This window comes from Papio anubis, chromosome 9 (genome assembly GCF_008728515.1).
Source record: "Papio anubis isolate 15944 chromosome 9, Panubis1.0, whole genome shotgun sequence".
NCBI lineage: Eukaryota > Metazoa > Chordata > Mammalia > Primates > Cercopithecidae > Papio > Papio anubis.
Window position 1 is genome coordinate 84,534,888 of NC_044984.1, and position 72,089 is coordinate 84,606,976.

A 72,089-nucleotide genomic window follows, 5' to 3' on the forward strand; every position below is an offset into this window, starting at 1 on the left:
GTTTCACATGTTACCGTCAGTGGGGTCAAGTAAGATAGGAGCTTATTCAGGCTTATCAGTATAACTATCATCTCATGTACTCTTAAACTGTTAAACAAGAGTTTTGACCATATTCTAATACCATATTATACAATTCGGCAGAAGATTGATGTTTCCATGAACTGAGAAGATCTGCAACACTTGAGTTATGCATTAAATGGGCTCAGCTTTCTTTTGCCTTTGTTGTTGTTGCTTGGGATTCCTTTTCTAGAGATTTTATCTCTTCTACAATCCTGGACAACAGGAAAACTGGCACCCATCACCATTTGGATTCTTCATAGCTCAGATAACATAATGCCAACATGATTTGAGCTGTGTTTGAAAACGTAGTTAAAAAAAAAAAAAATCATGAGAAAAGTCCTGAAATGGTGCCCCTTGACTACGTGTGATTAAGTAAAATAATTTTGTAACAACTAAAATTCTTTATTTTTTTTCCTTATTAATTCCAGTTATAGTCTGGCCTTTTATGCTATTAGACAAAAGAACTTTGAGCAAGTCAAAAATGTTAAATCAACAAGTTTTGACTTTATTGATAAGTATATACGTTTTTCTTTTAAGATCGAGGCCAACTTTGTCTCCTTGGGAGAAACATTTTGTTATTAATGTTTACCTACTTAATCTACCTACTGTATTCATCTGTTAGCTATACTCTTAGAAAGATAAAAGAAATACAAAAATAATAATGAAAAATAAATCTTTGACACAAAATTCCCTTAGCCTATTCTTATTGAAATATGTTTTTGAATAAATTTTCATTCAAAATTTAAGGTAATGACTTTACCGAACTTTGTAGTGGTAAATAATAATAAACCAAAAAAATAAAAAATCTTTACTTACTAGCAAGCCTGTTGTCAAAATTGTTCCATAATACCAGCAAGGTTTTAGAGGAAAATTTATTCCCAATGTGGGCTAGTATTTTCCACAGGAAACAGTGGTTCAAGACTCATACTAATTTTGTCCATGGGAATTTAAAACAAGACACATTTTCGTGGTTTAGGTTACACATAGTCATTTGGAAGCCAAAACCCGACTTTAATATCCCCCAAAGAACCGTGATTTGAAAGGATTCTTTTTCTCAGGGTAGATACAGTTGTAAAAAAAAAGTATTACTTTTTTAAAAGTGAACATTCTAATTAAAATGAACACCAGCACATCAAGCTCCTTTAGAATTGTTCTAAAGGGAAATATTCTGTTCTAATTAATCTTTCATATAAATTTTTTTATTGCTGCTCTTTGATTCAACTGAGCATTTATATAATTTTGGAATAATAAATACCCATGATAAATGAGAGTCATTATACATTATTTTTTTAAGAAGTTGAAAGTCTTTGAATAGTACATTTTAAAAATGTAGGTTTTTAAAACAATTCCAAGCTTTCATGTTTTTGGAATCCTGTCCATAATTTTCTTGACAATTGTAATAAAAATATCATTAATATTTCACTTTAATGATATAGTGCTCTGGAATAAAATTATAATAGAACAAAATTTCTTCTGAAGAGCTGTACCACACCCCATAATCATGCTAAATGAATTCATTATGATTAGTTTTATGAGCCTCAGACACAAAATTAGAGTTTGGGTCATTCTAGAAAAGGAAATCATTTTTATTATTTTAAAAATGATATATTAAAATTTTTCTTCTATTGTTCCCTATAGGTCAATTTGGAAAATCCTGGTTTGTTATCACAGTGCTGCTTATTAACATATTTTCTAGTTCCTTCTTGAATGAAGTTTGAGAATTAATCTTGTAAGTGATTTCTTACTGTGTTCTGCTATTCTAATGAAACTCCCAAATTCAGATGTCTCTGATTTCAGTTCTATTCCCACATCATACTTTACTTCTCTTGGTACATACTATTGTAATGAATAGCAAAGGTCTCCTTTACTGAGAAGTTAAAAGACAATTAACTATAGATAAATATTCACAGAAACCTAAATAATATGCCAGCAGGTATAGAATTGCTTGCCTATATCTAAGGCAATTATCTGTTTCAGTGGAGACCAATAACTATCACCCCACCATCCCTACTGAAGACAGGAGAATGTTCCAGCCTTACCAAAACTGAGAATAAAGTAAGATGGTAATGGTGGAGGCAACAGAAGGGAACCACAGATAAAGAAATTGAAAGAAGACTGATTGATAGCATCATCATAAAATTTTGCCATCTATATGCCTCTGGCAGTTGCCTGGATTTTCACATTCACCTTCTGGCACTGGAAGAAGAGAGTATTTATATATTTTTACTTTATTGTTTTTAGTTATTTTGTGCCAGATTGGCTTTTTCTTCCATTGAGTCTGAGTTTATTTACAGAGTTGTCTAAAATATATTCTGAGTTTCCAAAACCTTTGCTTTGATTCAGAAACATTGACTGAGTGCCTGCTGTTGCCAGGCATATTGGCTGGCAAGAGGAGGAAGTCAAACATATAGTTGAGTACTTATGCGACAGGCACTATTCTAAGTGTCTTGTAAAGATACTTTCCTAGGAGTAGTATAATTGTTAGCATCTCTCTTTAATAGATGAGAAAGCTGAGGCACAGAATACCAAAAGTCACATGGTGTTAAGTGGATTTGGGCCCATGTACTCTCCTTGAAACGGGTGTACTGAATCTACTTACACTGTGGTGTAGCTCACAGATAAGATGCAGTCCATGCAGCTAAAAACCTCCCAAGTCCATCTCCCAAGATGCAATCCTTGCAGCTAAAAACCTCCCTCAGACATGGGAGGTTTTTAACTGCAATAATTGCTTTGCTCATATATTGAGCAAAGTACATTTCTTATATGTGCTTAAAAGGCTCAGTATGTGCCATAAAGGCTAAATATTTAATTCCGAGTGAGGGTTTCGCCTGTGTGATCCCATAGCACCTACATGTCACTTACTCCATCTGTATTCCCCAGAGAACTGTAAGCTCCTTGAGGGCGGGAGTCCTATCATGCATGCAATTATACTTCTATAGCGCCTGTGCAATGAATAAGTATTCCAATATCTATCTGGAGTTAGACTTGGCATCCAATCACTTTTTCTAGTTTAATGACTTGCTAATGGACATGCTACTGAATCTCTTGTGCTCTCTAAAATGAGAAAAGTACTATTTTTTTAAAATGAGGGCAATGTAAATCTACCTCTGATTTGTAGTGAACAGTAAACAAGATGAGATATGTAGAAAGCATGTCACATATATAATGTTCAATAAAATGTTCAATGCAACGTTCCATAAAAAAACCATTGGTTGCCTCTTTTGCAACATTTATTCAACAAATACTTATTTACTGAATAATCCCACACAATATTTATATTTCACCTGGTCTCCCGAGAGAGCTAGTATGCACAATAGTAACATTTTGTTTCTCTTTTGTTTTTCTCTTTTCCAGTTATGGGAGGAGGTCTGTTTCAAGGAGGGCAGGTCTATTCAAACCTACACCAAAGTTTGAGGAAGCTGAGAGGCTGAAGAAAGAGGCAGACAAACCCAGCTTCTTAGGAGAAAACACTTAACAGAGACTTACAAACAAGAGCTATATTTGTGTCTCCAGCAGTGGTGAGACAAGATGATGGATCCGCATGCCATTACCCCCCAGAACCAGGACTTATCTAACACACGGAAGGGGTTGCCAGAAGGGATGTATAGGACAACTGAAGTATAATAACTTCAAGATTGTTTGACCTAAGAACGGGATTTATGGTAAGTATCTAGTATTACACAAGGAACCATAGATAAACTGGAAATCCTAGAGGCCCTCCCAGAACTGGGGTTAATCAGAAGCCAACATGGTGGATTAGCATCCAAAGGAGACTTGCTTTAGCCTCTACAGAGTCTCAAAAACAATGAAATTCCCTTAAACTTTTGCAATCTCTTTACACATATGAAGAGATATTAAGCCAGGAGTATCTCCCATGCATTGCACAGACATAAAGCCCTAGCAAAAGCCCAGCTGCTCTACCCTTCCATATGTGTCCTGGGCTCTGCAGCATCACCATCATTGCCTGGTCTTCTCTCTAATTTCTCATTTTGTTCTGATTCCCAGTCTTAGGAATATCTAGACCTTGACAGAAATTTATATATATTTCATGTGCTTCACCTAAGGTGGTTTGCATTCTGTGTCACACATGTGTTCATAGGAGGTCACAGCCCTAAAAACAATAACCACTGATGGGGTTCAGGACACACTACACTAAAATATGCCACCTTGGCTTTGGAGCAAACAGCAGAAACAGGAAGATCACTCTCATCTTCCCCTTGCCCTTCTCCCCTTGTTAGAGTAGGTAATAGGCAGATATGAACAGGGCAAGAAAGGGCCCCCCTTCACAACCAGGAATGTCAGGCAACCATCAGGTAATGGTCAGGTGGTTGTTACACTGTCTCTCTAAAATAAAAGTTGGTCACAGCTGACACTAAGGAAAGGCAGTCTCTAAATAGATTGAAAAAACCTGAAACCAGTGATCAGCAGCTTTCTGATAAGATCTCAGGAGTTGGGTAAGTGGGCTCAAGCAGGCACACTAAGAGGCAAAAGTGTAGAGTTTAACTGGTACATGAACTTTTAGGGACATTCAACTGGTAAGGGAAGAACGCCTCAAGTGAGCATGTGCACAACTCCGGTGAACACACCATGCATGCAGTACCTCCCAAGTGCTGGCAGGCCACTGTGCATGCAGACAGCCCACCTCAAGGAAAGAATCTGGGAAGATGTAACACAAGACCCTGGCCAAAGGTCAAACTAGGCACTTGACTCTCTCAAGTCACCCACTTGGCTCTCTTCCAAGTGTACTTTACTTCCTTTTGAGAGGCGAAGCCAGCTGGGCTTCTGGGTTGGGTGGGGACTTGGAGAACTTTTGTGTCTAACTAAAGGATTGTAAATGCACCAATCAGCACTCTGTAAAAACACACCAATCACTGCTCTGTGTCTAGCTAAAGGATTGTAACTGCACCAATCAGTGCTCTGTGTCTAGCTAAACGATTGTAAATGCACCAATCAGCACTCTGTAAAATGGACCAATCAGCAGGATGTGGGTGGGGCCAAATAAGGGACTAAAAGCTGGACACCCAAGCAGCAGCGGCAATCTGTTTGGGTCCCCTTCCATGCCATGGAAGCTTTGTTCTTTTGCTCTTCACAATAAATCTTGCTGCTGTTCACTTTTTGGGTTCACACTACCTTTATGAGCTGTAGAACTCACCACAAGGGTCTGCAGCTTCACTCCTGAAGTCAGGGCGAGCACAAACCCACTGGAAGGAAGAAACTCTGGACACATCTGAACATCTGAAAGAAAAAACTCTGGACACACCATCTTTAAGAACTGTAATACTGCAAGGGTTCACGGCTTCATTCTTGAAGTCAGGAGACCAAGAACCCACTGGAAGGAATAAATTCTGGACACACTTTCATTCTTGCTCTGAAACTTTTTAATAAACTTTCATTCCTGCTCTAAAACTTGCCTCAGTCTCTCACTCTGCCTTATGTCCCATTGATCAAATTATTTCTTCTGAGGAGGCAAGAATTGAGGTTGCTGCAGAATGGTACAGATTTGCTGCTGCTAACGCCCTGAAGCAGGTCATAAAACCTTCATTCTAGAGGTGCCCCTGTACCCAATGAAAAGAAGTATTCTTATCCTTGAAGACACAGAGGTGCCAAGAAGAATCTGAAAAACAGACATTGTTGAAGTTCCCCAGTTTATTACCATTAGATCATACCTCCTTTGTCCAATCATACTTCCCATAACTGTCCACTTGTCATCAACCATAGCATAAAAATACCCATGTTTCCCTGTTTCTTTGGGTCTTTATTTCCTACTGACAGCTATTGTGTCACCTAAAATTTACAGTAAATAAATTTGTATACTTTTCCTTGTTAATCTGCCATTTGTTATAGGGGACTCAGCTTGAACCTTGTGATGGGTGAGAAAAAGATAGTACTTCTTTTCTCCCTCTACTACCATTTACTGTGACCTTATTATGTGGTAGGTCCTATGCTAGGCATTTTAAATATAGGATTTAATTTAATCATTATAACACATATGTGTTAGTTACTACTATCATTTCTGCTTTAGAGGAAATATAGAGGAAACTAAATTGCAGAGCTTGTCCAAGGTCAAAATGCTACTAAGTGGGGGAGCATCTATTTTCCCTAAGTCTACCATATGGTCCTTTATCATCATTGCTGAAGATGAGGACATTATCTTCTTTCTACAAGTGTTTAGATGATAGAAAATGGGTCAGTTGAGAAGATGCATTTTGGAGAAATAGAAAGGAAACATAATGAAACCTTTATAAAGTGGTCAAGATGTTTGCTTGGCTCATATAAATCAATATACAAAAGAAAGAATCAGTAGCTTTAGAAATAAATAATTAACAAAAATGGGTTTTGGTGTTCTCCTTTTAACTCCAAATGAGACCAGTTGTAATATTTATAGATAACCTGACCCTAAATAACCTCATCAAAATGCTCAGGAAAAAGGAAATCTTTCTATCTCTTAAAAAGAAAAGAGGGAGTTAAATTTAATTTAAAAATGAAATTCAAGAAATTCCATGACAAAGAGTATAATTTCTGGAATAAAGCAAAATATAGAATCATTGTCAATTGTGTTGTTTATTTTTAATAACAATTTTAAAACAGTTTTAGATTTACAGCATTTTTGCAAAGCTAGTATAATTTCTATATGTCACACCTAGTTTTCCTACTACTTACATCTTATACTAGTATAGTGTATTTGTCATAATTAATGAACGAATATTGGTAATTGTTCTTGAACTCCACACTTTATTTAGATCACCCCAGTTTTTTTCCTTAATGTCCCTCTTCTGGTCCAGGATCCCATCCAAGATACCACATTATGTTATTTGTCATGTCTTCTGAGGCTCCTCTTGGTCGTGACCAGTTTCTGAGATTTTCATTATTTTTGATGATCTAGACAGTTTTGAAGAGTACTAATATTTTACACAATGTCCCTTAATTATATTTGTCTATTTTTTTTCTTATGGTTAGATAATAGTTTTATTTTTAAGTATGCCAAATAAAGTAGTTGCCAAAAATAAATAAAGTCTGTGATATCAAAAAGTCCCAAACCACCAGGAAATGGAATGAGTTCTGGGTTAAAGGGAAAAGGATTTGACCTTTTTTAGTACTTAATTCTCTAAAGCTATCAGCTTAATGTAATGGACTGAGGGCCATTGCTGTTTAAAATGCTTGGATTTACAGTTAGCTCATGGGGAGAGAGGAAATAGTGGGGATATTTATAGGAACATAAGGCTGTATAAAGAGGTTGATTTGGGGTTAAAGAGTACAAAGTGATGAGTGATATGGTCTGAATGTTTGTCCCCTCGAAATTCATGTGTTGAAACTTAATTTCCCAATTGATAGTATTTGGAAGTGGGGCTTTGGGGAAATTATTAGGTCATGAGGGCTCTGCCCACATAGATGGGATTAAAGAGGCCACAGGGAGAAAGATAGCCCCTTCCACTATGTGAGGTTCCAGCAAGTAGGCATCATCTATGAACCAGGAAACAGGCAGTCAACAGACACTAAATTTGTTAGTGCCTTTAGCCTACAGAATTGTGAGAAACAAATTTCTTTTGCTTAGAAGCTACCCAGTTTATGGCATTTTGGAATAACATCCCGAATTGTCGAATGGACTAAGACATAGAGCATGTAGACAGTGAAGAGATACTTGAAATCAGAGATAGCATTGTGATTTCACAGTGGTTTTTGAGACAGGGCTTTAGACAAAATGAGGATTTTTATCTGCAGAATTCAGCCCTCAGAAAGGAAATTCAGGGCCAGAGTCCTTTCTCCTTTTCTGAAGTTTGTGACAAGACTTTTATCCCAGTAGAGGAAGCAAACATAATTGAGAAATCAAGATAGAGGCCTTATCAAAGTGCCTTTGCAAACATGGCAAGGATTGGGAATCAGTGTGAAATTCTATATGCCCAAGGGTATGACGTTTGCCTCAGGAAAGCCAAATGTTCAGCTTAAGGGCAGCCAGGTGCATGACACACCCCATCACCCTTAACATCCTGCCAGGCTAGCTCAGGATTAGATGGTTCTCTGAATGGAGAAGACCTGCTCATCTACTTACTGTTTTGGGTGACTTTAGATATTCTGGGCCAGAGGTGGCAATGTCCAATTTATAAGGAATTGCCTTCAGGGTAGCTCTGGGTATCTAAATATATGATCTATATGTTTATATATGTTTTTAATTTCTCTGTCCCTTTATAGGAGCTAGATTTGACTTCATAAGTGAGAAACTTTTACTTTTCTTTTAAATATCAATGGGCTCTAATTGTTCTGAGATCAGGTTCCTTATCAAAGCATGGGTCACGTTTGTATGGATGCTGATCAATTTCTCAGCTTTCCCACTAGTCACTGTCCAGCAGGCACCCAATAATTTAGCCATTCCAACGGAGTTGTGTCTCCTTCAGTTCCCCATGCTTATTTCTCGGCTCTTTGCCTATGAATGTTGCATTTATTCTGCCTAATATGAGTATCCTTCTTTTTCTCTTTCCTGGGCAATTTCATTGATGTCCCTACAGTATTTATATATATATATATATATATTTCATCAATTTCCTCACAGCAGTCAAAGTAATCTTGTTATAAATAGAAATTGTGTCATGACACCCCCTGTTTAAACTTACCAGTGACTTTCTATTGCACTTAGAATAAAATCAAACTCTTTACCATGTTCTTCAAGGCCCTCTGTAATCGAGGATCTCCCATCTTTCCTTCCCATGTCATGTGCTCCCAGGCTGCAGTCTTACCCACCAGCTTCTGTTTCTAGAGTACACCAGGCTCATTCTAGCTTTAGAGCCTTTTGTACTTCCCTTCGCCTGGAACATTCTTCTTCCATATGTTCCCAGCCTCAGTTACTTCATGTTGCTCACATCTTAGCTAAAATGTCCCATCCTGAGAGATCCATTCTTTGGCAACTATCTGTAATGCTGCTTACTTTCTCCTGTTACACTTTCTACATGGCACCCATCACTCTTGGAATGACCAAATGTCGGTGGAACATAACTATTAAGCATGTGGGTCCTGGAGCTTGACTTTTTGGCTTTATGCTCTGGCTCAAATAAAAGGCTTCTGCCATCTGATGGACATAGTAGCTGGGGATTAAGGAAGGAGAGAGAGAAGGACTAGGAAAGAGAAAGTACTGAATAGTGAGTCAGAGTGGGAAAATGTGTTCTCAAGCCTCCCCAAATAAGGTGGTCTCAGCAGAGACACCTGGGAAAGGCCATGGCCTCTGAATGGAGGCTCCTGGTTAGCAATGTGATGTGTGTAAGAGCATTGCCAGCTGGAGGAGCCTGAATCCCTGACTGCAACTCCTTCCAGAGACCGCAAAGAGATTGATGACTGTGCGTGAAGTCTGGAGTTGGGAGGGCAGCTCTCCCTCTCAAGGCCTTCCAGGTAAAGTCTTTGTAATTGCCTATGGTTGAGCCTCAAAGATCACACATAGGATTTTGGCCTGGAGCTGGACTCCTCAGTTATGTAGATACTAGCTCTAGTTGTTATAGTTTTAACTGTTTTCTAATTGTCTCATGCCACCCTTTGGTATTAATTCCATGAAAGCTGGACCTATGTTGATTACATTCACACTTCTATCATTAGGGTCTGGTTTAATGTCTAAGGTTAGTTAAGACTAACAGAAATATACATTGAAAACATAGTTGTACTTATGTATATTTATACAAAAATATTTCCTTTTAATGTAAAAAAAAAAAAGTAAAATTTAAAAAACTGAGCAGCAAAGGCATATCTATTTCCAAAGTGTTAAAACACATTATAAAATATCTAGAGGGGGCTGCCCGGGCTGGAGGTGGCTTGCGTCCTGATACCAAACGTCGTTCTGTCCTGGACCTTGAGTGTGGGGCCGCACGCTGACTAACAGCCTTGGTTAGGCCCAGCAAATTCCCAGTCCCCTGCAGTACCCCAGATTCCTGAGCACCTGTTATGGAGCCCTGGGAATTGCAGGCAACTGGGTAAATCTCAAGACAATCCTGATAGAAAACAGGGAATCAAGGCAGAGGTTCGCAAAAAATGCAATGGAATTGAAGCTGGCATCAAAGAAAGCTTAACAAGGAGACCTTTAATTGTAAATATTTAGGGGGGGCAGGGCCAAGATGACCAACTAGAAACAGCTGTGATCATAGGCTCCCATGGAAAAGAACTATAATAAGTATATGATTCCTTCACCGGCAAGCAAGGCATCCAGGTTCTCTCATCAGAACTGATTAGGAGGCTGGCGTGATCCACAGAGAGGAAGGAAGAGCTGTGTGGTGAGGCAGCCCATCTGAGAACCACATGGGGCAGGAGAGCCCCCACCCCCAAACCAAGGGATGTGGTGAGTGAGCATGCTATCCAGTCGGGGAAACCATGCTTTTTCCACATAACTGTGCAACCCATGGATCAGAAGATCCCACTTGCAAACCTATGCCCTTGCGGCCTAGCTTCCCAACCCCAGAGCCATGCAGATTCTCAACAGCCTCTCAGCTGGAATCTGCTTAAGTCTACCGAGCTCCTGTGGGGAGGGTCAACCAGCACCACAGCTGCAGCTGCCTGCTGTCTAGGTCCTTTGAACTCCTTGAGGGAGGGGCAGCAGCCAGCACTGGGACTCACAACTGCCTAATTTGCAAAGCTTCCTGGGTGGGGGAAGGGCAGCATTCATCTCTATAGCTCCAGACCATGCTTTTCCCCTGCTGGAGCCAGGGAAGCTGGAAGACTTGGTCTCAAGACGTGTCCCCCACAGCACAACACACCAGCTATGGCAGACTGTGGCCAGAGTGCCTTCAGGCCTGACCATGACTCATCCCTCCTCACTGGGTGTGGTTTCCCTGAAGGAACTTCAATAACTCCAGCCAGAGGCTCAGGGACAGAACCTGGATCTCCCTTGGTCTGAGCCCCTAGGGGAAGGGATGGCTGCAGTACCTGCGGACCAGCAGACTTAGCGTTTCCTCCTAGTAGTTCTGAGGAATCTGGGCAGCCCAGAGAAGTGGGTTTCCCACCAGTAAAGCGCATACCCTCCACCAAGGGACAGTCAAAGTGCTGTTCCCTATGATGAGTCCTGTTTCCTATGCCACCCAACTGGGTGAGACCCTCCAACAGGGGTTGTCAGACACCCTATACAGGAGCAATCCTACTGGCATCAGGTTGGTGCCCCTCAAGGTCAGTGATACCAGAATAAGGAGAGGCACCCATCTTTGCTGTTCTCCAGCCTTCTTGAATGACATCTCCAGGTGTGGGAGTGAACCAGATGAATAGGGCCTGAAGTGAATCCCCAGAAAACCACAGCAGCACTACAGAAGAGGGACCTGACCATTGAAAGAAAAACAAACAGAAAGCAACAACAACAGCATCATCAACAACAAAAAAAGGCTCCACAAAAACCCCCATCCAAGGGTTAGCAACCTCAAAGATGGAAACTAGACAAACTCACGAAGATGAGAAAGAATCAATGAAGAAATGCTGAAAACCCAAAAGGTCAGAGTGCCTCTTCTCCTCCAAATTATCACAACGTCTCTCCAGCAAGGGCACAGAACTTGACAGAAGATGAGATGGACGAATTGACAGAAGTAGGTTTCGGAAGATGGGTAATAAAAAACTATGCTGAGCTAAAAGAGCATATTCTATCCCAATGCAAAGAAACTAAGAACATTGATAAAACGTTAGAGGAACTGCTAACTAGAATAATCAGTTTAGAGAGGAACATAAATGACCTGATGGAGCTGAAAAACACAGCATGAGAATTTCATGAAGCATACACAAGTATAAATAGCTGAATTGACCAAGCAGAAGAAACAATGTAAGAATTTGAAGACCACCTTGCTGAAATAAGGCATGCAGACAAAACTAGAGAAAAAAGAATGAAAATGAATGAACAAAGCCTCCAAGAAATATGGGACTTCATAAAAAGAACAAATGAACCTGTAATTGATTGGAATACCTAAAGGAGGCAAGGGGAATGGGAACAAGCTGGAAAACACACTTCAAGATATTATCTAGGAGAACTTCCCCAGCCTAGCAAGACAAGTCAACGTGCAAATTCAGGAAATACAGAGAACACCACTAAGATACTCCACAAGATCAACCCTATGACACATCATCATCAGATTCTCCAAGGTCAAAATGAAGTAAAAACTGTTAAGGGCAGCTAGAGAGAAAGGCCAGGTTGCCTACAAAGAGAAGCCCATCAGACTACCAGTAGACCTCAAGAGAAACTCTACAGCCAGAAGAGATTGGGACCCAATATTCAACATTCTTAAAGAAAAGAATTTTCAACCCAGAATTTCATATCCAGCCAAACTAAGCTTCATAAGTGAAGGAGAAATAAATTTTTTTCCAGACAAGCAAATGCTGAGGGATTTCATCACCAGCAGGCCTGCCCTGCAAGAGCTCCTGGAAGAAGCACTACATATGGAAAGGAAAAACCAGTACCAGCCACTGCAAAAACACACCAAAATATAAAGACCAGTGACACTATGAAGAAACTGCATCAAGTGTGCAAAATAAGCAGATAGCATCATGATGACAGGATCAAATTCACATATAACAATACTAACCTTAAATGTAAATGAATTAAGTGCCCCAATTAAAAGACACAGACTGGCAAACTGGATAAAGAGTCAAGACCCATAGGTGTGCTGTAATCAGGATACCCATCTCATGTACAAAGACATATATAGTCTCAGAATAAAGGAGTAGAGGAAAATTTACTGAGCAAATGGAAAGCCAAAAAGAAAAAAAAAAAAAGAAAAAGCTGGGGTTGCAATCCTACTCTCTGACAAAACATAAGTTACACCAACAAATACCAAAAAAGACAAAGAAGGGCATTACGTAACAGTAAGGGATCAATGCAACAAGAAGAGCTAACTATTCTAAATATATATGTACCCAATACAGGAGCACCCAGATTCATAAAGCAAGTTCTTAGAGACCTAAAAGAGACTTAGACTCCCATACAATAATAGTAGAAGATTTTAACATCCCACTGTTAATATTAGACAGATCAACAAGACAGAAAATTAATAAGGATATTCAGGACTTGAACTCAGCTCTGGATCAAGTGGACCTAATAGACATCTACATAACTGTCCACCTCAGATCAACAGAATATACATTCTTCTCAGTGCCACATGGCACTTATTCTAAAATTGACCACATAATTGGAAGTAAAACACTCCTCAGCAAATGCAAAATAACTGAAATCCTAAAAACAGTCTCTCAGACCACAGTACAATAAAATTAGAACTCAGGATTAAGAAACTCACTTAAAACTACACAATTACATGGAAATTGAACAACCTGCTCCCAGATGACTCCTGGGTACATAATGAAATTGAGTCAGAAATCAAGGAATTCTTTGAAACTAATGAGAACAAAGAGACAACATACCAGAATCTCTGTCACACAGCTAAAGCAGCATTAAGAGGGAAATTTATAGTACTAAATGCCTACATCAGAATGCTAGAAAGATCTCAAATTGACACCCTAACATCACAATTAAAAGTGCTAGAGAGGCAAGAGCAAACTAATCCAAAAGCTAGCAGAAGACAAGAAATAACTAAGATCGGAGCAGAACCGAAGGAGATAAAGACACAAAAAACCCTCCAAAAAATCAATGAATCCAGGGGCAGCTTTTTGAAAAGATTAACAAAATAGACTGCTAGCTAGAGTAGTAAAGAATAAGAGAGAGAAGAATCAAATAGACACAATAAAAACTGATAAAGGGGATATCACCACTGACTCCACAGAAATACAAAATGCTGTCAGAGAATACCAAAAACACCTCTATGCAAATAAACTAGAAAATCTAGAAGAAATGGATAAATTCCTGGACACATACAGCTTCCCAAGACTAAACCAGGAAGAAGTCAAATCTCAGACTACACCAATAACAAGTTCTGAAATTGAGGCAGTAATTAATAACCTACCAACCAAAAAAAGCTCAGAACCAGGCAGATTCACAGCTGAATTCTACCAGAGGTACAAAGAGGAGCTGGTACCATTTCTTCTGAAACTATTCCAAACAATGGAAAAGGAGGGACTCCTCCCTGACTCATTTTATGAAGCCAACATCATCCTGATACCAAAACTGAGGAGAGACACAACAATAAAAGAAAACTTCAGGCCAATATCCTTGATGAACATCGATGCAAAAATCCTCAATAAAATAATGGCAAACTGAATCCAGCAGCACATCAAAAAAACTTATCTGCATTTTGAGTGCAGTGGTGCCATCATAGCTCACTGCAACCTCAGATTCCTGGACATGAGTGATCCCCAACTTCAGGCTCCAGAATAGCTATTACTAGACTACAGGCATGCACCACCATGCCTGACTTTTTTTTTTTTTTTTTTTTTAATTATTTTTTGTAGAGATAGGGACCTTGTTATGTTGCCCACTCTGATCCTGAACTCTGGGTCTCAAGTGATCCTCTCACCTAGGCCTCTCACAGCACTGAGTTTACAAGTGTGATCCACTGCACCTGGACAAGAAACTGATTTTTAATGTTGAGCCGAAAGATTTACTGATTGTGATTTTGCAAAAAAATTAGAAGGAACTTTTGCAGGAGGTGGAGGATGTGGTTTTGATGCTGACTTGAGTGGCTTATTAACTCTCCTGGAAATCTAGGTAAAGAATGTTGAATATAAGCCCGTTTTTCTTGATATAGGGAATTGATGATATGCTGCATTTCTATTAAATTTCTATAAATGTGTGACATTCTTTTTACTTTGTATATTTTAATGCTAATCTCTATAAATTTAGCTATCTCTGCATTTCTCCATAGGAACCCTTCAATTTCTAGACAAAATCTGTTTTTCTTTTATCAGGAGAGTTCATGTTTTAGCCACTGTTTTTGATGCTGTGCATCTAGCATTTCATATATTTTTAAGTTTGTTGTTTTCTTTTACAGTTAGCCCAAAGTGACCTAATATAGTATAGTGAGCATCTGATTAAAGCTAAAGATTACTGAGTAGACAACTGGATCATTTTAGTCTTTGATTCTATTGTATTATTACTAATATCAGTACTTTTACTTTCTGACTACAAATAAAAAATTAAAAATATTCCAATAAGTACTTAAAACAGTATGGTACTGATGGAGTTGGTGGAATTTACACATAAACACACATACACACACAATTTCACTGAGCTGGGTAACTTTTCTTTGCAAACACATACTAGCAATAACTTAAATATTTTGTGTTTTTATTTTATATTATTAAAATTGTTTACTTTCCTGATTAGCTTTACCCCTAGATTCTGAGTGCTTCTGGAATATTTGTTATGTTTGTTCATCATCAGTAAATATCAAAGACTGATAATGCAATTCATAAAGAAACATTTTCTCAAAGTAATACTAATAATTGTCTTTACCTTTATAAGATAACCTAGTATGTGCCAGGCATTGCACTGGGTAGATACATATTACACATATACCTGTGTTGATGTGTTTTTTAAAATCAGTTGTCGATAATTCTCACAAAATCCCACACGGTAGGTGGGTAGGTGTAACATGTTTCAGACAAGAACACCAAAGCTCTGCCACTTTACCATGTGACTCAGTGAAAGGCAGCTTCAATAAATGGTGTAGACCTGCTTGACCCCTCAGGGATTTTAGGCCTCTCTCTTAACCTTTATCGATCTATTCACAATTTAAACATTTATGATGTGCTTTATGAAGTAAAATCTACACTTTCTAAATTTAATAAAAAATTTATGGTTTTTTATTCAAAACTGGTTTTGTTTTTCTAGGTTAAAGTCCTTGTTACATTTCACTAGCTAATTCTTGAATTTGACTTGAAATATATATATACACACACACGTACATATATACATAGTTTTCAAGAAAGCTATTTGTATGTATATATAACACATGCACACACATACACATATATATGGAATTATACATATATAGACTATGCAAGTGTATATGGAATTATAAATATAGTGGATCAGCAGCCTCCATTTCCTCTTGCTTTTTGGTAATAGAATCCTTCAAGTTAAAACAGACACGTGGCCACTCAGCTATGGATATTTCCTAGTCTGCTTTGCAGCTAGGTGAGGCCATGTGATCACATTTAGTATATGCATGTATAAGTGATGCCTACAACTTCTAATTAATCTGCTGAAAGAAGATAGCCCTCTATTCTTGGACCTTCTCTCTTATCTTTCCATATGGTAGAATGGGAATGTGAAGGTGGCAAGCCTCCACCTTGCAGGTAAGGACAATGTTCATGATGATGGTGGAGGCACAAGATAGTGCGATTGTATCCCTGAATAAGCTTATGGAACTAAACTACCTTGCCAAATCTACACAGTTCTGAACTACCATGTGAGAGAAACACAAGTATCATATTTAAGCCACTGCGTTTTGAGGTAGCTTATGTTATAGAATTTTATGTACATAATATATATTATGTTTTATAGTTATATAACTATATTCCATGTATATATTTCTAAATGTATAATATATAATATAACTTTTATGTATTAAATATCATACACATATAATTGTCAATCATTGAAATAACAACTTTATTTATTGACTATATAAAATGAAATGTAACTCCTCTTTACATTTCCATCCAGAAACAAAAAAAGTTGTATTGTTCCTGCTAAGGAAGAGATAGAAATATTTGGTTTGATTTATATCTCTGGTACATGGTCCAAGACACTCTATCTTCATCCCTAGTTATTTGTCACAACTCCTTTGAAATATGGGTTATATTAGATTTCAATGCTTATCTACCAAGATAAAATTTTTAAGTCCGTCATTACTATTCATGACAATAATGTATACTGTAATATGGAAATTTACTTTAAGTGTAAAGAGAACATTCTCATGGAGATTTGTTGTAAATGACTAAAGCTAGGAATACGTTTTATTCTTAGAGTTAATTTTAGTCCAGGGAGTTAATGAAGATTTAGTAATTATATTCTACTATGAACTATGCTTCTTTCCATGTTCTTTCTCTTCTCTTTTTCCCCAGACACCTTTTTGCAATTCATGTTTGCAGTTTTTAATGCATTCGAATTACAGCAAAAAGTACAAAAAAATTAAAGTCTATGCTTATACACGAGAAGTCATAAACCCATTTTGTTCTAAATAATTAAAGGGTCCTGATGTCTTTGACTAATTGGTAGTTATTTCAGAATCAGCTAATCAAAGATTTTGATTGCAGAAAACATATGAGAAATAATAATATTTAACTGTCCGTCACCAGCTGCAAAATATTTTGGTGCTCTTAAAAGAATATTTTCTATTTTTCTAGAAACTTTATGAAAGACTCTTTATTCTGCATATTTTTTCTTGTAATTTAAACTATGGAAAGGGTTACATTTATATGAAAAAAAAAAGACTCTGGAAAGGGTTACATTTATCTGGGAAAAAAAAGACTGGTCTGATTTGTTACAGTTATAAAATTGTGAAAATGTAGTTTGTATCTTTTGAGATATACTGGATATAAAAATATGGTATGCAGCAACTTATATGTCAGATATTATCTAACTTTTGTTTATAGTATTTTTAACTACATTAAAATTTCTCCCACTATTCTATAAGAAATAAAGAATGAATTTTATGCTATTTCAAATAGCCTGCTTTTTTTTTTAATACTTATTTTAGACAAACCTAGAAGCAGTGAATTCAAGGTGAAAGCAACTGACTAGTTGACTAAGAAATAGAATTGGGAACCTTAAGATAAATGCTACAAAATAAAAATATCTGAGCATACTGACAACATTTTTGGCTTTATTTAATTATTTTAGTTATAGACTTGCAATCATTGAGGTAAAACAGCCAGTCTTTCCTAAAATATAGTCTATGATCAATTGAAATGTAAACATATGTTATGATGTGTGTGTGTGCGTGTGTGTGTGTGTGTGGTGGGGGGAGTTTATAGGGAATAAAGCCAAGGACTCATATTTATTGTTCACTTACTATGTTCCAATCACTTGCTTTCTTATGCTTCATGAAAACTCTGAAAGATAGTATTTTAAAAGCTTAGGTGTGATATATTCTTGTTGGGAAGTTAAGAGGAGGGGATCCATAAGTCATTGATGAACACTTCACAATTATGTGTTTCCATGTTGATATTAAAAATTAATTTAAGGCCGGGCACGGTGGCTCAAGCCTGTAATCCTAGCACTTTGGGAGGCCGAGACGGGTGGATCACGAGGTCAGGAGATCGAGACCATCCTGGCTAACACGGTGAAACCCCGTCTCTACCAAAAAAAATACAAAAAACTAGCCGGGCGAGGTGGCGGCGCCTGTAGTCCCAGCTACTCGGGAGGCTGAGGCAGGAGAATGGCGGAAACCCGGGAGGCGGAGCTTGCAGTGAGCTGAGATCCGGCCACAGCACTCCAGCCTGGGCGACAGAGCGAGACTCCGTCTCAAAAAAAAAAAAAAAAAAAAAAAATTAATTTAAGCATATCCTACTTTATATAGATACCTATCATATTCAGGTACATTTGTATTTATGACCCTAAGTTTATTTTTATTTTATTTCCACTTTCTAGGTTAATGCGTTAAGAACTGATGTCAAGTTATAGCATAGATGACGTATTTCCAGTAATTGAAAGCTAAATCACTTCACAGACAGCTGTATAGATCAGTTAGCTAAAGTTTACAAAGAAAAATGTGTTAGTAGAACTGGGTCCTTCCACCTAAAATAATATGAGGGTGCCTCCCATGAAAGAATTAAACAAATACCTATCACATAATATCAAGCAATAGTGATGAATTATATAAAATAAAAATGTAGCATCACAATATAAAAAAATGACTATGGTGTGTTATTTTTATGTAAGATGGTCAGAAGGCTTCTTTGAGAAATAACATTTACAGAGACTAATGAGTTAGGAGAGTATCTGGGGAAAGAGATTTCCTGAACAAATGTAGCAGCAACTGTGCAGGCCCTAAGAGGGGAGTAGGTTTGCAGTGTTCAAGGAACAAGAGAAAGGAAAATGTAGACACAGCAGAGTAAAGAAGAAGGAAAGGTAGGAGAAGGTGGTTGGAATTTGTGCATCTGTGCTGTGCAAACAAGCATCAGTCTTAGAGGCAAGTGGTACTGAAATCCAACCTGTGTGCTACTATCTAGGCCGTATTTCTTAGAGAAGGGCTGGATCAGCCAGGAGAAAAGGGACACTTTTCTCTTTTCACAAAAGCATTTTCTACTTCTAGGGCTGTTACTGCCCAGTGGATACACCTTTTTCCACCTGAGCCACCCAGAAGGTACTTCTTGCAAATCATACCAAAATGCCATATAGACTAGCAAAAGCCTTGAGAAAGGAAAAGCCACATAAAGAACGTATCACTTAGACCTGTAGGACAGGATACAGCCTTTATATGATTGTATTTGTATTTACTTAAAATGGAATTTAATTCAGTTATGAGTGCCAAAAGCAGAAGGTTAGAGTCAGCCAGAACTAGGCTGAGATCCTTGAGTGACCTTGATCAACTGAATCATCTCTCTATGGCTGTGCTTTCTACTGTATACAATGGAAAATTTATTAATACCTCTCTTCACAGGCTTGCAGGGAGTGAGATCTTTGCAAAGTGCTTCACCCAGCACTTCACCCATAGCAAGACCTTAATAAAGGTAAGCTAACTATCCTTGTTATAATCATCAAGGCATTAAATTTGATCTTTGGAAAATACAAAGACCGAAACAGATTAAAATAATAATGGGATCATGGGAACAATTTTCAGCAAATATTTATTGAAAGACTTCTTAGGGTTAGGCACTATTTTATGTTCTAGGAATAAAACAATGGACTAAACCAAAAAGCCCTTACCCTCTTAGAGCTTTTATTTTAGGGTGAAGAGAAAGACAAATGAATAAACAAACCTATGGTATGGCTTAGGTAGTGATAACACATATGAGGAAAACTATAACAAGTGATACAATAAAGAATAATGGGAGGAGTGTAGAAGTGGGGCACCTGTTATATATAGGATAATAATGCAACTACTATGTATAAAAGTGACATTTACATAAAGATCTGAATCTACATGTGCTCCAGGCACCTTACAACAGAAGCAAAGACCATGAGGCAAGGGCCTGCTAGATGTGTTTGAGAGAGTGCATTGTACCCTAACCACTAGATCACCATGCTAAATGTATTTGGAAAAAGAAGGGAGGCTACTATGGCTGATGATGATTGATTCTTCTTGGGGAAGACAGTAGGCAATGATGCAGGGGTGGGGGCAAGATCAGAGAATCACTAAAATAATCTTTTATTTCTAACAATCTACACTAGGAAGCTGGGACTTTAATTACCTTATCAGTGGCTGATTGTACTGTTGACTTTGCTTCCAGTGGTTTTCTTTCAAATCAGTCATCTAATGATTGGTTTTAGTCCCACAGCACTTGTCCCTGGCAGGGCAGGTAAAATAATTGGAGGTCACATTGCTACCTTAAAAAATTATCTCTTCTTCACTCTAGTAGAGGATTAAATACATATAAATTTATGAATTTCTTCTTGACAGTATCTAAAAGTTCTTAAGAATGGGAATTCATTAATCTCCAGGTAAAAGTGACATCAGAATGATATGAACAATTTTTAAGTTTAATGCCTAGAATTAAAAGTAGGCTCTCCAAAGCTTTTCTGTAGTTTCACACTTTTATTATAGGTTGTTTAAGCATGTAATTTAAAAATTGACTAAGTAGAAATGTTAAAAGGTGGTGCTCTTCCCTGGATATTATCCCATGTCTCTCCATTTTCTTCTCATACCTTTGTCTACTTTGGTTGTATTTTAGAAGTATGTTAACCTCTGTAAATCACAATTTGTGTGAACTTCAAAAACTATTGCTTTAAACTGTTACATAAAATAACAAAATTAAAGGCAATTTGTCATTCCCTTAAAAAGTGTGCTCCATTACCTCCTAATGAGTTTGGGACTTAAAATTTCTTTCTACTTCTAGTTTGGCTTTTAATCTTTGTCACAATTTTTTATATTCTTCTTCAGTTTTGTTCCGATCATTTAAAAGACTTCTGTGTTATTCGAGTCTCTTACATAAGAACACAAACAGATTATCGTTCTACCTTGAAGTTATGTGGGGAATCTAAAGAAAACATTCTAAACTATTTTCATTTTATAATGATAATTAGGGTTACTTTGGATCATTATAGCAATAGAAAAATAAACTAATATGTCTAAACTAATTAGTCTGTTTCTGCACTCTTACAAAGACATACCTGAGACTAGATCATTTATATAGAAAATAGGTTTAATTGGCTCCTGGTTCTGTGGGCTGTACAGGCTTCTGCTTTTGGGGAGGCCTCAAAAAACTAACAATCATGGTGGAAGATGAAGGGGAAGCAAATATGTCTTACACCGCGGGAGCAGGAGGAAGAGAATGAAAAGGGAGGTGCTATACACTTATAAATAACCGGATGTCATGAGAACTCTATTATGAGACAGGACTATGGGGATGATCCTAAACCATTAGAAACGACTCCTCATGGTCCAGTCACCTCACAACTGGCCCAGTCACCTAGCACCTGGCCCACCTACAACATTGGGGATTATAATTCAACATGAGATTTGGGTGGGGACACAGAGTCAAACCATATCATTCTGCCTCTGGCCTCTCCCAAATCTTATGTCTTTCTCACATTTTAAAACACTGTCATACTTTCTCAACAGTCCTACAAACTCCGAACTCTTTCCAGCATTAACTCAAAAGTCCAAGTCCAAAGTCTCATTTGAAACAAGGCAAGTCCCTTCTGCCTATGTGCCTGTAAAATAAAAAACAAGCTAGTTACTTTCAGGATACCATGGGGATATAGCATTGGGTAAATGCTCCCATTCCAAAAGGGAGAAATTGACCAAAACAAAGGGACTACAGGATGCTTGCCAGCCCCAAATTTCAAACTTCAAAATAATCTCCTTTGACTTCATGTCTCACAACCAGGTCACACTGATGCAAGGGGTGGGCCCCCAAGGCCTTGGGAAGCTCCATCCCTGTGGCTCTGCAGGGTACAGCTCCTGCTGCAGCTGCTTTCACAGACTGGCATTGGGTGCCTGCAGCTTTTCCAGGCATATGGTGCAAACTGTTGGTGGGTCTACCATTCTGGGGTCTGAAGGATGATGGCTCTCTTCTCATAGCTCCATTAGGAAGTGCCCCATTTGGGACTGTGTGTGGGGGCTCCAACCCCACATTTCCCCTCTACACTTCCCTAGGAGAGGTTCTCCATGAGGGCTCTCCTCCACAGCAGACTTCTGCCAGGTCATCCAGGCATTTCCATACATCCTCTGAAATCTAGGCAAGTCTCCCAAGCCTCATCTTTTGCCATCTCTGCACCCTCAGGCTTAACAGTATGTGGAAGCTGTCAAAGCTTATGGCTGGCACCCTCTGGAGAAGTGGTCTGAGATGTATCTGGGGCTCTTTTAGCCATGACTGGAGCTGTAGTGGCTGGGACACAGAGAACAGTGTCACAAGGTTGCACAGGGCAGTGGGGGCCTGAGCCCGGCCCACAAAACCATTCTTCCCTCTTAGGCCTCCAAGCCTGTGATGGAAGGGGCTTCAACAAAGTTTTCTGAAATGTCTTAAAGGCATTTTCCTGATTGTCTTGGCTATTAACATTTCACTCCTCTTTACTTATGCAAATGTCTGCAGTTGGCTTGAATTCTTCCCCTGAAAATGAGTTTTTCTTTTCTACCACATGATCAGGCTGCAAATTTTCCAAACTGTGATGCTCTGCTTTCCTTTTGATGTAAGTTTCAGTTTCAGATCATCTCTTTGCTCACACATAAGAGAATACGCTGTTAGAAGCAGCCTGGTCCCTTCTTGAATGCTTTGTTGCTTACAGATTTCTTCTGCCAGATACCCTAATTCATCCCTCTCAAGTTCAAATTTTCACAGATCCCTAGAGCAGGGGCACAATGCTACCCATCTCTTTGCTAAAGCATAGCAAGAGTGACCTATACTCCAGTTCCCAATAAGTCTCCATCTTCGCCTGAGTCCTCAGCCTGGACTTTACTGTTCATACATCACAATCAGCATTTTGGTTAAAACCGTTCAACAAGTCTCTAGGAATTTCCAAAGTCCCCCTTATCTTCCTGTCTTCTTCTGAGCCCTCCAAACTCTTCCAATCTCTGCCCATTACCCAGTTGCAAAGTTGCTTCCACATTTTTTGGGTATCTTTATAGCAATACCTCACTTCTGGTACCAATTTTCTGTATTAGTCCATTCTTGTGCTGCTATAAAGGCGTACTGGAGACAAGTTAATTTATTTTAAAAAGAGGTTTAATTGGCTCACAGTTATGTGGTATATACAGGCTTCTGCTTCTCAGGAGGCCTCAGGAAAATTACAATCATGGTGGAAAGCGAAGGGGAAGCAAACACATCCTATATAGTGGAAGCAGGAGGAAGAGAGTGAAGGAGGAGGTTCTACACACTTTTAAACAACCAGATCTCTTGAGAAGTCTATTATGACACTCAAACCCTTGTGACTTTCCCATATATGCCACAAGGATCCACACATTAGACAACATTAGACCAAAGGTTCCTTCAGAGATCATTCCTGGATAATCACATCTTGATTCCTGGATTCTTCTCAGTTGATTGATAGGATCAAATCAACCTCATATGATCCAAGTAATTTGGAGCCACACATCTACTATCTTTTAGCCTTGTGTCCTCCACACTCTTGTCCCTGCCTCCAGAGTGTGATATTATCTTGAGAGTCTTAATTATATATGCAAAGCCCTTATTTCAAAATCACACACAGGCACTAACAGGTAAGACTGGGATATAACTTTTAGGGAGGTGGGGGACAACTCACTACACCCAATAAAAACCCTGTACACATGGCTAAGGTAAGCTTCTTTGGTTGTCAATATCTCATATGTGTCATCAAATATTGTTGCTAGGAGAATCAAGTGGATCTGTGTGACCCCACTCAGAGAGGACTCTTGCAAACTTGTACCTATTGTTGTTGAGAATGGTGCCCATATACCTTTTCCCTTTGCTGATTTTCATCCGTATTGTTTCACTTTAATACATGATATCCATGAGTATAAGAACTTTTCTTAGTCTTGTGAGTCCTTCTAGCTAATTATTGAGTGTGAGGGTAGTCTTGGAGATACCCGGCATGCTCTTCCTTAGAGGTCTAAATTATATTTCCTCAGGACCCATTCTTTAAGCTTCTATGTTTTAATAACCTCCAATTCTCCTGCCCTCTAACTCTAGTACTGGCAACTGTTTGTGCTATTGCTACCTCTATATTTACCACAGTGTTCCATTTTGACATTTGCAGCACTTTAATCCTGATTTAAGAATCTTTATGTTAACTTTTATATGCTCAAAAGAACACAAAAAACCCACAAAACTGATTTGGTTTCTGATGTGTATACAACATCTTTACTGTTATTTTCTTCTCATTTTGTCTTTTCTTTGGGCAATGTTATTCTGTGTGGTGGTGACACTCAAGTCTATGCCTATATCACAGGCCATTTTGCTGTTCTGTATATTGAACATTCAACTATATGGGGCATTTATGCTTAGCTGTTCTATGATAACCTCTATTCAGTTTATTGTCTCAGTGATGAATCAACTGGCCCATCCCTCATCTTCTTCCCTCCACCACATTTAATTAGTTTCTTTTGTCTCAATATTGATTTTTTAAAATTCTCTCTGGTGTATAAGACTGTTCATTGTAAAAAGAGAGTAAGAGTTGAAATAAGACAGACATGACTTCCAATTCTAATTCTCTTATTTTATGGCTATTGAGACTTTGAGCTAAGTACCATGCAATCTCTCAGTCCCAACATTTTCACAGGGTTATTTTGGGAAAATAAAAGTAAATGGCTATGAAGTACCTAGAACAGTGGTATAGATCTCAAAGACACTCAAATATTTATTTCATTCTTTCCTCTTTTGCCACTGCTCTCGTTTGTCTGCATTATTTCATTGTCTCCTAGCTGCTGTCATCCTCCTAGTGATTATCCATTCTACTTCCAAAGACACCTTTCAACAATACTGATATTTTATGTTGTTCTTTTGTTTAAATTTCTTCTATTGCATTTGACAGTCTACAGAATACAATCCAATCATATTAGCATGACCACCAAGCTTTCCTGACCTGGACCCAGTCCTATTCAGCCATGCCGTCTTTTATTCTTCTCCTCCATGTACCCTATCTATGTTGCAGTTGTATCACAGTTTTGCTGGTGCTGTTTGCTCTGCTCTTAAATGCTCTCCTTATGCTGCCTGTTTCAGATACCTCCCACCCCCACCTCCTACCCCTCACTTAGAAAATCCTGCTTATCATTTAAGACTCAGCTCAAGCTGTTTTTGATGATGAAGTTTTGAAAATGCAGTTTTGGTCCCTGAATCCAAACACCCACTCATCCTCCTCCTTGAAGTTCCCTATTAGAAAGTAAGGGAGCTTTATAAGCAAGGAATTATAGCCAAATGGGGAATTATAATTATTTTACATGCCAGAAAGCACCTTCTATTGTTCCATTGTATATCATCTCTGATGAACTGTGATATAGTATATGATTTAGGACCAGCATAAGAGGGACGTCCTACTCCTCTTATGTAATCTAGAATATCCAAAGCATCAGAATAGTTGCATGAATGAGAGTGGCTACATTCTCATGCTCATCTCATAGGAGCAGGAAGTGAAAGCAAGAAATGGAAGAGTAGACTATGAGCATGGCCTTATGCCTTTTACAACTCAGGAACTGCCCCAGTATAAAGTAGGTTCCAGTGAATATTCTGAGATTTGACTAATAAGATTAACAATGTTTCCTCAGAAAATTGCTAAGACATGGCTAGAGAAAAACAGAAGCTTGGGCAGAAGCTTCTCTCCTCACTTATGGGCAGAGGAGAAATGCTCAATTATTATCTCTTCTGAAAAAACTATTTGGTTACCTAGTAGCCTCAAGGTATCTTGCTCCAATGTTCATACTTGTCCCTGCTTATCACAGTTTGTTCATAGCTCTGATCTTGTACCTGTCTGTTTATAGTTCTCTGTCTATTAAATTGAGAGCTCATTATGTGGTTGATTATTTATTTATGTTTTTTCATAAGAATGGATGTTTTCCATTTTTCTAATTTTCATAATTCCGGTTCTATTGAAGTAAGTGTTCAAGAAATATTTACTGGATTCGTAAATTGATTATGAAGCTTCAGGCAGGATCATCTGAATCTGCTCTCTCCTGTGTATGTGTTATTTTTTCTTTCTCTTTGGCAAGAGTAAAGCAAACATAAGACGTACCATTTCCAGCTCCTTTAGGGGCTGGGTTTAAATATTTGCATGTTCTTTACATGTACACATATAATAATATTATCATTATAACACATATAATAAAAACATGTTAATGTTCTTGGAATGTTCACAGTGAGGTTACCTGAAAATGACGCTTAACTATCAAGGAGAAGGTCTAATACCTTGGAAATTAGATATTTCATACTCCATGATTAAGTTGTCTGGCAGTCAAAATTTATTATAGTTAATTTAAAAAAAGTTAAGGGATCAAAATTTCTGCATTCAAAAGCCCATTCTTTCATATGCTAAGAGGAGATTTCGAATAACTTGGAGAAGAGTATATTTTATTACAACTGACAAGTCTGGAACGATGTATCCACTTTATGAGAATTGTGGGTGAAAGGCCTGTTTTTGCTACACACTACAGGGTTTCAGTTAGTTCACTTTTCTGAGCTGAGGAATACAACAGAATTGATTGATTTCTCTATGTGGGCAAGTATTCAGTCATTCAAGGCAGGCATGCCTAAGGAGGAGCAGGACACAACAGGAAGCCTTGTAGCTGAGGAAATATTTATATCTAGCCAGGGAGACTGGGAAAGAATGTAAATGAGAGTGAGACTGTGCTATGCGCTGAATTATGTTCCCTTAAATTTTATCTTGAAGCCTTAGCCCGCAATATGACTGTATATGAAAATGGGGCTTTTAGGTGGCAATTAACTTTTAGTGAGGTCACAAAGGGTAGGGGCCTGATTTGATAGAATTGGTGGTCTTATAAGAAGAGGAAGAGATACCAGAGATTTCCCTCTCTCTCTCCACGCACACACACTGAAGAAAGGCCATGTGGAGTGCAGAGAGAGAAGGCGGCCACCTACAAGCCAGGAAGAGAGGCCTCATGAGAATTGACTATGCTGGCATCCTGATCTCAGACTTCCAGACTCCGGAACTTGGAAGCAAAGAAATTTCTGTTGTTTCAACTACCTGGTCTATGGTATTTTGTTAGGGCAACTGGAGTAGACTGAGACAGCCTGAATGACTGAACATACATCTGGTAAGCTATGTGAGAGGCTGGGTGGAGTATGATGTAGGTCGTTTTGTGTAGAGAATAGCAAGCTTGCTGGATACTATCTTAAGAATGTTGTATTAGTCCGTTTTCACACTACCATGAAGAAATACCTGAAACTGGGTAATTTATAAAGAAAAGAGGTTTAATTGACTCACAGTTCTGCATGGCTGGGGAGGCCTCTGGAAACTGATAATCATGGCAGAGGACACCTCCTGACTAGGCAGTAGGAGAGAGAATGGGTGCCAACAAGGGAAATGTCAGACACCTTTAAATTAATCAGATCTCGTGAGAACTCATTCACTATCATGGGAACAGCATGGGGTAACTGCCCCCATGATTCAATTAACTCTCACTGGGTCTCTCCCACAACACATGGGGATTATGGGAACTACGATTGAAGACAAGATTTGGGTGGAGGGGACGCGGCCAAACCATATTCAATGTAGTAATCATTTGGTGGACTCCATAGTATGGGACTACTGCTTTTGCAGATTTCTTAGTTGTGACTGCTTCTTTTTTATTTAAGAATCTTTTCAATTACATTGGGCCCACTCAGATAATCCAAGATAATCTCCTTGTTTTAAAGTCATTCTTTACCATATAATCTAACATATTTATAGATTCCAGGCCTTAACATCTATCCCTGAGTGGGCATTATTCTGCCTACCACAACGGCTGAGTCCTGCTCAGCTTAAAAAAGACTTTTTGAGCACTTCTGAGTTACCAGGTAAAATGCCAGGTTCTGCAGCAAAAACAAAACAAGAATCAAGAATCAGACACAACCCTTTCTTCCCACATCAAGTTCAGTCTACTGCTTTAAGTGAAAATACTGACTCACTACCAGAGGCATGTTCTTTGTTTTTTTTGAAAGTATAAGGTGACTTCCCGGATAAACACACTGGCCATCATACTTGATGGCATTTGTTTCCATGAGTACATCCAAAATAAATTCTTAGAACGCTAAACTTTATGACAAATCAAGGACATGCTTCAAAGTGTTATCCCATTATTTAAACTAATGCGTTAGAGAAAGACTGAAAAGAAATCAATGCCTTCAGTGCACCACTATTTACTTTCAGCATTTCATTTCAAACTTCACATCTGTTTTCAGTCCTTAGTTTCAGTAAAGAGGTAAGGGAAGTAATAGTTTGCCTGAAGATAATAGGATGACCATAGAAAATTGTATGTCATGGAAAATGTAATTCTATTACAAAGCTGTATATATTCATACATCGAAAGCAAGACATTTCGACCATTTTTTGAATCATTCACATCCCCAAATACACTTCTGACTTAGTTATTCATAATTGTAGGAAGGAGTTGTTGGTTTAAATTACAGAGAAAATTTATTTCCATTGCTTTTGTGAGTACCAGGTAAACATTTGCTTTAAGTTGCATGTGTTTTGCACAGTTCTGCTGTCTCTCCAATTAGACTCTATGCCGCTTGTACATCTAGGAATGGCACTTCATATTCTTCATATTACCTTGCAGAACATACTACAGCTGTTTATTCAATGTTAGTTGCTATCAGATTTCCAGAACCTTCCCAAATCTACTTTCCCCAATTCTGTCAATGCAGAACCTGAAATGTTGGATCCAATTCTCCTGAAGGACAGGGCAGAAGAAAGATGGTTAGGTGGGAAGTAGTCTGACAAATCAGATGCCTTTAGGCCTAGACCTTGTAAAGACACCCACAGTGTGCCAGAGATAAAAGTCTACAAAGACTAAACCAAGAACAAGGGACAGAGGCAGATGATAAGCACAGAGAATAGCACCAAGCAACAGAGATGCTAGTATGAGTAGTGGGTCCAGAAATTAAGCTAAAGGCTGACCTTAATTAAATGCATACAATATATGTGACTCTTGGATTGCAGGTGCTCACTACCATTGTGAGTGGAAATACTGGCTACAGTTAAAGACCTAGGGCCGTAGTTGTCAGAGGACAAGTGTGAGATCATGGATATTATTAGAAATTAAAACTTGAGGGTTGAGTAAATACGACTTCCTAGCTGGATGGCCTCAGACTATTCCTATCAAGTTTTTGCACTGTTCTTGGTACAACTAGCCAGGATAAACAAGATTGAACTTATAGTCATTCTCTCTCTTCAAAAGTATTTAGCCATTTGCCCAACTAGCTTTCTCCCTTCCCTTTAGAAAAGTATCTCTTATTCCTCTGAGATATTCAAAAATTTTGTTTCCTATTAACTTTAGTGTGACAGTTTTCTTCTGTAGCATGCTTAGTTTTCCACATCTGTCTAACTTATATTTGTAGGCACTAAACCTCCTTTAATTATTTGAATTGAATTTAGAACTCTCAGTTCTCAGCAGATAATAAGAGCAAGCAAGTCCACTGAGCTCCACAAGATGAAAATTTGACCATTGAGCAAGAAATCTCTGTCATTTTTTTCCAGTCAAATGACTTAATAGCACTTGATACACTGTCTGGTACTAGAAATATTTCTGTTGGTTTAGGAAATGCAGAATGAGAAAGGAACAAAAATAGTACCAAGATTTATGGTTTACCTTCTCGTGAATGATTTCCTTCCTTCCTTCCTCCCTCCCTCCCTCCCTTCCTTCCTTCCCTTCTTTTTTCCCCTTCCTTCCTTCCTTCCTTTCTCTCTCTCTTTCTTTCCTTTTTTTCTGTTTTCTTTCTTTCTTTTTCTTTCTTTCTTTCTTTCTTTCTTTCTTTCTTTCTTTCTTTCTTTCTCTTTCTTTCTTTCCTTCCTTCCTTCCTTCCTTCCTTCCTTCTTCCTTCCTTCTTCTCCTTCCTTCCTTCCTCCCTTCTGTCCATCTGTCCATCCTTCCTTCCTTCCTTCATGGAGGTACTCTCTAGCTTTCTCCCTCAATAAGCAAAACTAACAAAATAACCTGTCTCTACTATTGGTAATTCTTGGGGGGCAGAGTTAAAAATAAATGAACCATATGATTTGTAACCCTTGAGTGTGAAAACTCTTGTTTCCAAAAAATGTGTTCTCTCTTTCTTTCTGGGCACATAACTGTCCTGTGAGGCTATTTAACTTTTAACCTAAATGGTTAGCTGTAGCCACTTAGGTTAAATATTATTATTAATGAATAACAAATAAAAAAATAAATAAAAACAATCTTACTATTAACAAATATTCATTAGTGATTAGTGAACATAATTGATATACAAAAATTTTATCTCATTCCTAAGGAAAATCACGAGCCTTAGACCCTCTCTCTTTCCTCCATTTGCAATGGACAAACATGAGTAGGTTTATATTGATCTTAATGGTGGAAAGACCATGAATAGAGCAACCTTGGAGGCCCCTTGGAGATAGCAGAACTGCTGCATCAGCCTGGGTCCCTGAGTAACTCCATGGAACAGAGTCTCCTAACCCCTTTTAACTGTTACAACATGGTGAAATGAGTGTCCATTTATTTGAACTACTTTATTTTGAGGAGTTTTTGTTACAGTAGCTTAGACCTTATCCTGTTTAATAGATTGAGTGAAAATTAAGTGGAAACCATTTTCCCTGACTGCAAAGCTCATCTTGAAAGAAATGGAAATGAACTGAAGGTGCCAAACTTTGAGAATTAGAACCAAGAGAATCTGACTTCTTTCTGAATGGGTAAGGAACAAAGTTTCTGGAAATTTCAAGAGGAGCTGTAAGAAGTATCTATGATAAAACTTGATGTGTGTTTTGTGGAAATAGAAGAATCAAAAGTAACTTGGGCTTTCTTTTATCAGCTGGATTTTCATTTCGGAGAAGAGTGGGAAAGACATTCTTAGAATTTAGGGTTGTAAAATGCTTCAAGGCAGTGGAGGGGAAGATACCAATTCCAAGTGTATTTTTGAAGTGTATTTTTGTATAAGTTTTCCAACTGCAGTCCAGTGACCTAATATTTTCTAGGTGTTGTCTATGGAGATGAGTTTGGTTTGCGGTGTGCAGTACTAAAAAGAATGCAAAGAAATACATAAACTATTTGCCCTTCAGCTGTCATTGTCCATTTATTTGCACACAATTTGAAAGTGCTCAAATAGATATCAGAAGTCTTAAGAGATGAAATATCAAAATGACTTTAAACAAGCTCAGTAGATGTTTCATTGTGGTGTTATTTGCCATTTGTGCTTACATTTCCTGATTAAATTATGCCTTTCTTGAGGCCAGAAATGTATCACATCCTTACCAGTTCTAAGAGTTGCAGTCTCTTCCACCCATAAAAATTTTTTCTAAACATCAAATTTCCTATAATCATTGGGCACATACACTAGGTACATGCCTAGAAATGTTAAATGCTCCACATATCCACTTAGATATCTTTGGAAAAAAATTGACTTGTTAAAATGGTCTAATAGAAAAACATCAAGAGAAAGTTCTTAGTGTACAGTCCTGCTTCCCAAAATAAGTTTTTAATAGCATTCATTACACAATTGCATGTTCAAATTGACAGCTTTGCTGTATTTTTTCAAGATGTAGATTTCTTTCTGTGTGTAGGTGCTATAAAGTATTCTGGGAGCTATTTTGCTAAAAATAAGCCGTCTGTGTCAATAGCGAGTGCTCAATGTACAATCTGATATCATTTGCACCTGCAAAAGTTCAAGAAAGGTAAATTCAGGTGAGATGAAAAATCCTTTTACATAATTGAATGACATATCTTCCTAAGTCTACTTTATTAAGCTAGCTTGGTTCCCCTTAATAAGTTGCTGCCCACCAAATCACAGATTCCTCAAATATTAGAAACAATGGCAGAATGCAGAAGTGGTACCAGGTAGAATTCATACCAAGGTGTTGATAAGATTGGTTTCTTCTGGAAGTTGAAGGAGAATCTGTCCCTTCCCTCTCTCCTGTTCTTTCCTCTCTTTTCTGTTGGTTGCTGGAACTCAATGACATCTCTTGACCTGCAGTCGTATCACTCCATTCTCTGCCTGCACCATCATGTGGCATTCTCCCTGGGTGTGTCTGTGTCCCAGTGTATTCACATGGATACCAGTTATTGAATTTAAGGCTCACCCCAATCCAACATGACTTCCTCTTACCTTGATTACTGCAAAAACACGATAGCCAAATTAGGTCAGATTTACAAGTATTGGGAGTTAGAATTTCATATCTTTTTTTTAGGGGATGCAATTCAACCACAATACTTTTATTTCCTATTCCACTTTAAACTGCTCACTATAAACTTTCCCCCCCCCCCCAGAAAATCAGCTGTAGGAAATAAAAGTGTCTGTAGGTAACCTCTGCTATCAGCCTGGTAATACCAATGTCCTTTGAAGCAAGGGTGTGCAAAAGAGGCCCCAAGTCTTTCTTACAATGGAAAAGAGAGCAAGACACAAATCAGCATCTCAAAAAATTATCCTGTCACTCTGATGGGATGGTATCTTGAGTGATTGCTTTGCATTTTCTTCACTGTGGCTTAGGAACTGGTGCCTCTCTTTCCAACCGTACAACAGAGACAACATAAAATACCATGTCAGATGTTTCTTTCTTTGCTTGTTGACAAAACCACATTAGTTATGAGCATGTCACCTTTCCTTGGAGAATGAGTGCCACTCAAACTACCCATCTATAAATTGGCTTGTGCATGATGAATGAGAGACAGAGTAGAATTGCTTGGAATCAGATGTCCTAATCAACTCAGAGCAGAGAGGGTACTAAGTGACAGGGTGCAGAGGGAAAAAAAATCAGAGAAAGAAAATAGGAATGCTAAGGTTATCAGTTGAGAAAAAAACAGAAACAAAGAAATGTCACTTCTAATTGCTCCTAATACAGTAAAACATGGTCACTGATTGGGGAATCCAAGCAGAAAAGTCTCTTTTGGGTCCAGATGGTGAGAGTTAAGGCTATTATGTGTATTGAAACACCATCTGTATTTTTGAGAACACTAACAGTATATTCCAATATCCAAGGAGAACCGGTGTGGATTTCGGCTTGCTCTAATTGCTGCAGTACCTGAAATGTATTCACAGCCTCTCCATCTGCACCACATTTCTGATGCCTGCCATGCACCATTTGACAATCTGCAGTGCTGTGCTCTTTCTGTGACCCCATCTTTCCCACTGCATCATTTAGCTCAAATACATTCAGCCACAAAGGCTTTCCAAATCATTCACTTAGTGACCAAGGGCAGAGTTACCTACCACCCACCGGGGAATGAGTCATCGTATCATGAAGGCTGTGGAAAAAACAGACATTTGTCAACAGGTTCTGTGTGTTGTAGAAGATGAGTTCAAATGTAGGACACCACACAGATTTAGTGGTGCATAATAGATGAATAAATTTTTGACAACAAATGTCAGGCATCTTCAGAATCTTAAACAATAAGAAAATGGAAAGTTAAATGTTTGTTATTAAATAGTCACTGTGGGATCTCCATTTAATAATCAAGGTTCAAAAAAAAAAAAAAAAAATCAAAGCTCTTTGCTCTGCCAGCATTACACTCTAAAAAATAAGCAAAGGGAAGAAGCTCTTGAGCCATTGAGAAATATTCTGGGTTTATCCTGTCACCTCACAGTGTTTCTGATATCAAGACTGGCTTATAAACAAATTGTGAGTTAGGTAAAGTTTGTTTCTTGCATTCTCACCTTTCCTGCTTCCACTAATTGGAAATTGATTTTCTTTTTACCCTTCTATCTCCCAAGCTTCATCAGGACTGCCCTGAATGAATTATCTTAAAAGTGATTCTTCAAGCAATTGTTTAAAAAAAAAAAAAAAAAAAGGAAAATACAGATAAGCAAAGGAAAATAAATTATCTGTGATCCAATCACCAGCAATATTTAGTGTTAACATTTTGGCATATAGTATTCTGGGCTTTTTGTGTATATATAGTCACAAACATTTTACTTTGCACTCACTTTGTAGCCTATATTGCTCACTTAAGTAGCTTTCTGTATCCATATATGTACATGCTCATTTTCATTTTTAATCAAGGCATTGGCTAACATTGTATAACTTACTTAAGCTTTTTTCCATGTTTTCAGTATTATAAATGAGGTGGAAACATTTAACTTTATTGGATATTTTCCTTAGATAAATTGTAAACAGTGGCCTGTTGGGTGGTGGTCCTTCTGATACATGTTGCCCAAATTCATTTGAAAAAGTTTGTATTAATTGACACATCCATGCAGAGTATCCATTTCCATAGCAGGGATTATTATGTTCTTATATTCTTGTATAATCTGATAGGTGATAAATGGTAAATTATTATTGTTTTAAATATGAGTTTCTCTTGTCATGCTTATGGATCTTTCCCTTCCCTCCCCTCCCCTCCCCTCCCCTCCCCTCCCCTTCCCTTCCCTTCCCTTCCCTCCTTCCTTCCTTCCTTCCTCTTTCTTTTTTTGAGACTGGGTCTCTCTCTGTGGCCCAGGATGGAGTGCAGTGGCAAGATCATAACTCACTGCAATAGTAAACTCCTGGGCTCAAGCTGATCCCATCAGATCTATCAGAGTGAAATGGGACTAATTTTCCCCTACATGTGGATGATCTTTCTTTCTTTCTTTTCTTTCTTTCTTTCTTTCTTTCTTTCTTTCTTTCTTTCTTTCTTTCTTTCTTTCTTTCTTTCTTTCTTTCTTTTCTTTCTTTTCTTTCTTTTCTTTTCTCTTTCTTTCTTTCTTTCTTTTTCTTTCTTTCTTTTTTTCTTTCTTTCTCTTTCTCCATTTTCTTTCTTTTTTTTTTTTTTTTCTTTCTTTCTTTCTTTCTTTTCATATTTTTTATTGGACAGCAGGATCGTTATGTTTGCTTGAGTTATCAGATCTGTTGGGTGGTGCAGCATCATTATCAAATTGACCTTTCAGTTCTGGTCATGAGCCACCAGGCCTAGCCTTTACTTTTCTTCTTTCATGAATTGGCTACTCACAGGCATTTCCAAGTTTTGAATTTGTGATATTATCTTTCTGATCCATTTGCAAGACCTTTTTATGTGTTAGTCATATAATTAATTGATGTACCATACACAATTTATATATTTTTCTCAGTTTGTTGCTTGTCTTTAACTTTGTGGTCTTTTTTGATGGATATTTTATATTTTTTCAAGGCTAGATCAATTAATTTTTCATTTTTGGCTTATCTTTTAGTTTTTCTTAACACACAGATATATAATATTTGATCTTTTTTTTTCAGTCTGGGACTTTTACCCTTCTACTTTTTACATTTAAATTATTAATTCATTTGGAATTTAATTTGACTTAAGGTGGAAGGCTGGCCAGGTATGGTGGCTCGCACCTGTAATCCCAGCACTTTGGGAGGCTGAGGCAGGAAGATTGCTTGAGCCCAGGAGTTTAAGACCAGCCTGGGCAGCATAGCAAAACCCAGTCTCTACCAAACAACAACAACAAAAGTACAAGCTAAGAATTTAAATTTGGCACATTGTAGTTAGCCAAGATTTTTTGTTACTTTTTTTTTTCTGATTTAAAAATGCCTCATTTGTCATTCACTAAACTCTTATCAGTTGTATGATTTATGTGTTGATTTCTATTTGTATTTTATTTCTGTTTTGGCACTGGTATCTCAGCCTTCGGATCGTTGTTACTTCATAATACAGTCTGCTATCTAATAAGTTGTAATTTTTCCATTATTATATACTTTCAATTATTACTTTTTTAAATATAAAAAATTTCTATTTAAATTTCCATTATTAAATACTTCCATTATATTTAAATTTCCATTATTATATACTTCTAATTATTACTATTTTATATTTTAAAAAGCAATAATTGGAAGTATATAATAATGGAAAAATTATTTCCATAAATAGAGCAGATAAAATTATTCATCATAATGTAGAAATGATTAATATAACCTAAAGTATTATCCCTTCTGAGAATATTTGCATTAACTCAAAATATGCTTCAGATTCTCTGGTGGGAGGTATATTCTGATTACAAAGCAATTTCTGAGCATTTCTGTTGTCACCATATGTAGCCTATGCTTTTTCTAAAGACTAACCATGTTGTAAATATTAAATGACAAAATATAATTAGAACAAAGAATATAGTAGGAACTCAATTATTGAATTTTTTGCTTTGAAATCTCAAATAAAGGGATTTTACATTAGTTACTACCTTATTTTGTACATATGCCATAGACATAGTGAGTTTGCCACTTTCTTTTCTTTGAGATAAGAAATGGGAAAATAAAATAAAGGAAAATATAATATATCTCTGCTCTCAGGGTGCTTTTTTTTCTGTAACAGTTCTTGGGTTTCCACTAACTTGCTTAATAGAATGCATAGTAATAAATAAAAACTACCATTTGTAAAATGTGTACATGCTCTAAACTCTTTCTATATATAATTTCTAATCCAGACAAATATTTTATTTGTTGGTTGTGAATACTGAGGCCCAGATATTTAGTAATTTCAGATTTCTCTCTACAAATCAAATCTGTGAGACACTGGAAGCCAAGACATGCTTCTTTCACTATGTGGTAATGTGTCTCATGGAAGTGTTTTAAACTCTGAGGAACTTGGTATATTTTGGACTTCCAAGCTTTGTTATTTTAATAAATGTTTTCTGAATTGTAACACAGTTATTGTATTAGACAATGTTTACTGCAATAATGCTGCATGACAGACAATCCCCAATACCAGTGGTTTGCCATAACCATTTTTATTCTTTGTGAAAATACCTGTAGGTCAGCTGAAGTTTTTCCGATCTTGATTGAACTTGATTGGATTCAGCTGAGGGCTTATCTGCAGTTCAGGTTGGACTTTACTCCACATATCCCATTGTAGAACAAGCACTATTAAGAGCGTGCTCTTCTAACTGTAATGGTGGAAGCACAAAAATTCAAGCCAAATTACAAAACAGCACTTAAAGGGCTCATGTCACATTTGCTACTGTTCCGCTGGCCAAAGCAAGTCACATGGCTAATGTTGACAGCAACAAGGAGAGAAAATATACTTTGCCTGTTTTAAAGGGAGACACGTCTAAGCATCCTGGCAACTGTCTGGGTTACATTTCCACAGGAAAGAGAGAGAGGAGAATGGATACAATAATTCAGTCTATCACTGACATCTTTCAATTATCCAATAAAATATTGTAAATTTTCTAAATATGTTTAGTAGAAATCCTGGGAAAGTCTTTGCAGGTGAATCTTTATTTTTGTTCTAACCAAAGGAGTTTTGCCTATCAGTCTTATATATTAGGCTTCAGTAAACATTTATTATGAACAAAGGGTAAATAAATTAATGCTTAGAAACTACTGGCATAAGGAATTAATACTAGCAAAAAATAATGTATGTGAATTTAAGAGAGTCTATTTTATAGTTAATTTACTTTCTTTTTCTGCTTTAAGTGGATGAAACTAACTTGTGCTTCACAAAGACAAGAAGTTTGTCAGAATTGTTAAAATTCTGATTAGGGCACTTTCTAGCTGTGTCACCTTCATCATGTTGTTATATTTAACCTCTTTCTGTGCTTTAACTTTTTTCAACAATAAATTGAGAATAAAAATATCTAAAGCATAGGGTTATTGTAGCTAATAAGACAATGAATCCATAAAAAATATTTTGGACAATGCTACTATGGAGGAAAATAACCAACTAGTGATACTTACAGGAGACTCATCATTAAGTAGAATAGTAGAGAAAAGTAGATCTAATCTTGCTGTTGGAAGTAGCCATTGATGTGAGACAACCTAATTATCATTACATTGTATTCTTTCAAAAATATTTTTATACAACTTGAAAACACAAAATGACATGTATTACATATATATGTGTGTGTGTGTGTAGAAAATATCAAAATGCACACCTGTAACTCACCACTGAACCTAAAAGCTTAAATGTTACCAGTGCCTTTGCATCAATCTGTGTGCTCCTTTTCATCCTAACTCCCTGCCTTAACACATGCCTCCCAATTATAATTTCTATGTAGTGTACCATAATGGTTAAGAAGGCAGTCTGAGCCAGACTGTTTGCAATAAGCATTTTTTTAATCCTCTTTGCCTCAGTTTCTAAATTAGTATTTTGATGATCATTATATTTTCCTCATATAAGAATTGTATTGTTTAATACATTTGTAGCATACAAAAGGAGGTCTTATAAATAGTAGGCAGTGTGTAAGTTTTAATTGTTAACTATTATTATCGTCATTGTTGTTAGTGGCATACATATGTCACTAAGCAATCTATTGTATGGCTTTGCTTGCTTTTGAGCATTACAAAAATGAAATAATAATCTTAATGTCCTCTTTTGTGACTGACTTTTTAGCTCAACATTATACTTCTAAATGTCATCTTACATATCACGTAATATTCCTCATCAGGATTTATTCATTTTCTTGTTGATGGATATTTGTATTGCTTCCATTCAAATATTTCTTTTTATTATGAATGATGTTATTATAACCATTGTTGTACATGCCTAGTAGTGTGTACATGTAAGGATTTCCCCAAGATCATCCCTTGAAGTAAAATGGATGGGTTATGGGAACTTTGAAATGTTCATCTATGTAAGATGGGACCAAATTGTTTCCAATGCAGTTATGTCAAATTATATTTCAACCAGCTGATCCACTGTGGTATTAATTTACAATTCTGTAATTATATGACAATATATTTTTATTTGTATTGACTCTTCATGCTTCTTATTTTGTGATATTCCTACTCTTGGTTTTTATGCCAATTTTTCCTTGTGTTATTTTATTCTGCTTATTGAGTTGTAGAAGTTATTTATTCTTTGGATGCTAATCCATTGTTGACTATGTATGTTACAGATACTGTCTCTCACAATGGGTTGATTTTCACTTTCATCACAGTGCCTTTTTATAAATAGAATTTCTTAATTTTATTACAAATTTATCAATCTTATCTCTAATGGTTAGCATTTAAAAAAATTCCTTAACCCAAATTCAAAATTTGTTCTCTCATAATTTCTATCAAAATTTTAAAGTTTTGCCTCTTACATTTAAGAATTTATCTATCTTGCATGTTTTTTTGTCTACAGTGTGTGGTAGAAATCTGATTTGATTTTATCCATATGTACAAATGAATTGTATTAAATTTTTCTTCTTTCCTTCATAATCTTCAAGGGAATTTTTGTAATATCCTGAGTTTGCATATATATGTGGCCCTATTTGTGGCTCTGTTTTTTTTTCCTTTTCCTGTTCCACAGGTTATTTTATTTATTCCTGCACCACTAAATCTCTATATCATTTACAATAGCATTGTAATAAGATGATATCTAGCAAAGCAAGTAGCTCCTCTTTATACTTCATCTTGAACAATATCTTAACAACTCACAGACTTTTTCTCATCCACATACATTTGAAAATCAGCTTGATATTCTAAGATTTAATGACAGTAGATGGTAGTATGAATTTCTTTTTGTTTATTCTATTTGGAATTAATTTGGTCTCTTAAAAGTAGATTGGTATTTCTTAGTTCTGGAAAACTTCAGCCATTATTTATTCAAATTCACTTATCCCTTATATGATCTATCTTTTTTTCTTGAGACTCTGGTAAAATGTATTTAAAAATTTTCATTCTGTTTTCTATATCATTTAAGCTATTCTTTGACATTTTCATCTTCTCTTTATGTAGGAGTCTGTGTTTATTCTTTCTGTCTTCCAATGTACTAATTACCTCTTCAACAGTTTCTAATCTGCTTTTTAACTTGTTCATTAACTCTGATTTCAACAATTTCATTTATCTTTGAAACATTTACTTTCTTATTTTTAAAATTTGGTTTATTTTTTATGTCATTTCGAATATTTTTAAAATGAAATCTCATTTTTAACTTTTCAGACATTGAATTCATAGCTTATAAACAATTTCTGATAATTGTAATATCTGAATGCCTTGCGTCCATAATGCTACTGTTTGTTACTTTTTCAGACTCTCATTTATTTTTATTCCTTGTGTGTTAGATTTTTTAAATAATAAATTTAAATTTTTTTGGTCTTAGTATTACTAAGCCTAGAAACCTAAATAGAGAATGCTATTATCTAGAGATGACTTTCAAATACAAGCTGGTTTGAAATATATGTTGATTTGAAATATATTTGGAGGCTGGGTGTGGCAGCTCATGCCTGTAATCCCAGAACTTTAGGAGACTGAGGTAGGAGGATTGCTCAAGGCCTGGAGCTTGAGACCAGCCTATGCAACAAAGTGAGACTCTCTCTCTCTCTCTATGTGTGTGTGTATATATAAAAAATATATATTTATAATACATATTATTTATGTAGAATTATAAATATATATTATTTATATATAATATCTATTATTTATATAGAATATATATTTATATATATATATTAGCTGGGCACAGTGGTACATGCCTGCAGTTCCAGCTACTTGGGAGACTGAGGCAGGAGGATGGCTTTAGCTCATGAGGTCAAGGCAACAGTGAGTAGCGATTTTACCACTGCATGCTAGCCTGGGTGAAACAGCAAGACTCTGTCTCACAAGAAAAAAAAAGAAATGAAATTTATTTGGAAATAACATGAAAACAGGAGTTTTATGTAGGTAAATATCTGAAAGACTCGCTTATCTTTTGCAAGAAGCCAGATGGTGCTATAAACAGTGAGTAACCTCTTTAGGCCCCTTCAAGGTGTTGCCTAAACAAAGCAATCTGAAGTTCCACTCTCTTTCATCTCATTGTCCTTAGTTTTGGTCTATATGTTAGTCTTGTTATAGACAGACTTTAAGATGGCTACTATAATTCTCACCATAATTCTCACCTCCTGGTTTTAAAGAACTTATATAATCCCCTCTCGATGAGAATGTGTAGGACCTGCAACTTGATTCCAACTACTAGGATGTGGCAAGGGTAACTGGAAGGTATTTTTATCATTGTGTTTCATTGTATGAGACTATATCTTTCTATCAGACTAGATCTAAAGTTTTGACCTTGCTGGCTTTGAAGAAAGAAGCTTCCATGAATCTTATAGGTGTAAAAAAATAAATTCGTTCAACATTAGTGAGCTTGGAAACAAACCTTTCCCAGTCAAGCTTCTAGATAAGAATCCAGTTTTGTTTACCGCTTGATTGCTGTCATGCAGAGGACCTAGCTAAACTAAGACTCCTAAATAATAGAAACTCTGAGATCATAAACATATTTTGCTTTAAGTCGTTAGGTTTGTGATAATTTGTTATGTAGCATAGAAAAGAAACTCAAAGTCTGATATTATCTTTTTTTTTTTTTTTTTTTTTTTTTTTAGAGAAGGCCTACCTTTTGATGGCTTGCTTTTCACTCCTCTCTGTCCTTGTTTCAGCTATCTTTTTTTCTCAAAGGTGTTAGGAGAGACATAAAAGGTTGATGGTGTTTAAGATGAGGAATTTGAGAGGTGATAAAAATTTTCTATTAATTGCTTTATAACCAAAGTGCATTAAAACTTTTTTTTTTATCAAAAGCCTAATTATCTTGAGCAAGATGGTCTTTCAGAGTGTCTAGATCGCCTCAGTTTTATAAGAAGAAGTCCTCAAATTCAATTCTTATAATTGAAATGAGAAAAAAAATGTGTTTTGTGATTGACATGTAGAGTACAAAGAACATATTACTTTCTCTTGGAAGAAAGAACTTTGGCCTTTCTTTCTCTCATCCCCCAAAAAATGCAGTTTTGGGTGAGAAAAAGATGTTTGGTAAGTTATGTTGGCTTTATATGGTTAACGTTTTGACTTTACATTGATTTGATATTCAAAAAGAGAAATTGAAAAAAGGAAAAAGACATTAATTCATTTTTTAACTCTAAAGAAATGACATCTAATCAAATACTAACTGGGAAGGACTAAAAAAATGTGTTCATAGTGACTACCATAAGAACGTACTCTCCATATATTCTTTGAATTCTATCTTTTTTCTTTTTTCTCCTCCATCTTTTCAGAGCTAATGTCCACCTATTTCAATAAAGTTAGGTTCTCATGACCAAGTCATATAAATGAGTCTTTTGTAAATTTGCATAAATCTACTAAGCAACCATTAACTGCTTGCTATCATTACTTTGAAATTCACCTTTGTATCTCAACTTACTATGTTTTGCCCTTCTAGCTATTATTCCCTTTGAAAGTAATAGTAATATAATTACTTTTCAAAATATCCCCATCTTTTTCTTTTTAGAGAGTTATGTGAACAACAATAAGAGTTATGTGAAGAACAACATTCAATGGTTAATTTCTATGTGCTAGAAACAATGTTAATTGATTTACATAACTTGTCCTAGTTATCCTCAAAATATTACCATTTTTATAATTTATCGTTATTTATATTATGAATAAAAATATTAAAATATGATTAATAGTAATATATTTAAAAAATCAAATACTAATAAAAGACAGTGATAAATAGCAGATTCTTTTGTCACCTCTTGTTAACTCTTTCATTCCATGATACAGAGACAAACTATTAAATTCCTTTAGTTTTATTTGATTTTAAACTCTAGATTTTAAAATAACTCACTTAGATGTCAATTTATTGCTTTTAAAAATGTTATGTATTATGTTCTGACTGCCTACTATTAATAGGATTGCTTTACTCTTAAAATAAAAAAAAGACAAGAATACTGCATCTCACCATTCATTTTCAACATTGTACTGGAAGTCCTGGCCAATGCAATAAGACAAGAAAAAGAAATAAAAGGTGTACATATCAGGAAGGCATAAATAGAACTATATTTGTTTGATATGACATGACTGCATATTTTGCATGATTTATATGAAGAAAATCCCAGAGCTGACAAAAAGTTCCTGGAACTAATAAGCTGCTATAGCAAGGGTGTAGGATAAAAAGTTAATATTAAAAAGTCAATTGTTTACATAAACTATGTAAGTATAAATCAAATAAAATATGTACCAGATCTATACAAATAAAACTAGAAAAGTCTGATGAAGGAGATCAAAGAAGATCTAAATAAATATTCTATGTATAGGGACAGAAAAGACTCTATATTGCTAAGATGTCAATTCTTCTCAACTTATTTTCCACATTCACTGCAACTCCCATCAAAATCCAAGCAAGTTATTTTCTGGATATCAACAAATTGACAATAAAGTTTATATTAAAATACAAAAAGACTCAGAATAGGCAACATAACACACAAGAAGAGAGCAAAGAAGAATATTACACTATTCAAATTGAAGATTTACTATATAGCTACAATAGTCAAGACAGCATGTTATGGAAGAATAAACACATAAACCAACAGAACAGAATAGAGAGCCTAGAAATAGACCCACACAAATATAGTCAACTGATCTTGGACAAAGGAACAAATGCAATTCACTGTAGAAAAGATAATCTTTTCAACAAGTGATGCTGGAACAACTGGATATCTACTTGGAAAAAAAAAAAAATCCAGACACAGACTTTACACAGTTCACAAAAATTAGCTCAAAATAGATCATAGAACTAAACAAAAACCACAAAATATAAAACTTCGATAATAGGGGAAAATATAGGTGACCCTGTGTTTTTGGATACAACTTCTTAAGCACACTATAAAAGTAAAATTTGTTCAAATTAAAAAAATTCTGCAAATACATTATTAAGAGAATTAAAATACAAGCCACAGAATGGGAAAATATGCATAAAATACATATCTGATAAAGAACTTGCACTTAAAATACACAAAGAACACTTAAAACTCAAAAATAAGAAAATGATCCAATTTAAAACGGGAGAAAGTTCTGAACAGACACCTCACCAAAGAAGATATACAAATAGCAAATATACATGTAAAACTGTTAAAAATTGTATGTCATAAGGGAATTGAAAATTAAACAACAACTATATACCACTACACATCTGTTAGAAAGATTAAAATCTGAAATATGACAATATCATATACTGGTAAGGATGCAAAGCAACAGGTGTTTTCATTCATTGCTGGTAAGAATATAAAATGGTACAGTCACATTGTTAGTTCCATACAAGGTTAAACATAATCTTACCATATTATACAGCAATTGCTCTTTTAAATGTTTATCTAAATAAGTTGAAAACTTAAATCCACACAAGAACCTGCACATAAATGTTTATAGCAAGTTTATTCATAATCACCAACAGCTAGAAACAACCAAGACATCATTCAGTAGTAGATGAACAAATTGTGGTACATGCATAGAATAAAATGATCAGTGATGAAAAGGAATGATCTATTAAGCCATGAAAACACATAGAGCAATGTTACATGAATATTACTAAGTGAATGAAGTCAATCTGAAAGGGCTACATGCTGTATAAGTCCAACTCTATGACCCTCTGAAAAAAACAGAAATATAGAGACGATAAAATGATAAGTCGTTTCCAGGCTTTAGAGAGTGGAGAGAAGAACAAATAATTGAAATGAAGGAAAGTTTTAAGGCAGTAAAACTGTTCTCCATGATATTTTAAAGGTGAATGCATAAAATTATGCATTTTAGCCCCTTTCCTCATCCATAGAGCTATTCAATGCAAAGTGTAAGCCTTAATGTAAACTATGACTTCGGTTAATAATTATATATCACCTTCAGTTCATTAATGTAACAAATGTACTACACTAATGCAAGATAATAAGAAAAACTACGTATATGGAGGTTACTTGAAAACTCTCTGTACTATACACTCAATATTTCTGTAAATCTAAAACTGTTCTAAAAATAAATTCTATTATTAATGGTTAAAATAACCTCACATTCTGTTCTGACTTCCCACTATGACTGAGGTTGTTTTAGTTTTCTCATACTACCTTTCCTCCTGTCTCTATGTATTTTGTCTTCATTTTTGTTAAATCACTGTTCAATGTAGAGATGATTATAATGATGCAAATATCATTATCAACTGAGCAGTGTAGCATATTTTGATTACTCTTTGTTTTTTGTACAGCTATTCTTTTTTTTCTGTAGTTTTAATTACTCTCCAGCAGGAACTAAAAAACACCTCTAATTATAATTAAATACCCCAGTTAGTCTATTAGTTCACATTTTTTTTTTGAATTCATATTTCTTAGAGCACTCTGTCCTCTTGCTCCAATTGGATTGATTTCTTTCCAGGCATTTTGGTTGGTTGAGTTTTTTCTTGTACTTGCTTTCATTATCATTCTCAGAGTACTCTTCGTTTTCTCCTTACTTGGATTCCCTATTTCCTGAATTCTAAGTCTTTCTTGATGGTGATTTTGTATTGTGTTGAATTAGACAAACTGGAGCTACATTTCCCAGAATGCTCCTCCCAATGTGGTTCAAAGTTAGCATTGACTTCATGGGACATTTTGGTGAACATTTGGAGGATGGTAGTGAAACAGGAGCCATATTTCTTAGTTTGAGAGAATTAGTGTAAGACACCAGGCACTGTGGAGTCTTTTCATATTGTTGCCGATGCTGGCTCATCTAAGTGGCATGGAACAATGCCTGGTGTCACAAATTCTCCTCCCAGGCTTCTCCTTCAACATCTCTGAGTTCTGGGCCAGTACGAATGGAGTTCCAGAGAAAAACACACCAACTTCTCCTCCAGGTCATCTAAGGCTTAGAAGCTGGAGGTGCTAAGTGACAGATGTGGGTTCTGGTTTCTCTTTGCAGGCTCGTTTGTCTTCATAGGTTCCAGCTGTCCTCATGGCTTCCAATTTATCCTCATTGGCTCCATTGTCCTCCTTCTTTTCCACATCAGCTTTCCTTCCCAGCTCCTGGTCTGGTTAGCTTATAGCAACTTCAGGCTCAACATTAGATGCCTCAGAGATTACCTCAACAGTTCCTAAAATGTTATGTGCTAATATTTACAGTGAATCCTCTATTCTATATCACGTAGAATATTTCTGAGTTTTTTTTTTATCATATCCTAAATGATATGTTCATTTTGGTAGAGTACTCTTCAAGTAGTTTACAGGGAGATGATGCAGCAGGTAAATTTTTAGAGATTTTTACATGTCCAAAAATATCTATGCCCCAATATCTTGATATTGAAGGATGGGCATACCATATTAGTTTAGAAATAGTTTTTTCCCACATAATTTGAAAACACTACACATTATTTTCTAGTTTCAAATTTTTCTTTGAGAATCTCTTGCCATTCTGACTTCTGATTGGTATTCTGATTTCTGAATGCCTGTGACATTTTTTTCATCTTTAAAAGTTTTTAGGGTGTCTTTTTATCTGAAATTTATCCCTGATATGGTATAATTGGTTGTGCTTCTTTTATTTTTCATTGTAATAGACATTTGGTGATCCTTTGCAATCTGGAAACTCAATTTTTCAATTATGCAAAGTTTATTTTATTTTATTTCAATGGTTTTTCATCGTTTCTACTGGTCTGTTCTGCACTTCTTAATGAGAAGTCACAACTCCTAAACTGATTCTGTAATTCTTTCTACCTTCTTGTTCAGCCTCCTAAGAGGTTTAAGTACTTTCTTTGTTTCTCCACTTTCTCTGAATTTTATATTTGTACAATTGTATCTTTAATGTCTAAGTGTTTTTCCTTATTCTTTAAATATGTTTCAAGCATTTGTTCTTTTCTTAAAAGATACAGTATCTTCTCTCATTTCTGGTAAGACAACACTGATTGTGTCTTTTAGTATTTCTGTTTTTCTCAATTTTTTTCTCTTTTTCTTCTGCTTTTAAAAAATATCTTTATGAGAGAGTCTTTCTCTGAAAGCACATTGTTTCTCTACTGTCCCTTCACATTTAAGAAGACATTACAATTGATTGAAATCCAAGTATATAGATAGTGCATGTTGGTGCATACATAACTATTTCATAGGAAGTTCCCTCACATCCTCAATGTCTTGAAATGCACTCAGCTTCTCAAAAGAAGCACAACTTCTGTGGTCTGTCTGTTCAATCAGAGAAAGACAGCTAGGGGGAGGGTGAGTATCTTAGTCTCCTAGGGCTGCCATAACAAAATAGCATAGACTGGGTGGCTTAAACAACAAGCATCTCTTTTCTCAGTTATGGAGGCTGGAAGTCTGAAATCCAGGTGCCAACATGCTGGAATTCTGGCAAAGACTCTTATCTTTGTAGATGGCTGTTTATCCCATGGTATAACCACATGACCTCTCACTGTGGCTGTGCAGAGAGAAAATGAGCGATCTCTCATTAAGAGATGTCTCTTCTTATGAGGACACCAGTTCCATCATGGGGCCCCACCCTCATGACCTTATTGAAAATCACCTCACAGAGGCCTCATCACAATGGGGGTTAGGATTTCAACATATAGGTTTGGGGAGTGGGGACACAATTCATTCATAACTGCGAGTGTCACAGTTTAATGTGTGATCATTTAATTCCTCTGCTTTCAATAGGGAGTCTCATTTCTCCCCTCCACTTTGTTTTGTTCAGTTTCTTCAGAGAGCAAATTACATTGTTCTCAAGTGAAGAAGGAGCAGTCACTTGAGTGTGCAGGGTAGGAGAAGGGATGTACCAGTCTGATTTCCCCTTAAATGGACTTTTACTTTCTCCCTTTTATTTTTAGCACCTTTCCTCACTTAACACTTTCGGAGTTACTGTATGCCTTTAATTTGTTTTCAGCTTCTCTATGACACAAACTAACTTTCTTCTGATTGGATTCTTCTATTTAAGCTCCATGAGGACACCGTTTTTGTCTTTTGTTCACTGTTCTCTTGCTTCTCTCTAGAACAGTGCCTGGCACATACTAGGTGCTCAGTGAGTATTTGGTGAATGAAAAATACAAGTACTTAGTTTCAGCTTTGGTCACCCTGCTGTCAATTACTATTTCAATATTCAAAATTTTATTGTAATCTTTCTTTTTCTGTTTTCTCCTCTCACATTGTTTTTGATTATGTAAAGTGGTATCCCACTTTAAAAATTATTTATATTTAAGTATATATTTATTTTCATGGAGTTTTAAAGCACAGTGAAACAAATATGTGCTTTCATATTACTATGCTTACCTAAATATCAAGCATTATTTTTCAACTATTTGAATATTTTTAAAACATTTTTCTTTTGACTCTTTAAACATCATTTCAGCAAAATTATAAGTCCTACAGATGGGGACTTTTGTTTTGAGATGTCTTTTGTTTTGAGAATCTTGTAGTTTCTGCAAGTTTTATCTATTATGCTATTATGTTTATTTTGATTTTTTAAATTCAGCAGCAGGAGGTATCTGTCCATTTTAAATGAAGTAAGTACACTAGACTTCAGGAACTCTTGGGCTTTCTCCTTTCCCTGAACTTTAAATAAATTATGACACATTTATTTTACAGCAGAATTAGATGCCAGGAAAGATCAGAAAATCTATCTTCCATTTCTCGGATAAAGGATGATTATCCCAGCAGTATTTGTGTAATGACTCACTCATTATTGATCAAGAGTCTGGAAAGTATGGGGATTTTGCATTTGGAGAATTTGGGAGTAATTTATGATAACAAGCAATAATGGGAAGATAGTGATTTTGAATGTTTGTTGCTAAATGCACCTGTCAAACCCAGATGCCAACAGGCATAAATGTGATAAAAAAAGAACATTCTCAAAGCATCTAGTGTTTCCGGAAGTAAAATAACCCAGTTGCATACTGCTGGATAGCCAAGTGATTATTTGGCTTATTTTATCTTGGCTTATCATTGATAAATAGCTTCTGTTATAAATTATAAATGTGAAAATTATAAAATATTATATATGCAAGGCTATGTTCTGTATCTGTTATTAGTGCTAGAGATTGAGGTTTTTTATCTCCTCAGATTCATTTTTCAGTTGGTTAAGCATCTCACCAGTAATATTATGCTGCTACTCACTTGTCGAAAATTAAATTTTTTAAATTGACATCTTTGGATGAGCTCCCCCTAACAAAAGAAGTTTGCTGAGCTTCTAGTACTGCCTCCCTCCTCTACAAGCAGTAGTGGTTTTATTGTTCTAAAAAGAGATAAAAATCATGTTATCTCAGTTTAAAATCTAAGTATTCTGTTGAATTCAATAAAGCATTTATTAAGTAAAGAAATAACTTGGTGTGGTAGAAAGCACTTGCTGCATTCATACCCAAGGGAGGAGAATAAAAATATTGAACGATTAGATGGTGCACAGCATACAATCTGAAAGGATAATAGCTAGAGCACCAGCATCCTGCTGCTATAATAAGCATTGCCTTTTTGTTTCTACATGGTGAGATAGTCCACTGGGCCCTAAGGGAAAAGCCATAGACATCTAGGGGACTAATGGCCACAGCAATTTGTCATCCATGTAGAAATATTTCAAGATTTTAATAATTACTGATATGGTTTGGCTGTGTCCCCACCCCAGTCTCATCTTGAAATGTAACTCCCACAATTCCCATATCTCCTAGGAGGAACCTGGTGAGAAGTGATTGGATTATGGGGCAGGTCTTTCCTGCACTGTTCTCATGATAGTGAATGAGTCTCATGAAATCTGATGGTTTTATAAAGAAAGGTTCCTCTGCACAAGCTCTCTCTTTGCCTGCCACTATTCATGTAAGATGTGACTTGCTCCTCCTTGGCTTCCACCATGATTGTGAGGCCCCCCTCCGCCATGTGGAACTGTGAGTCCGTTAAACCTCTTTCTTTTGTAAATTGCCCAGTCTCGGGTTTGTCTTTAGCAGCAGCATGGAAATAGACTAATACAACTATTATTGATGCACTGGTGCTTTCTGGCCGAATATCGGCCTAGTCACACTGAATGTGAATTTCTCTCACATGTGATCCAGTGGCAGGTCCCTAGCCTTTCTGAGCTTAGTTTCTTTATCTGTTTTAAAAGGATGCCTTGGCTGGGCTGTAGCTCCCATGTGTCCTTTTGCAATTCTTGTCCAGATTTTCTAGATGGATCTTGAAAATGTGATCCAGGGGTGGGTCCCTAGCCTTTCGGAGCTTAGTTTCTTTATCTGTCATAAAAGGATGCCTTGGCTGGGCTGTAGCTCCCATGTGTCCTTTTGTAATTCTTGTCCAGATTTTCTAGACGTATCTTGGGCAGACAGAGACTCTCTCATCCTGTGTTTCCTGGGAAAGAAGACAGCTGGAACTCTGCCACGAGGGGGTCTGGCTTGTGGAATTAAGGAACCACTTCTACAATGGTCAGTTCCAGAGTGTTGTTGCCATTGCTAGTTCAGGAAGACTCCTTTGCCAAACCTGGCAGTTGTTGATAATGTTACAAACTCCTACCTATGCTGTGATCTTATGTGAAAATGGATGCCTGACCTTTTATCCCAATTAACTCAGTCTGAATTCTTTTCAAGTCTTGCATAAGTCCATCTGAATGTAAGAAGCTAAATCCCATTTGGAGTTCTAGATATAAGGGATGAGAAACATTTTTAGCTTTTTTTGCCTCTGCAGTAGAAAAAGGCAAACTGAAGGACTTAAGTGAATTTTGAAAAACCCAGTCTACAGTGACTGTCATACACAGGTCTCTTTGACCCCAAAGGCAAAGCTTATATCTAATATATGTCATTTTAAATGTCACTTCTACCTTAAAGGTTCTGTGATTGACTGTAAGGTATCTAAATTCTAATTTGCATGATGATGTCCAACGTTTTCACAACTTTGGACATAGTAGTGTGCAAAACACTACTACTGTGATTATGCTGCTAATTTACCAACTGATAGTGCTTTGACAGATGAAAAATACAAATGCATAGGATTAAAAGGAAAGTGCCTGAAAATACATAACTAGGATTTATACCCAGGTCTCTGAATCCAAAGCATTTATTGTTCAGATTTTATGATACCAAAATACCTGAATTTACTTTTAAAAAGTTTTAGCTTATATACTATTTCAACAATAAGATGAGTTAGCATTAACTTTGGTTAGTGAGTCAACTTGATTTCAAAGAATGTTGTCTGTAATAGCTTTGATATAAATTGATAGTTCGTGTACCCTTTTAAAGATAATGAGTGTCATGGATAATTGTATGTGTTAATTTGATTGGGATAAAGGATACCCAGATAGTTGGTAAAGCAGTATTTTTTGGTGTATCTGTAGGGTGTTTCTGAAAGAGTTTAACATTTGGATTGGTAGACTGAATAAAGCAGATTGCCCTCTCCTATGTGCATGGGCCCCATCCAATCTCTTGAAGGCCTAAATAAAATTTAAAAGCTGAGTAAGGGGAAATTTATCTTCTCTCTGCTTGACTCTCTTTAAACTGGGGCATTTGATTTCTTTTGCCTTCAAACTTGAACTCAAACCGGTACTTATATTGTCAAATCTCCTGCTTCTCAGGCCTTAGAACTCAGATTGGAACTATACTGTCATCACCCCTGGGTCTCCAACTTGCTGATTGCATGTCTTGAGATTTCTCATCCACCATAATTATATAAGCCAATTCCTTATAATAAATCTCTATATATGTACACACATATATGTGTATGTAAAATATATATGCATATATAATAGGTTAGAAACTTCATTAAAATATATATATTATATACAAATCCTATTGGCTCTATTGTATATATCTCTCCTAAAAATTCTATTTATCTGGAGAACCCTTATATAATGAGTTATATAGGAACCTCTAATGACCATGTATTTAAAATAAATATTTATTAACAATTGAATTCACCTCCCTGTGTATGAAAAGACAAAAATATGTTCTAAAAAGGAATTCTAAATTACTCTTTTCTTTTATTTATGCAGGATTATATAAACTATGTATAATTGAGCCTCTTTTTACTATAGACATATGAATTGCCAATGATTTTCTGCTAAATTAATTCTATTCTTTATTGACATAATACAAGCTATAATCAATGGGAGGCATATATCAACTGAACAGCTGGGATTTTGCAGTATTAATTGCAGTTACTAATGTATTTAATTCACAGACTTACATTAAATTAATGATATAACTCTCATTTTATATTTTACATTAATGTACTATATAATAATTTTACTACTTTAAACTAAAGTACCAGAAAACTCTGTATGGTTAGGAAACGCCACAGAAAATGGGACTAGGAAATATTTTTTCTGTTATTTAGAAATATAATCTTATATATCAAGAAATAATTTGGGGTTATTTGTACACAGTCACATCCTGAAGTTACTGACATGCTCTCAAGGAAAATAATACTGAATTTGCAAATGTCTTGAAAATCTTGAGGGTGATATTAATCAGTCACAATTTTCCAATCCAGGATATACCTCAGAAGGAAAGTGAGCGTGAATGGTACAGGGGCTGTGGGGGTAAGTGGGGGACTGTGCTGTTGAAAGGAGTGATGAGTTGTCTGAGTGAATATTTTACAGGTTTTGTGGGTATGTGGAAAATAATTATAAAACCAAAATCATTGAGAGAAAAAGGAAAAGTAGTTCTTAGACATTTCACTTGTTCTGTCTCCGCCTCTTTCCCTTTTGTTAGTATTTTATATTATATTTTGCTTTTCTATCATTCCAGACAAGGCACAGGTGCTTTAAAGCAACTCTAGTGCTGGCCCCTCCTCAAATTCTTTTACAAGTAGTCCAACACACAGCATGTTCAGAGACTCTTCATTTGCAAGAGCGAGGTAAATTATAAGGTAACTTTGAAATTATTTATAATTTATCAGGTTATGTAAGAAATATGAAGAGGACTTGTAGGCATGAAATTATGGAAATGAAAAGAAAACAACTGTCCTGTGAGTTCCCACATCGTGAGGAATTTGAATAATGGGATGGAGCGCTCAGGCAAAGCTAGCTTAGTGCTCCATGAATTAAACCTCCGGTGTACTTCTAGACTATAAATTACAGGAGTGAACCTAGCAATGAAATGATAGTTGATTCCCAGGCAATTAAAAGAAAAGGAAAAGCCTAATCTTACATACATTGAAAAAGCTTTCTTCCCCTTATCAACAGCATTCATAGCAAAAATTTATTTTTGGTTAAATCTAGTGGGGCAATAGTTGTAACAATGAAAGGCATTTTCTTTGGTAAGCCTGATTGACTGGTAAATTATTTTCATACCATTTTCCAGTTTGATGATTGTGAAGGCCCAGTTTTTGTCAGATTGTGAATAATTGTTTCTTCATATGAGCTCATGAATCCATTTTCTCACACTGCTCTTTCATAAGGAATGTATAGTCTTATTCTGATCTCCGTCAAAATGTCAAATTCCTCTAGTATATCTACAACAGAGTCTTTTTCTCAAGCCTGAGAACAGTAGAGAGAATTTTTTTGTGCGTATGACTTAAAATCTGAGATCACAGTCAGGAAAGCAGATTAGCAAAGTGTTGTCATGCTTCGTAAGAAGTTGGAAAGAACTTCGAGGAAAAAATCATGCTGTAAATAATCTTTTTTTTTTTCCTCCTCTGTGGCAGGCCCATTTGAACCACTGACCCCATCAAATACATTGTCCTAACTCTTTTTTATTCTCTGTGCAATGTTAGTTTCTTTGTAATACAAAATGCGCAGAAAAAAAGAACTACCTAATACCTGTAACTATATCTTCCCTGAACCTGTGATAGATTAATTAAATATGGTTGTTTAGTGTATCTTTTTTCAACTTTTATGTAGTTACCAGACCAGATTAGAAGAGGCATGAAGTATGGTCAATGAGAACCTGTACAAAGGAGCAGGATGTTTATATTGGTCAGCATACTTACCTTACAAGGCACTAAAATGTAGAGAATCACACAGGACTCCCGGTAATAAAGAGACATAGATGGAAATCTAAGTTTCTGGCTCTCAATTCTTTTTTTCGTTTAGATGAGAGGGTTCTGAATTACAAAAATACGAATACCTTTCAACATGTGGCCAACTTTTCACATGATACTTCTAAAATTCACTTTGATTTTTATTGGTGCTTCTTTATAGAACAAAGAGCCTCATAAAGAGCCCCTGAGTTTCCTGTGTTTGTGCAGTTGGGTCAAATGTATTGCACTTTCTTGCAGGAGAAACAGCAGTAGGAAAGAATTAATTCAAATCATGCTGCTGTAGGAAATAAGACATATTTCTCATCATATCTCAGCGAAGGTGTTTGAAGACTTAGGCTGCACAAATGAGCCAATTCTCATAGTTTTTTGGTGTGTCTATAAGGAAAATTTAATCTTCACCATCACCTCATTCCTGGATCTGATTTTATACCTCACTTCCAACACATTCTAAACTGAATTCAAGACATAAAACAGGATATATGTATATGTGTCACACACTGCTGGATACTATCTAAGCAGATATAAAATTATTAAACTGTTTGATGAATAATTTTGTTTACATGTAGGATTCTTCTATAAGCAGAGACACATTATTTCCAAACTGGAAAAAAAAAGAAAAAAAAACTGACCCTGTAATTGTGGGATTGTTTTGTTTCTTTTTCTTTTTTTATTATGAGAAGAACACTTAACTTGAGATCTACCTTTTTTAAAAATTAAGTGCCCAATACAATATTGTTAAGTATAGGCATAATGCTGTATAGCAGATCTCTACAACCTATTTATCTTACTCATTGAACTTTTATGCCTGTCAAACAGCAAACCCTCATTTTATCCTTCCCACCCCCCACTCCCACTCCCTGGCAACCATTATTCTACTGTATGTTTCTATGAATGTGACTATTTTAGATACCTCATATAAGTGGAAGCATGCAAAATTTGTCTTTCTATGACCAGAGTTATTTCACTTGGCAGAATGAGTTATCACCTCACACCTGTTAAGATGGGTATTATTAACAAAACAAAATGAAAGATAACAAGTATTGGCAAGGATGTTAAGAAATTGGAATCCCTGTGCACTGTTGGTGGGAATGTAAATTGGTACAGCTAGTGTCAAAAATAGTATGAAAGTTTCTCAGAAGACTAAAAATAAAACTAACATATGATCGAGCAATCCCACTTCTGGGTGTATATCCAAAAGAATTGAAATTAGGATCTTGAAGATATATCTGCACTCCTATGTTTACTGTAGCATTATTCATAATACCCCAAGTATGGAAACAACCTAAATATCCATGAATGGATGAAGAGATAAACAAAATGTGGTACGTGCATGCAATGGAATATCATGGGGCCTTAAAAAAGGAAATTATGTTATATGCAACAACATGGATGAACCTGGAGAACATCACACTAAGTAATCTCATATCTTTGAGTTGGATTTTGAAATAAATCACTTTTCTTCAGCGTATCTCACAGTGACCATTGCCTGGATCTTATTTCTTCTTGTTTTCTCCTGGTAGGGAGGTCATCTTTTATTATCTTTTAAATATATACAAAGGTATGAGTTGTAGCTAATGTTTAATCCAGTTCCCTCTTCATGACCCCAAAACCTAATGCTTTGGAGACTAATTTTTGGATTTTTTTTTAATAAAGTAGAAAATCCAGCATATAGTCAATGTGTGAAGAAATCTGTTACTATTTAATACATGATTTTTGTGTTAAATGATTTAATTCTGTTTAAGCTATGTTATTTTTGGTTCAGAATAATAGTCTGGTCTCCTTAAAAAGTCAGTCATTCACCTGAGTTTCCTCAATTGAGTTAGATGTGATGCTGTGATGGTACGATGATACGATTCATAGTAGCAAGACAGGACTGTGAGGACCTCAAAGAAGATGTTGGCTGGGCTTGGAGGCAGAGAGGACCATTTGCAAAAGAAAATAGTATTTGATGGGTTTGTTGACTACATAAAGAAGTACTGCTATGAAATCTATTTGAAATATATCAAGAAGGTAAGTACAGTATGAAAGCAGTACAAAGAAAACAAAACTCCTTTTTAAGTAAATAGGAACTAAATAGCAATTGTAAGCCCATCTCCAAATCTAAGAGGAACAGGGTACTAGGAGATACCTCAGACAGAGATCAATGCATCAGAGAAAGGGTAGAGATACAATGAACTTCCATTAGGCAAAATCTGTAATCTTGGAAAGAAGGTAGAATTCACTAAGGATTAATTGGGACCCAGAATCAGGATCAACCCAAACTCTTTGGAGGCAGTAACTTGATGCTAGCTGCCCACTTATTGAATAAATCTTGCTTTGCATTGCCTTTAATAGAGACTAATATAGATCTGAACCTAAAACAAGAGTTACAAAGTACCAGCTGTGGGGAAAGAAGGAAATGAGGGGGTCAGAATTAGGACCCAACAATATAATGGAACTCATCATATACACATTTAACTTAGAGAAAGTGCTCATGCTCAGCTGAAAGACTGTGTGGAAAATCCTCTTTTAGCTATTGCTTTTGCTTTCATTGCCCTAATGAAAGAAAGATAACAAAAGAAAATCAAAGGGCTACTTTTGGCATTTTTCAAAGACAATTTTGACTCTATGTGATTTTTATTTCACATGTTTTTGTTTATGTTCTTGAACATAAACTCCATGTAATGTGTCACTTTAGTCTGCTACCATTAAAGGTAATTGGAAAGTCAGGAAATGAGGGTTTCTTTAGTTGCTTGGAGGATACTGCTTCAGGAAAACTAGAGAGACAAAGAACTCTCAGTAGATATTCTTGGAACTAAGATGTAACTATTTATTCATCTTTTCAGCAAATACTTATTGAAACCAAATATGTGCCATGGGCACTGCGAACACAAAGAAGAATAATTTAAGCTGCTTGCCTTAAAGGAAGGGTCGTGGAACGGCAAGCTATATGAGTAAATAATTGTAATACAGAGTCAAACAGGCTGCAATACAGGTGTTAACAAAATACAGAGGGAGTTGTAGGAGATAATGGCTGCTTCGTCTGAGGTCCAGAAGGCAAAAGACTACGGTTTCTTGGAGTTCACTGAATGAATACAGAAAATACAGGCATTCCTGACAATAAAAGAACCTTTGATTCGAATAGGAAATTAAGAGTTTTCAAGGCACTTTCAATATATCCTCTTATATGCTACAAAGAGTTCATTAATGCAGGGTTTGTCTGCACTTTATAGATGAGGAAACTGGCCCTGAGCAGAAAAGTGATTTACCTAAGCTACCAAAATAAATAAATAAATTAATAATAATAAGTAGAAAGGCTGGATTTCATAAAATCGGAGAGCTCTCTGGTATACTGTACATTGTTGGTTTTACAGACATACAAATTGAGTCCAAGAGACTCTGACTTTTAATGATTTAGCAATGCAGCTTCAATATAGTAACAAAGACTCTCTTGCTAGACCAAACTTTAGACACTTTCCTCTGAGTCCTCTGTTTAACTAGGCTTTGACCTTGGGCCTTGTCTTCAGTCTATCTAGTCCAGTTGTAGCAAAGCTCTCACTACCTCAGTTAGCCATAATCCTCCCACCCTCAATATCTGATGAAATTCCTCATCCTCCGCACTTACTACCTGATCCTCCTGGCCTGCCTTCAGCAACATTCGTGCTAAGTCAATTTTACATGAGTCTCCCTACCCCTGGTGTCTCCTCCTCTTAGTAATTGTCCAGCCACTAAACCCCTCCCTCAGCTCATTGGCTATAAATCCTCAGCTGTCTTTGCTGTGTTTGAAGTTGAACCAGATCTTTCTCCTGTTGCAGTAGTCTTGCACCTATTGTAATAATCCCAAATAAAGTCTTTCCTGTAGTTTTAAAACATGTCAAAATTATATGATTTTCTTGAATAGTAGTGTCTAAAATTGAAATTTTGCTGATAAACCAGTTGGAACCAGGATAATATAGAAGGAGCAATCCTTCCATGAAAACACGTTGGTGCATTTAAAGCTTCTTGAGAGTAAAAATGTTGTATTTGTCTTTAACTTTATATACCTACTACACATAACATGGTACGTTCATATAAACGTTTAATAAACATTTGGTGAATCCACGTGTTTGTGTTTGACAAGTGTATTAATTAATGTATATTTGTTCTTAAAATTCATCATTTTACTAAGAATTTGTTTTCTTTTCATAATCAGTATGTCTTTAACCTATAGCCTTTGTTAATGACTGAATATTAATTTTAGTAAACCCTTAAATATAGTAAAAATTATTCATGCCCAATCCATTTGGTTTGTTCTGATACAGAATTGAAAGACAACCCCGCTCCTTCATAAACCAGGCAGCAAAGCTAGTGTAGATACTGGAGGAGCTAGTGGCAGTCCCTTTCAATCAGCCTGTAAATGCACCTCCCAGAACAAAATAAAAACACTTTTCTTTCTGCAGGCTCTTTCTTAGATGTGGGTATTTACCTATGGGGGAAAAAAATCTGAGACCTGAGTTTATTTTAACAAATCAAAGAAAGCCAATTCATAATTTCCAAAACTACTCTTTTATCTTACATGTAACAACAGCTGAAAAGAATTATTTATCTCTCACTGTGGCTTTAGACCTGTCTAATTTCTACAGGGAATTATACAGAAAATTATAGATCTAGTGCTTGCCCTAGAGGAACTTATAATCTAAAAGTAGGAAGAGAGTAAACAAAAATCAAAGATACTTAAAGGCAAAAACAATTTACACTTTTTTACTTTTAGGGGCTCCAGAAGGAGAAGAAATTTGCATTGTATGCTGCACTCATAACTTTTAGAGAAAAAAATGTCAGTGCCTTCTTATATATTGCCAGCTTAGTGGATTCTGTGATGTGAGCATTGAAAAAAAAAATGAATTTACAAGTTGAATAACAAGGAAACCACAGAGTACAGGAGATTTTTGGTTAAGATTTCCAAAAAGGAAAAGAAAAGAGACAGACACAAGCATCACATTGGTACATTTTTGGGAACCAGGAAGTGTGCAAGTATGGTTCCCCTGGTAACCTTTGTGTAGAGGATATGAGTTAGCACAGCAGTTTCTCCTGTTTTAATACTGCAATCAAGAACTTGATTGTTTTGTTAATGCGATCATTTGGCATTTCTTCTCATTTTTCTTTTCCCTTGTGCTTACTTTACATTAAGGTCTAAAATCTGGTGGTTCTTAATTTGTCAAAGACGCAAATTTTTGGAAACAAAAAGAAGAATTCAGGAGAAATTGAGAGGAAGTTTTAAAAATTTAAATTTTAGAAAGTAAAATATGTTTGTAAAATCAAATTTTCAAAGGGAGCCCAAAATTTCAGAACAATAACAAGAATATTATCCAAATCTTATATTATCTGAAAAGATAGCTTAAAATAGGAAGCCTAATTTTTGGCACATAAACTATACTGCAAGTAAGCAAAGCCATTTCTGGTTGTAAATTAAAAATGAAAACAGTCAGTATCTTTTGCTGTTAGTAATATTGAACAATTAGTCTGATCAATGTTTCCCTTAAAAGTCAAAATTGCCCACTAACTTCTTCTTGGCTTCACTTGTCTCCCTTCAGACTTCTATTTGGGTCCTGTTCATGACCCTTCTTAGCACCTTTGGATCCAAGGACTTCTTAGTCTCCTATCGTTCCCAATGTAGTTAAACTCTATCACTTGCATTTTGTTTTACTTTGCTTTGTTTTAACAACCCCCTTGATCTTTTTCTGCTAAGCACTGCTGGAGAAATTCAGGCTAGTTTGACAATCAAATTCTGTGCAATTAGGCTCCTCATGCTGTTCTGCTATCTTTTTACTTATCATTAACTAACTTCCTAAAGCATTTTCTTCAGCAGTTGTTCTCATCCTAATTTCAGTTTCCTCCAGTTTCCTACCACACTGTTATCCTCTTCAATCTAAGCAAAGACTTCTTACTTGATTCAAAGGACAGAACTTAAGAAGTTACTTTCCCAAATCCTCTCCTCTTTATCTAAAATCTCTGAGAATTTTGAGCAGATGGCCCCAACAAGAAAAAAGAAAATGACATAATCAAGTTATGTCATTAATTTGGGGATGGGGGGTTATTAAAGGGAGTCTTTCCTCCCATCCTCTCATCTCTTGCCTGTTCCTCTCCATTGCTTGGTGATAAGGCCTATAGATCAGCTTGCCAGCATAGACAGCAGGATGGAGTGTGTGTTTGGAGAAAGAATTGGAAGATATGTAGCATAAATCTTAACCAATTTTTTTTGTGCCTACCATAGTAAAATAATCTTTTTAAGCATTAAAAAATAAAGAATTGGCTCTGCTCCCAACTTCTGTGGAAGTTCAGAACCTAGAAATAAAGATGTATGTATTTATAAGTATATAAACCACGTGTATAAGGCATGCAAACAAATGTGTATAAAAATAGAATTTAAGATACAGCAAAGTGTTATAAAGTGGCTACATATAAGATGTTTTGGCATGAGAGAGGTGAGAGAATACTACTAGATGTGAAATCTCAGAATATGCTCATGTAATTGATACCTATAAGTGTGAGAAGCATTTACAAGTATGGAGGTAGAGATGGCAGAAAAGGCATTCTGTAGTCAGACAGAGCAGCATGGGCTAAGGCAGTAAGATGTAAACACGTGGAGCATATGTAGAAATACATAATAGGCAAGACTTTTGGAAAGTTTGTCAGGCTGCAGAGGTAGTTTTTAATACAATTGAGGACTCATGATGATGGAAGCTAAGATAACTGTGCTTAACTGTGTGGCAGGATCATACCGACTAATATTCATTAAGACTTTTCATGCTACAGATGCACAAAGCAGATACTATTATCCCCATTTGATAGATCAGGAAATGGACTATTCAGGAAATATTAAATGATTTTACTAAAGTCACAAAACCAAAAGATGACTTTTTGTGAAAATGTAATGACATAACAATATATGTTCAAAGCAAACATAGTGCTTGGCATGTAGCAGATGTACAGTATCTGTTAGTGACAGTGAAGGTGAAATTTATGTGTCAACTTGACTGGGCTGAGGGTTCCCCAGATAGCTTGTAAAATATTATTTGTGGGTATGTGCCTGAGGGTTTCTGGAAGAGATTAGAATTTGAGTCAGTAGTCTGAGTAAAGAAGGTCCGTCCTCACCAATATGGATGAGCATCACCCAACCTTCGAGAGCTTGAATAGAACAAAAACGGAGGAAGAAGGGTGAATTCACTCTCTCTATTTGAGCTGGGCATCTATCTTTTCCTGCCCTTGAACAGTGATGCTCCTGGTTCTTGGGGCTTCAGACTCAGACCAGGATTTAAACCATTGGTCTCCCAGTTTTCAGGTCTTTATTCTTTGGACTGAACTACACCACTGGCTTTCCTGGTATTTCAGTTTGCACATGATAGGTTGTGCAACTTCTTAGACTACATAATCACATAAGCCAATTCCTATCATAAATAAATTTCTATATATTGCTATCTTTATTTCTATCATCTCTCTATGTATATCCTATTGGTTCTGTTTCTCTGGAGAACACTGACTAACGCAGTGAACTTTAGCCACCTGAATTATCTTGACTTTTGGCCATGTAGTAAAATTAATCTGAGAGCCATTTTGGGTGAATTAGAAGTGGGAGACCAGTGCTGTGAGGGAGATGATGAGGGCATGAATGAGGATAGTGATGAATGGAATAGATAAAATGGTACAGATTTGGAAATATTGTTGTGAGCAGGTTGACGTAACTTGAAAAGTAATAGGATGCTGGGGTAAGTAAGAAAATTCAGGGTGAACAGCAGGAGAATCCCCAGATAAACTATTTTGTGTTGCTCAGTTGCCTTTCTATAGAGATAACTTCCTGATATCCCCGATCATCCATAGTTGGCCTTTCATCTCATTGCTCTTTTTGTTGTCACATGGTAAACTAGGATAATTATAAACTGTTTTCACTACAGTATCTGAAACATCTTTTACAGTTAGTCTTAATCCAAGCTCTCATTATTGTAGTTTATTTATACTATTGTAATAATCTTTTAAGTATTTTCTTTCTTTTTTCTTTTTGAGACAGAGTCTCACTCCATCACTGGGGCTGGAATGTAGTGGTGTGATCATGGTTCACCGCAGCCACAACCTCCTGGGTTCAAGAGATCCTCCTGCCTCAATGTCCCAAGTAGCTGGGGCTGCAGGCATAAGCCACCACACCTGGCTGATTTCCTATTTTATTTTTTTAGAGATGGGATCTCATTATGTTGCACAGGCTGGTCTTGAACTCCTGGACTCATGTGATCCTCTCATCTCAGCTTCCCAAAGTAACGGAATTGCAGGCATGAGTCACATAAGTTTTTTTTTTTTTTCCATCTTCTATTTCTCCTGTAAACATTTATCCTTTTGATTTGCAGATTTTTAAAAATTTATAATTTACTTTTTCCTACAGAACATTTTCAATGGTTCTCAGTTAAAGGATAGGTCAATAAGAGACGATACATTGAATTGTTATGTTCCAGTTTAAAAAGATGATATAAATTTCTATGTACTTTCATGAAAAGATGTTGATGTAAAAAAACGAGTTGTAGAACTATCCATGTAATGGCAACCTACTTTTAGACTCATAATTTATATGCAGTACATGTTTTGCACCTATTTGTACATGTATACATATAAGTTAGGAGAATGTACACTAATTTATTTCTTCTTTAGAGTAGTGTTAGAGATTTTTACTTTTCTATACATACTTTTGGGTTTTATACAACCTCTTACAACAAATATTTTACTACTCATGTAAAGTTCAAAAGGAGTGTCAGGGTTTGAACCTCGCTGAAGTAGGCCATAAGACCCTTATGTGAGAGGTGCCCTCCCTACACACAGAGGAAATGATCATCTTTATCTCCAAATTTGGAGAAATGCTAATAGGATCAGAATGAATAGGTCTTATAAAGTTTCCCTCAGTTCACTACTCTTAGTTCATACCTGTTTTTGTCTTATCACCTTTTTGCAAAACTTTCTGTACTTCATCAAACCTAGCATAAAAATACTCATCTAACTATTTATTTGGGTCATCATTTCCTTATGAAGACTGTTGTGTCATAGGAAAAATAAATGTGTATGCTTTGCTCTTGTTAATCTATCTTTTGTTACAGAGACCTGACAGAGAGCCAAAAAGGGTAGAAGGAAAAAGATATTTTTCCTCCCCTACAGTTTCTGGTGATCACAAAGATTGGGGTGTCCAAGATTGGGGTACTCTAATCACTCCAGAAACTACAGTTGAGATATGGCACAACTGAAAAAAGCTGTCAGTATAAATTCTTACTCTGTCAGTTTCCTGGATCTCGTTTTTAGTGCAGAGATGCATAAGGAAGGTAAAATGTTTGCTTGTCCCTTCCTTTCCAAATTTAGATTTTAAAAAGTTTGTAAAAATTAGCTCTTTGAATTGTGACTCAGGTCAATTTGGTTAATTTTCCGGGGGGAATATCACTTGGTTATTGATCCTTTCTCTCCCAGGGACAGCTATTGCTTTCTGGTTTGTCTTGTTTTGTGTCCTGAGATCTTGGCTTGACTTTCCACCTGCTGGGGTGCGCAGGTTTTGGACCTGTGTTAGCAGGCAGCCAACTGTCTGGTTGGGGGCCCAAGAGTATGGCCAGACAGCAATGTGCGTCACACTTCATTTGTGGCTAATGTCCTACCAGCCTTTGCCAACCCTCAGGATGTTGTCTAAATCTTTCTTTACTTTCGTTATCTTTGGGAATGGCTTAGATTTTGAAAGGGTTGTATCTTTTGCACCCTCTTTAGGGATGCTCCTTGCTCTCCATGGTTATGTCATAAAAGACTTACTGGTTTTTATTTTAAGTATCTAGAAATAGGTATACCATTGGTAAAACAGAACAAAACAAAAAAAGAGTTCAATACTGCCAAGAATATCTACAGTTTGTTCTGGCTGAAACCTGATAATGCGATATCTGAAAGGATTTTTACCTTCTTGTAAAGAGCTCTGTGGTCAGAAGTTGGCCTAATTGGGAGCTGATATTCAAAGCTTGATGGGAGCTATTTTTCTAAAACCTCTGTTCTCTCTAGTTGAGTCTGTTCTTCCCATGGAAACTTCTCAGTCAACTGAAATCCAAATTTCCACTGCAGTCAACCACTGTTGACTATATGCTCTACGAACTCTGTTCACCTCCTTCTTGTTGGCATAATTTTGCTGAGGATAATTTGGAGCATCACTGGCTTTCTTTGGGAAACTTAAGATCTCCCCGAAGTGTTTCCTCTAAGATCTCTTTCTTCCCACTGATTTTACTCATTCTTCCTCCTCTAACTGGCTAAACTAAGAAAGTCACTCAAATGTGTTTTTTTTTTTTCTTAAGTTATGGTATCTTAGATAATAATTGGTTTTTTTAAAAGCTAGCCTTAAGATTGTTGGTAAAATAAAACAGGCATATCTTCAGGGTTGTCAACATTAACTGTAATACAGACATAATTTTCTTTCTACCTAGGCTTAAACTCAAACAAGTTTACATTATCACTACTAGGTATTATGAATTACAATACTATCCAACTTAAGAATGAAATGTACAATAAAAATGAATTGCTTTATGTATGCTTTATGTATGTCAAGCACAGCCATTAAAAAAGGAAAAACAGAAAAAAAGATTAAAACCACATATTTAACTTTTTAGATTCTTCTGTGATTTTTGATAGGTGTCTGATTTGTCAACAACAACAAAAATAACTTAATATGATGGCTAGCTTTGTTTAATGGCTAATTAAATTTTCATGAGCAATTCAAGCATAATTAAGAAAAAGTGAGTTAAATAGATGTTAAGTGGAAAAATTGTATTAATGAACTTTTCGACAATAATTGTTTTATAATGTCTACTTAAAAATGATTTTAAAATCCTTTTGATAACTGAAAATCTTAAAGCTATACTAAGTGACATTAAATAATGAATATTCATTTAATATTTACATTATTTCTTAATAAAATAATGGAACATTAATTGCTTAATAAAAGTTAAGGTTTATTTACTTTTGGCCTCTTGATTTTTATTGAAGGCAAAAGATATTTGGGTTTGTTAATAAACAATGCCTTTGTCACTTTGAAAACTGTATGAGAAAACATGCCTCTAGAAATTATGAAATTGTGTATTCATAAATTTCTTTTTTGTTTTTGTTTTACGCCTGCACAAAAGTTTTCTAAACTACTACTAAATGTTAGCATGTGATAGTGTATAATTGCTTACTTCGTAGTTCTCACCAGAAATTAGGACTACTAAGGGTTAAAACTTGTTAAAACTTTAGTCAATCTATATAAATGAAACTATAGAAATAGTAAAGGTAAAAAAAAAAAAAAAGCAAAACCTCTCTGTATATAAAGAATACAAGAACAATAAGATGTGTTTGTGATAAGGAAAAGTACTCAAAGCATAAAAGATGTGATCTTTGTTAAAGAAAAAATAAATTAATGTTGTCCTAAAATAAAATGACTAGTTGTTTCAGAATGAGAAACAATAAAAGAGTAAGACAAAAACCAAATCAATATTAAGAAGAAGGAAGGTTGTAGAAGGTCTGTGGAAAAGGAATATTGGAAAAATAGCATCTGTGTAGTCAAAGGCAGCTAAGATTGGATGGATTTATTTATAAGATTTTTTTAAAGTTAGTTTTAGTAAGAATAGTACACTGATGTAAAACTAGAATTTGATTTTCACTTTTTCAAAAGGACAAAGTTTTCTTGGATTATTGGTCTGCTGTTAATACAAGATTGTAGAAAGATTTTTCTTCACCTTTCAAGTAATTTGCCTAGGAAATAAAAATTCTGTCTTATTAAAATAATTTCCCATGCTTCATGTTGTCTTTATCAGGTTTATGTTTACTTAAGGAAATCAAGTATTTTCAATATTAAAAGGGTTAATTTTTTCACATCTGTGTAATTTTCTGTATTTGCCTTTAGAGTCTTTTATTGCTATTTTGGTTAAATAGATCACCAAGGTCATATTTAAATGTGTTAAAATCTTTTGACATTTTTTATAAACTTCCTCAAATCAAATTCTAAATAAAGAGTCTTTTTGACCTCAAAGTAACTCCGAGATTTTTCAGAAGGTCTTTGGAAAATTCATAGAACTTGTCTCTCATCTTGTAAAAGAGATATCAAACTAACAAGGTTTATTCGATATGTTAAATTATATGGGAAGCATTGTCACATAAGAAGTGATGACAGGTTTTCTTTAGGTTACATTTACTGTGTTATTAATATAACCATTTCAGAAATTGTATAAAATTCCCAAAAACTTTGTCAATATCCTCACTGCTCATCATATGTCTGGTATAATGTTGTCTGCCATAATGCCAATTGTTTTCTTAAAATATGATAGGCCACAGAAACAACCAAATTTCCTTGTCAATTACATTATGATGAACTCTCACCAAATCTTTTTTTCTTTATTTTATTATTATTATTATTATTATTACATTTTTTAAGTTCTAGGGTACATGTGAACAACGTACAGGTTTGTTACATATGTACACATGTGCCATGTTGGTGTGTTGCACCCATTAACACATCATTTACATTATATCTCCTAATGCTATCCCTCCCCGCTTCCCCCACCCCATGACAGGCCCTGGTGGGTGATGTTCCCCATCCTGTGTCAAAGTGATCTCATTGTTCAGTTCCCACCTATGAGTGAGAACATGCGGTGTTTAGTTTTCTGTCCTTGTGGTGGTTTGCTCACAATGATGGTTTCCAGCTTCATCCATGTCCCTATAAAGGACATGAACTCATCCTCTTTTATGGCTGCATGGTATTCCATGGTGTATATGTGCCACATTTTCTTAATCCAGTCTATCATTGATGGACATTTGGATTGGTTCCAACTCTTTGCTATTGTGAATAGTGCCATGATAAACACACGTGTGCATGTGTCTTTATAGCAGCATGATTTATAATTCTTTGGGTATATACCCGTAATGGGATGGCTGGGTCAAATGGTATTTCTAGTTCTAGATCCTTGAGGAATCGCCACACTGTCTTCCACAATGAATGAACTAGTTTACAGTTCCACCAACAGTGTAAAAGTGTTCCTATTTCTCCACATTCTCTCCAGCACCTGTGGTTTCCTGACTTTTTAAAGATCGCCATTCTAACTGGTGTGAGATGGTATCTCATTGTGGTTTTGATTTGCATTTCTCTGATGGCCAGTGATGATGAGCATTTTTTCATGTGTCTGTTGGCTACATAAATATCTTATTTCAAGAAGTGTTTGTTCATATCCTTCGCCTACTTTTGGATGGGGTTGTTTGATTTTTTCTTGTAAATCTGTTTAAGTTCTTTGTATTCTCTGGATATTAGCCCTTAGTCAGATGAGTAGATTGCAAAAATTTTCTCCCATTCTGTAGGTTGCCTGTTCACTCTGATGGTAGTTTCTTTTGCTGAACTCTGACCAAGTCTTTAACCATGGCTATCTTTGAGACTTTTTAATGCACAGAGAGTTATTGTTTTAATTTGATTCTTATATAAAAACGTTTACTATTAACTGTAGGCCAAAATGCTTCATGGAAAAGACTCAGTTTCTGATAACATTAAGACTTTACAAATGGGCTGTGTAAGAATTTCCAGAACACTAATCCTTCACTAAAGAAACTGAGGGATTCATACAACTGTTAACCTGAGATCAAGCAGAACCAGAATTAATTATATGGAACTAAATGAACCAATAAGGATGATTATAATTTTTATGATTTTTGTTTGAAACATTAATGGATCTTTAATGTTTTGTTTGCCAGATTTAAGGAACTCCCTTCCCTTTTCTCTTAAACTATGACTTAACAACAATTTGATAAATTATACCTTTGTCAGCAAACATGAACATTTATTTATTCTCCTTAACTTATGCCTCCAGAATTTGGAAATTCTTCTTGACTATTCTTATTTTCATGGCAGTATGTTTATTTGCTAAATTCAATAAGAATTTATTCTCCTCATAACATAACAGGACTTAATTAGAAACATTGTTTATATTACTAAGGTTTTAATGGGACTGTCTACTTCTAAGAAACTAGGATTGACTTTATGGAGCCAATACTTACAACACAATCTTGAATGGCCTAGTTCCTGGCTTATAAGAGTCTTAGCCTTACAGATGAGTAAAGAATTGGTAGGCCCAACAATTTTAAAATATAGTAAGAACTTTGAGAAGAGAGAAATTCAACCAAATCATTGCATATTCCAGGTAAAATCTGAGATTCAATTCCTGCCTTTGTTCCTTAGTCTTGAGAGGCTTTTAAAAGTCTAAGTCTAACCTATTATTCCTCATGAAAACTTTCAGCAAAGCAAATAAAAAGAGGAGAGAAAGGGAAAAAAAGCCAGTAGTTAATGTTTCCAGTATATTTGTCCTCCTTACTAGGTGTCATTGAGATAATAAAACCTGATGGTTCCATCTAAAAAGGTCCTGCAAATCTACAACACTTGATTAAATATGACCTTGGATATTGATTTATCCAAAATGACAATAAAAGATTCTAAAGGCAAAAACTTCCATACTTTGCTGTGAGAAGTAACCACGACTATGATACCATAACCAGAGATTAATTCAAACTGCAAACCAAGAAATGAATTGAATTGCAACGCTGTCCTCATTGCACCATCTAAAGCTGTTTCAAGCTCAAGTCTAGAAATCTTGACTGGCTGCCCTCGGTAGTCAGAAACTGGTTAGTTAACCAATTACTAATCTTTGTTTTTCTTTTGTTCCCATAGAAATGCATCTTATTAAATACCTGATTGCTCTTACCATATAGCAGCCTAACTTATGTTGGCAGCTATTCCCATTTATATCACTGCCTCTCAAAATGAGGTATAAATGTTTAACTAGACTGACATGGTTTACCTATGTCCTTATCCAAATCTCATCTTTAATTGTAGTTCCCATAATCTCCACATGTGATTGGTAGGACCCAGTGGGAGGTAACTGAATCACTGGGGTGGTTTTTACCATGTTATTTTTGTGATAGTAAGTTCTCATGAGATCTGATGGTTTTATAAGGGGCTTCTCCCTTTGCTTGGCTCACATTATCCTTCTTGGCACTTCATGAAGAACACGATTGCTTCCCCTTCTGCCATGATTATAAGTTTCCTTAGGCCTCCATAGCAATGTGGAATGGTGAATAAATTAAACCTCTTTTCTTTATAAATTAGCCAGTCTTAGATATTTCTTCATAGCAGTGTGATAACAGATTAATATAGTAAGTTGGTACTGGGAGTAGTGGGGCACTACTGTAAAATATCTGAAAATGTGGAGGCAACTTTTGAACTGGGTTATGGGCAGAGGTTGAAGCACTTTGGAGGGCTCAGAAGAAGACAGGAAGATGTGGGAAAGTTTGGAACTTACTGGAGACTTGTTGAATGGCTTTGACTAAAATGCTCATAGTGATATGGACAATGAAGTGCAGGCTGAGGTTGTCTCAAACGGAAATAAGGAACTTGTGGGGAACTGAAACAAAAGTGACTCTTGTCATGCTTTAGCAAGGAGACTGGCTGCATTTTGCCCCTGCCCTAGAGATCTGTGGAAATTTGAACTTGAGAGAGATGATTCAGGGTATCTGGTGGAAGAAATTTCTAAGCAGCAAAGCATTTAAGAGGAAGCAGAGCATAAAATTTTGGAAAATTTGCAGCCTGGTGGTGGGATAGAAAACAAAAACCCATTTTCTGGGGAGAAATCCAAGCCAGCTGCCAAAATTTGCATAAGCATCAAGGAGCTAAATGTTAATCACGAAAACAATGAGTAAAATGTCTCCAGAGCATGTCAGAGACCTTCAGTTTCACCAACAGTCCCTCACATAACAGGTGCAGAGGCCTAGGAGGGAAAAATGGTTTGATGGGCTGGGCCCAGGGCCCCCGTGCTCTGTGCATCCTCGGGACATGGTGCCCTATATCTCAGCTGCTTTAGCTCCAGTCAGGGCTAAAAGAAGCCAATGTACAGCCTGGGCCATTACTTTAGAGGGTGCAACCCCCAAGTCCTGGCAGCTTCCATGTGGTGTTGAGCCAGTGGGTGCACTGAAACCAAGAATTGAGGTTTGGGAACCTTTGCCTAGATTTCAGAGGATGTGTGGAAATGCCTGGATGTCCAGGCAGAAGTCTGCTGCAGAGGTGGAGCCCTAATGGAGAGCCTCTACTAGGATCCCCACAGAGTCCTCACTGGGATACTGCCTGGTGAGCTATGGGAAGAGGGCTACCATCTTCCAGACCCCAAAATGGTAGATCCATACATAACTTGTACCATGTGCCTGGAAAAGCCATAGATACTCAATGTCAGCTGAGAAAGTAATCAGGAGGGAGCCTGTACCCTGCAAAGCCATGGGGCTGAGCTGCCTAAGGCCGTGGAAGCTCACCTCTTGCATCAGTGTGACCTGGATGTGAAACATGGAGTCAAAGGAGACCATTTCATAGCTTTAAGTTTTAATGACTGCCCTATTAGATTTTGGACTTGCATGGGGCCTGTAGAGCTTTGATTTTGGCCAATTTCTTCCATTTGGAATGGGTGTATTTACTTAATGCCTGTACCCCCATTGTATCTAGGAAGTAACTAACTTGCATTTGATTTTACAGGCTCATAGGCAGAAGGGACTTGCCTTGTCTCAGATGAGACTTTGGACTTCGACTTTTGGGTTAATGCTGAATGAGCTAAGACTTTGGGGTGCTGTTGGAAAGGCATGATTGTATTTTGAAATGTGAGGACATGACATCTGGGAGGGGCCAGAGCAGAATGATATGTTTTGGCTGTGTCACCACCCCAATCTTACCTTGCATTGAAGTTCCCGTAATCCCACCTGTCATGGAAGGGACCCAGTGGGAGGTAATTGAATCATGGGTGTGGTTTCCTCCATGCTATTCTTGTGATAGTGAATAAGTTCTCATGAGACCTAATGGGATTCTAAGGGGCTTAAAAGGACTTTCTGACCTTCCCCTGAAAAGGATGCATATCAAGCAAGTCATATGACTGTCATGTGAGAGCTGCTCTCCCTATTCTAGAGGAAATGAGCATTCTAGTTTCTTCAGATGGAGAGATGCTAAGAGGAATATGAATGAACAGGACCTAAAAGCTTTCCCCAGTTCACCTTTCTTAGTTCAGACTCTATCTCCTATCACATTTTTCTATAACTCTTCATACTTCATTAAATCTAGCATAAAATCCCCGGATTTAACCATTTATTTAGCTTGTCATTTCCTCATGAAGGTTCCTATGTCGTGTAGAACTCGTACCAAATAAATTTGTGGTGATTTGTATGTTTTCCTCTTGTTGATTTTTTTTTTTATTTTTTATTTTTTTGAGACAGGGTCTCACTCTATCACCCAGGCTTGACTCTAGCGGCAGGATCACAGCTTACTGCAGCCTCAAACTCCTGGGCTCAATAAATCTTCCTGACTCAGCCTCCTGAATAGCTGAGGCTACAGGTGAGTGGCACCATGCCCACTGACATGGTTTGGCTCTGTGTCTCCACCCAAATCTCATGTCAAATTGTAATCCCCATATGTTGAGGGAGGGTCCTAGTGGGGGCGGTTTCCTCCTTGTTGGTCTCGTGATAGTGAGTAAGTTCTCACTAGATCTGATGGTTTTATAAGTGTTTGGCAGTTCCTCCTTTGTTCTCTCTCTCTTTCCTGCCACCTTGTGAATAATGTACTTGCTTCTCATTTGCTTTTTGACCTGATTGTAAGTTTCCTGAGGCCTCCCAGTTTAATTGACTGAATCAATTAAACCTCTTTCCTTTATAAATTACCCAGTCTCAGTTATTTCTTTATAGCAGTGTGAAAACAGACTAGTACATCTGCCTGGTTTTGTTTTTTTGTTTTTGTTTTTTTTTTTTTAAATTTTTGTGGAGACTATGTCTCTCTCTATTGCTTGGGTTGGTCTTGAACTCCTGGGTTCAAGCTATCCTCTCACCTTCACCTCTAACTTTTGTTACAGAGACCTTGCTGAGATCCCAAAAATGTAGAAGTTAAAATAACTTTTTCTTCTACTACTGTAGAATAAAACATAAACCTGTTGGCATCTTGGAATATAAAGCTCTTGAATTTCTGAGCTTGAGTTATTTTAGCCATCTATGCTTACCTCTCTCTATTGCTCAGATATCTTATTCTCTGCTTAGCAAATACATGGGCCGTGGGCTACAATTCCTTCCTCCTCACCCACAGATGCCATGACTAATTGCTTATGGCAGTTTTTCCTATTGAGCCTGGATATAGCCATATAATCTTTTATGACTTCAGACATCCATTACACTTAGTCATGGGAGATGGGAATGTTGATAACTCAGATTTATAATCTGATCAAATTGAACTCAGTTTGTCACGGGAGACAGGAATGTTGATAACTCTTCAATATGTTTTG

The 72,089-nt window shown here is 36.2% G+C and overlaps 2 long non-coding RNA genes across 2 annotated transcripts in view; both read left to right on the forward strand.

Moving 5' to 3' along the window:
* LOC108581066 overlaps positions 1-4,850 on the forward strand; it is a 15,445-nt gene extending 10,595 nt beyond the window's left edge. Inside the window, exons 2-4 of the long non-coding RNA XR_001892857.3 lie at positions 1,699-1,789; positions 3,415-3,722; positions 4,583-4,850. This is a non-coding gene — a long non-coding RNA (uncharacterized LOC108581066). The remainder of the gene's footprint in view (positions 1-1,698; positions 1,790-3,414; positions 3,723-4,582) is intronic.
* Positions 4,851-23,387: 18,537 nt separating this feature from the next.
* Positions 23,388-53,784, forward strand: LOC103875946. The gene is made up of 2 exons (XR_002515763.2): positions 23,388-27,302; positions 52,536-53,784. It is a non-coding gene; the product is annotated as an uncharacterized LOC103875946 (long non-coding RNA).
* Positions 53,785-72,089: the final 18,305 nt, after the last annotated feature.